A 72,089-nucleotide genomic window follows, 5' to 3' on the forward strand; every position below is an offset into this window, starting at 1 on the left:
AATATACAGACACAAGTAGAGAACCTCTGCTCTGTACCTGCCTAGGAACAGGGGATCAGTTTGGCTCCATTGGCAAATAAAGCCATTTGAACTTTCGAAAACAACTCACAAAATGAAACGCCTTCAAACTTCGCAGTTCTCTGAATCTTGCGGTGCTTTTAACCGGCAACACAGCAAGTTGTTCTTCTTTGCTAACCCATTGTCTGCATCTCCTAAGTAGGGGATAGGGGGTGGAAATTGATTCAGTTCACATTTAGAGTGGACCTACCTAATTCACACTGTCTGAAGAAGAAGAAGAAGAAGAGTAGAAGAAGAGTTTGGATTTGATATCCTGCCTTTCACTCCCTTTAAGGAGTCTCAAAGCGGCTAACATTCTCCTTTCCCTTCCTCCCCCACAACAAACACTCTGTGAGGTGAGTGGGGCTGAGAGACTTCAGAGAAGTGTGACTAGCCCAAGGTCACACAGCAGCTGCAGGTGGAGAAGCGGAGACGCGAACCCGGTTCACCAGATTACGAGTCTGCCGCTCTTAACCACTACACCACGCTGGCTCTCTCTGAAACAATATGTGAAGGAAAACACAACCCTCTTGCAAAACCTGCACTTCTCTGAAGTCTGCAATGTGGTTCTCCAGCCAAGTAATGTGTACGTCCTAGGGTCAAGTGTGCATAGAATTACATATTTTGGTGAAAGCAGCACTGGAAAAAAAAGGCATTATATAAAGGAAATCTGCTTTGTAAAAATGTTTATATTGCACAAAACAGCATTTTAAAATGTGAATATCAGTATAAACTTGCACTAAACGGCACGCACACACACACACACACACACACACAAAACAGGCAAATTGACATGGAAATGTGTGGAACTGAATTTAAGACTCGGGGGGAAATGAGAAAGTGAGAGAAGCTGAAATTGACAGAATCCCTGTCTCTGCTTCCAGAGTGCTGGAGTTCCTCCTCTGCTTTCTTCGCCTACCTCCAGCACTTCAGTAATGTATTATCAGTGTTATTTATGTCATTTATGATTTGCTTGCTATCCAGCATCTTGAAGCAATTTCACAATACAATAAAAACCATATACAGATTGATTCCATATGTGTGTTTGTGTGCCTATACATACACACAGCCTTTAACAAAGAACAGCCTTTACCAAAGGTGTCATGGGCTTTGAATAAAAAAGTTCCTTCCAGTAGCACCTTAAAGACCAACTAAGTTAGTTCTTGGTATGAGCTTTCGTGTGCATGCACACTTCTTCAGATACCTGAAGTGTGTATCTGAAGAAGTGTGTATCTGAAGAAGTGTGCATGCACACGAAAGCTCATACCAAGAACTAACTTAGTTGGTCTTTAAGGTGCTACTGGAAGGAACTTTTTTATTTTGACTATGGCAGACCAACACGGCTACCTATCTACTACTGGAACCATGGGCTTTGAAGACACTCGAACTCAGGACGCAAGGGATAACATGCTAAGAGGAAGGCACGATGGCAAAGCCACACTGTGATCAGCTCCTGCCTGGAAATCAATATCCCCACTGTGGAAGGACGTGTGGATCCAGAATTGGCCTCCACAGTCACTTACGGACTCATTGTTAAAACCGTGCTTATGGAAGACAATCTTACTCAGTTATGAGGGATCACCAAAGAAGACACACATACACACACTTGAATGTATAAGACAATGTCAAATACATTCAGATTCCAACTGGGATATAAAAGAGATGGCTTGTTGAAGGTGGAAAGTTTCAACAAGCAAAGTGACGCTTCGGCAATCATGAAAAGTCAGAGGCTGCAGATTATTTGGGTTAAGGATGTAGCAGGAAATACGAGTTGCATGCAAGCAGAGGAAACACACTGAAATTAACAGGCCTAAGTTAGCCACAGGCCTTTATTTCAATGAACCCACACTGAGTAAAAGTTAGTTGAATCAATCCTATGTCAAGAATCATATTAGGAAATGCATTCAATAAAAAGAAACTTCATTAGGAAGGGCTGGTGACTGCTTCACACTTACCTTCATGAAAGCTAGAAACTTGATTAATTGGTTTGCTTTCCAGGGGGAATCTGAGACTTAATTCATCCTTGGATGAAACATCCAAGAACTGGGGTGGTGGAGATAGAAGTTCCTGTTGGGGGATGCATACTACTGATCAAAAATTCTGCTGTGGTAATGTGGATGTTCTTGGCTTAATTCTCCTTCCATTTGCTCATGCTCATCTTAGCTGTATGGGTGGAACTGACAGCAATTAACAAACATGCACCAAGCCTTCAGCTGGTCTAAACTGATGTTCCTCCATTGACTTCACCGCAGCTACATTGATTTATGCCAGCTGAGGATCTGTCCCTATGGGTTTATTGAATGCAGAGTGTTGCTTTAATTACAGTACTTCCTATTAGAGGAAATTGCCTACCCAGCATCCTTAATGGGAAGTCGAATGCATCTATGTTTTTGGAAAGCAAAAGAGAAGGGAGACACAGAAAAGCTCCGTAAAGTCCCCATGATGTGCTGCCTTGAGATACACACACCTGGGGATTTAGGTTGAGTGCACATCTTCGTACTGTGTGGCTTGCCTCACTTGCCTGAGCCACTCAGTGCTGCCTATGCGGGGGTTCTCAAGCTTTCTACGCCCAGGGACCACTGGAGAAGGCTGAAAATTACTGAGATCCATCAGTCACAAAATAGTGACAGGGGCAGACAGTTGGGTACAATTATCTGTCAGTTACTGATATCACTCTCTACTGGCCCAGCTAATCCATCTGTGGGAATTGCTAAACTCTTTGCCAGAACTTTTGCTTTGTGGCAAGGAGTTCCACTGCTCATCTTTCCTCAAGCTTAACTATAGATGTTTGTTCTGGAGGTCTTATATGACTCAGCCTCCCTGTTTTAGGGACACGGGTGGCGCTGGTGGTCTAAACCACTGAGCCTTTTGGGCTTGCTGATCAGAAAGTTGGTGGCTTGAATCCCTGTGATGGGGTGAGCTCCCCTTGCTCTGTCCCAGCTCCTGCCAACCTAGCAATTCAAAAGCACACCAGTGCAAGTAGATAAATAGGTACCACTGTGACAGGAAGGTAAACAGCGTTTCTATGCCCTTTGGCACTCGTCACAATCCTCCGTGTGCCAGTCGTGGTCTAGTCATGTTGGCCACATGACCTGGAAAACTGTCTGTGGACAAACGCTGGCTCCCTCGGCCTGAAAGCGAGATGAGCGCTGCAACCCCATAGTCGCCTTTGACTGGACTTAACCATCCAGGGGTCCTTTACCTTTCACCTTTACCATTTAGGCAGAACTGTTGATCAAGAGGCTTTAAGTAAAAAAGGTTTTCCCATTTCTATTTTCCCATCTTACCTGCATCTCCACATGTCTCCCAAACTATCTTTTATCCACTTCCTATAATTTCTTCTCTCATTCTCCTTTCACACTCAAGCTACTTTATCTTTCCTCCCTGGACCTATTTACACCCACTTGTTCCTTCTGTAATAGTTTCGCTCCTTCACCCCCTTCCTTTATACACCCTGCTTGCATCCCAGGGAATTCGCTTTGGTGCTGCTAACAGAGTGGTTTGACTACACTCCCAGAGGTGCACTCCATTGTTTCTTGAGATGCGGATGCCAACAACTGAATGGACAAATGATGTGTAGGGTAGCTTTCTATATTGCTATGCAGGAAAACTGGGAAAAGTAATGCGACGAGTCTCACTTTCTCTTTCTAGGGTACTAGACAAGGTCTCTTCCCCTGTTTCCTTGCAGTCGCACAAACCTATTCCCTCAATTAATCCCCCGAACCTCATTTTCTACCATCTTAACTTCCGCACTCAGCACTTTCTATGCTTCATCAATAAATCTCTCCCACTCATTTATCTCTCGGCATAATCTCAGTTTCTGCTTCAAATACTCTCCCAGTCTCAACTTAACATTTCTTTCCAGTGCGACAGCCCCTGATACTCAACCAAAACCAGAAGGAAGTTTTGACGGGTAGGGAGGGGCGCTTGCATGATTTGCAGCAGAAGATACTGCACGAAGAAGGGAATCTCATATTACACCTGGGTCAAACTCTGGTATGAAACTTGAAGGTTGTAAAATACATGAGCAAATTCATCTCTCCAAAAGGCATAGGGTCAAGGGCTCAACTTGCGCCTGCATTCATCCCTGCTCGCTCTCTCTCTCTCTCTCTATATATATATATATAATACACCTTGATAGACCTGTTCTCCAAGGAGGGAAGCAGGCTATTTGAGCTAATGCTCATCATCACCACTTCTTCTGAAAATTGATTCCATAATGCAATTATCTGTTGCATAAGGAATTGCAATTGCTTTGACAGCTCTGGCCATTCCTGGACTGGAAAGAAGCCTGGCCACAGTAGTTCATGCACTGGTTACTTCAAGACCGTATTACTGCAATGTGCTCTGTATGGGGCTTCTCTTGCACTTGATCTTGAGGCTGCAGTTAGTACAGAATGCAGTTGGTACAGAGTGAGACCCTGTCAGCATATAACACATATGCTCAGAGATTTGCACAGGTTGTTGATTTGCTATGGGGTCAAGTTTAAGGTGTTACTATTAGTATACAAAGGTTAAAGTATACAAAGGTTAAAGTATACAAAGGTAAAGGACCCCTGAACGGTTACGTCCAGTCAAAGGTGACAATGGGGTTGCGGCGCCTGTCTCCACTTTCAGGACTAGGGAGCCACCGTTTGTCCACAGACGGCTTTCCGGGTCATGTGGCCAGCAGGACTAAACCACTTCTGGTGCAATGGAACACTGTGACGGAAACCAGAGCACATGGAAACACAGTTTACCTTCCTACTGCAATGGTACGTATTTACCTACTTGAACTGGCATGCTTTCAAACTGCTAGGTGGGCAGGAGCTGAGATGGAGCAATGGGAGCTCACCCCGTCATTGGGATTTGAACCGCCGACGTTACGATCAGCAAGCCAAGAGACTCAGTGGTTTAGACCACAGCGCCACCTGTGTTTCCTATTAGTATACAAAGCCAGTCTACAAAGCCCATATCAACTTGGGACCAGTTTAAGTACAAAATCACCTTGACATATATACACCCACTTGACCAATTTGATCAGTGGCACTGGCACCATTACAGGTGTCACATCCTACCTGTTCCATATTCACAACAACATCAATGCACCTACATTATTTTATTTAAGGCATTTCTAAGGCATTCACATTTCTAAGTGGTGTGAAGAAGCTAACTTGCCATTCTAGCAGCGCGGGGGACATCCCCTAGAGTCCCCAATGGGCCCCACTTTCCCCATGGCAAGATCATCTCTGTGAATTGAGAACTTTTCCATGCATGAATATTCAGTTCAGCTCCAGATATACCTGACTTAACTTTTCCTGGCAATCAAACACAGGCTGTGCAAACAGTTTGTTCTATTTGAAATTAAAGAGCTCAATTAAACCTGACATTTCTTAGAAGCTTGGCAGCAGCTTTCCTAAACGGGGGAAAAAATATAATGGGTACATCCTGTTATCTAGCTTCTTATCCTGTGCGGTCTTTGTCTTCCTGCACATGTTCTCTTCTTTTCCTCCTTCAAGTATTTAAAAGCCACGTTGGAAGGCAGGAATGATGCCCATCACCCTGCTTTGGTTCTAGGTGTACTTAGAAATGTAGGTGGAAATGCTTATTCAAATGCAGGTCCCAATGTCAGTAGAAAGTATTCAAACTCACAAGTGCTTGAATGAATACAGAACCACAACTTTGTTGTGCATACGTTTCCGAGCACAATTCAAAGTGTTGGTGCTGACCTTTAAAGCCCTAAACGGCCTTGGTCCAGTATATCTGAAGGAGCGTCTCCACCCCCATCGTTCTACCCGGACACTGAGGTCTAGCACCGAGGGTCTTCTGGCAGTTCCCTCACTGCGAGAAGCCAAGTTACAGGGAACCAGGCAGAGGGCCTTCTCAGTAGTGGCGCCTTCCCTGTGGAATACCCTCCCACCAGATGTCAAAGAGAACAACAACTACCAGGCTTTTAGAAGACATCTGAAAGCAGCCCTGTTTTGGGAAGCTTTTAATATTTGATGTATTATAGTATTTTAATATTCTTTTGGAAGCTGCCCAGAGTGGCTGGGGAAGCCCAGCCAGATGGGCGGGGTATAAATAATAAATTATTATTATTATTATTATTATTATTATTATTATTATTATTATTATTGATTCAACAGTGGGACATGCAATGGGGGAACTGGAACTATCTATCTAAAACCTACCTAGTACAGGTACTGGGGGGGGAAGCACACTCAACACTTAAACTGTAACCATCTATCCTCACAATGCAGTGAATGGGAGATGCGCTGATATTGCTCAGAGGAAGGTTTTCTATCAGAAGTCACCAGTCTTCTAACTTCCTCCATGCCTGTCTTGAACTACCTATATGCCTCTCCCCTTTGCTGTGTGAAAATTCACCAGTCCAATATGGAGGGTGGGGAACAGGAAAGGGATGTGGATCAGGTGCAAATCCAGTTTGCATTTGAGCTCCTAACCCAAATAGCGATATGAACACTGACGTCTGCTTATATTCACAGATGAGGAGCATGAAATTCCCAAGACTTTTAACACCTTGGAAAACCGACATTTGCAATACAGTTTCTGGAAAGTAAAAACGGAAGACCTGTTCCCTAGCAGTAAAAAGAAGAAGAAGAAAGAAACTCCTGCTCTCTGTTACACTGGTTTCTATTACTTTAAAAACTTTCCGGGCACTTTATCGCTAATAAAAAGAGACAATAAAAATAGTGGGCTGTTCTGGAAACAAAAAGGTCCCCAAGGGCTGTTCTGTTCTGTTCTCTCCCTTTAAAGTTGCTTGTTGTAACTGAACACACAATGGCTTTCTTTACTTACACTCAAAGTGGATTTAACAAACTCCCATATCCCACTATTTCAATCTTGCATGCCTATCACTTTGCCCAGCTGTTTGCCTCTCAGAGATGCTACCTACCCAAAACAACAGCCCCTGCCATGTTTATATTCCCCTTTTCTTCTCAGTGGAATATAGAAATGAGCCATTGAGTTGTCTAGCTCATCATGGAAACCCAGTGTGATGTCTTCCAGATGTTGGACTACAACTCTCATCAGTCCCAGGCAGCACAACCAACGAAAAAGGATATCCAAGACATCTGGTAGGCACCATGTTAGGAAAGACTGGTCTACTTAGACTGGCAGCAGTACCAACTGAGCTAAGGATCAATCACTGGTGACTTGATGGAGCTACCTGCTCCAGGATCTGGTGATAATTACTAGTTCTCATAGCTTTGAAATTCACTGAAGGCAAAAGGGCTTATCGATGATTGCGAGTTAGAATTGTGGAGTCTTCTTCTGAATGCCAGTTAATGGGACAGAGAGATCAACTAGGTCTGGGGTTTTTTTTAACTACCACTTTACCCCATTCCCTGGCATCTTTATACTATGAAGTTGAACGTTCTCCCACATGCTGACATGACTTTTAATATTCAAATCTTACCAAACTTATGGATTTGCACAAGGAATTTATACTGTATCTCATATAGTGATTCCGTTTGGTTGGGATTTGTAAAATGCTTAGATATGTTATTTTTGAAATGTGAAGCACTATATAAAATAAGTAAATAAATAACGCAGCAAACTGTAGACTGCCAAATTCATTTCTTTTGTCTCTTCCAACACCCCTTCTATAAACAAACAAACAAACAAACAAACAAACAAGACCCCAAATCCAACAGTCAAGACAGGACCATTACCAAATGTGTGTGTGTGTGTGTGTGTGTTCTTAAACTAGAGTAGAATGTGGTTTTCATTTCCAAATCCACTGCTGATAATTTCCACATAACTCCACTATAGCTCTCTTCTAAAACTTGTTATGTTTATTCCAGCTCCATCAGATTGATGTTGTATTTGATTGCATCATATGCAGTTTGAGTCTAGGACTTGTCGATCAGAAGGTCGGCGGTTTGAATCCCTGGGACAGGGTAAACTCCTGTTGCTCGGTCCCTGCTCCTGCCAACGTAGCAGTTCGAAAGCACGTCAAAGTGCAAGTAGATAAATAGATAGCGCTTCGGCGGTAAGGTAAACGGCGTTCCCGTGTGCGGCTCTGGTTCGCCAGAAGCGGCTTAGTCATGCTGGCCACATGACCCAGAAGCTGTATGCTGGCTCCCTCGGCCAATAAAGCGAGATGAGCGCCGCAACCCCAGAGTCCCTAATGGTCAGGGGTCCCTTTACCTTTACCTTTAAGGTTGTAGCTAAATTCCGGGATGGACAGCGCAGACTGGAATCCAACATAGTGCAAAGTCCCTCATTCCATCCATGTGAGGATTTTTGCATGCGCATGGAAACATTATCCCCTTTCATCCCACTGGGGGCCATCTTAATCTGTTATAGGGGTTCCCACAACCCTCTAAAGCAGATCTGAGGAGAGTGGGGGGCAGAAGCAAAAGGAGGAGAGGGGGAAAGGCCCATTGCACAAGTGGAAATCATCGCGCTGGTGCGATGGGGTGCTTGAATTACAGGGCATGGATTGTGCAGGATGCTAGGGCATGAATTGTGAAATATATAGGATGCTCATGGTGATGATATTCTTCTCCCCATCATATGAACCCAAAGCCATTGGAATGGGGTGAGTTTTATAACTGAACTCAATAAGCACGTAGAGTTTCCGGCTTTGAAAAAAGCTTAAAGAGCAATTCCGCAGAAGGACGGCTGCCTTTGCAATGATGGAAAGCTTGGTGCATTCTGCACATCCTCAACGTGGCAAATCCTACTTTAAGTTAGAGCAAACAAACCCATTACAAACACACTCCACTTCAAACTCCAGCAAGGCAGCAAGCAAACACACTCCTGGAAATAAAAATGAAATGGGGAAATGGGGAGAGAGAGAGTTGTCTTCCATTGTGGCGATTAGAATCCTGAATTTAATTTTAAGTATGGGCACAGTGGTTCACCCAAACAACCCACCTCCTTTGTGAGATATAGCATGGTGCCCACCCGCAAATATGCATGGGTTAAAAAGGGGTCTAGAAAAATTCGTGGAAGTGAAGATGGATATTTGTCATGGCAGCCAACTATCACCTCCAGCTTGTCATGTGTAGCAGGGTGACAAGCTGCCTGGGGACAGTCCTTTCCCCCACCGAGAAGACTATTTGCAGCTCTTGCTGGGGGGTGGCCAACATCCCCCACTGCAGAGAGTCCTGCAAGGACCAGGACCGTGGGCGGGCAGGCCGCTTTGGGCAACGCCTGCTGTCTCGGCTAGGTGTGCACCAGTGGCTGGGACAACTCAACAAGTGAGGTTTCAAAAAGTGAAAATCCAGACACAAACGCCGTTGAACTTTTTTTGGCAAAGTGGTTGAGCGGTGGGGGTTGTTGTTTTTTTGGAAAATCTCCCCCCAAAATGAAGTTTATACTTCTTTTTTAGGAAAATCACCAGCATAGCCACACTTCCTATATGGGCTGCCATACGCCCAGAGTTTTCCCAGCCTGAATTTTTGCCGCTTTCTGAATATTCTGCCCAGACGCAATTTTCGACGGACAATTCCTGGCTATGTCCAGGAAATTCTGGACTGATGGCAGCTCTACTATAAAGTCTGCTTGCCCTGGGGGCAGGGTCTCCCTGAAGGAGAGACACCAAAGGTTGTCCCTCAGGTAGCAGTCCTTCAGGAGCGGAGCAAGGGTGTGGGCCAGCCCCCTTGTGTTAAAATTTTTGTTTTAATGGGGATGGAGTTTTAACTTGGGTTGGTGCTGTTTTATTTGGAGGGTGGGGTTGTTTTTAGTTGTTGTTAAAAGCTATATGTTCATTTGAATTTTTTGTATTTGTGGGCTGGAGAATTGTTATGGGGCTTTTGTTGGAGAGTGCATGGTTTACTGGTGTATAAACAATAGTATTAATTGTTTTGATAATTTGTATTATGTATTTTGTGCTTTGATTATTTTTATTACGTATTTTGAGTTTTGATTATTTTTTATTATGCATTTTGTGCTTTGAATGCTGTAGCTGTCTGTTGTGAACTGCCCTGAGACCTATGGGCTTAGGGCAGAATACAGATTTAATAAATAAATAAATCACCACCATCACCATCAATTATTACCCATCCTTCACCTTAAAGTCTCAGGATGCTTCTCATATCCAAGGTGTTTGTAGCAACGATGAAGTACTCCTTCCCATCCTTTGCCCAGGTGCAAGGAGGAAGTTGATCTCTACCGCCTTAGGGAACTTCCCTGCTATGTCTATATTTTGGTTCAACTATTTATGTTTCTTCATTGCTTGAAGGTTATCCACGTCACTGTGTTTTGAATAGGCATAACATTTCCCACCAATCTGGTGTTCTGAATCTTCTTTGTGGGTGTGCTGGGTGTGGCATATTGAAGAATAGACCCCCCCAAAAGGGGGGGTAACCAGTCTGTAGCTAAGTCATAGTGCATGTATCACCACTCTATCCTGTCTTGGTCAGGCCCCACCTGGAGTCCTGTGTCTAGTTTGGGGCAGAACAGTTTAAGATAGATATTGACAAGTTTCCTGCTTGGCAGGGGGTTGGACTCGATGGCCCTTGTGGTCTCTTCCAACTCTATGATTCTATGATTCTAAGTTGGAACATGGGCAGAGGAGGGCGACAAATACGATCAAAGGTCTGGAAACCATGCCTTATGAGGAATGGCTGAAGGAGTTGTGTGGGTTTAGATTGGGGAAGGGAAGGCTGAGGTGTAATATGAGAGTCATCTTCAAATATCTCAAAGGCTGATGAAGCAGCCCTGGTTTCTGCTGCTCCAGAGGGTAGACCACAAACGAATGGATTCAAATTACAGTGGTACCTCGGGTTAAGAATTTAATTCATACTAGAGGTCTGTTCTTAACCTGAAACTGTTCTTAAACTGAGGTACCACTTTAGCTGCCGCCGTGCCACCGCCTTGTGATTTCTCTTCTGAGCCTGAAGCAATGTTCTTAACCCAAGGTACTATTTCTGGGTTAGTGGAGTCTGTAACCTGAAGTGTCTGTAACCTGAAGCGTCTGTAACCTGAGGTACCAGTGTACAAGAATGGAAATTCTGACTAAACATTAGGAAGAACTTTCTGACAGTAAAAGCTGTTTGACAGTTGAACAGATTACCTCAGAAGCCTCCCTTGGGAGGAGATGGGCTCCTCCTTCATTATAAAACCTCCTTCATTGGAGATTTTAAAGCAGAGGTTGGGTGGCCATCTGTCAGACATTATTTTGCAGTAATTCCTGCATTGCAGGGGGCTGGACTAGATGACCCTTGGACCCTTCCCAACTCTAAAGTTCCATGATTCTATGATTTACCCAGATTCTAGCTGCGCTTTCTTCTGCTGCTGATAGTTCTCCTTGTCATCGGAACAAGGAACTCAGCTGAACAGAAGACTGGCCATTTCTCCTTAAAGAGCAATATGACTTTTGTATTGCCCTAGGGTACAAGTGGATATATTTGCATTAACCTCCCTTTTTAGGTCCTATTCGTCTTCCAGATCCTGCTGGATTAATTAGCAGTGAAGGGGGAAGTCCTGAAGGCCTTTCCTTGGCCCTGTATTCTCCCATCAGCAACTTCAGGCATGAGAGAGAGAGAGAGAGAGAGAGAGAGAGAGAGAGAGAGAGAGAGAGAGAGAGAGAGAAGGAAGCCGGAATGTCATTCCAATGTGAATCCTGCAAGAGCGGTGCCCTTATATCCTTGGGGTGCAAAACTTGAAGATGAACAGTCAGGCAAGCTAGGAGCCCTCAATTCTTTCTGAGAAGATCTCTGGGGCTTTTGAAATCCCCACAGCTTCAGGATGCAGGAACAAAGCTGAGGCTGCAACTGAGTTCAGGGTCTGCTATCTTGAGATAACATTTTTATGTAAACAAGCGTAGACTATTGAGCCAAGGCTTGAAAGGATCCCGTTTCCTTGTGGTGCTGGAAAGGTTAATTCCTCCTTCCTCTTTTGCAGAAACATCCACCACCACTCCCAGCTCTCCCCCCTACCCACCCGCCTCCTCCTTTTACTTGAAGCGAGAGTTATGCTTATCCGGGATCTAACATGGGGAGGTTGGATTTCTTGAGACAGCCTAAGGCTTCCAACAACAGCCTTCACATTCAATCAGCGTCGAGAGGCAGGAGAAGAAATTCATTTCGTGAACAGTGAGAGGTCCTTCCCTGCCCATGTGTCTGCTGAGCACACACCATCGTGTGCATATGCCGGTGGCAGCTCAGCGGGGTTCTTGCCATTTTCCCAAACCGCTCGTTGCTCAAATGCTGATAATTAAACACCATTTTATTCTGTTCGCTTAATAAAAAACAATCTCTCCCCGCCCCCCGCCACACACAGACACCCAACCAAAACTGTAAGCTTGGAGAGATTGTCATTGACCTTGGCAGCTTCCGTTGACAAATCTCTCGGGTTCGTGCAGAGTGGATTTTCAGCAGGATTAGTCTCATGAAGGCAATCAACCCCCTACTCCTCTCTCGCCTTCCCAATTCCTTCACGCAAGCCGATCATTGTGGCATTCCTCATCCCGTTTCTCTCTAGGAAAGATCTGTGGGCTATTACAGTTCACGAACTTTGATATTCAGCGTGATCTTCTCCCTGCCTGCATCTCTTACAAAACTTGTGCATGTGTGTTTGTGTTTAACTTCTATCTCTTCTATCGCAACCTGGTGCAAGATTCAAGGTGTCCCTTTGCCTACGAATCAAGGCTGCATGACATTATACTGCTTCCTCCTCTGCTTCATGCTCCTTTGCCCTCACTGTCCTCAACCTCACTTGCCCAAGTTTCCATTTTATTCCATTGGCAGTAGTGTTGTTGTTGTTGTTTTATCTGCAGGCGTCCATAATACAATCAAGGCTTTTTTCTTTTCCCCATGATGACATCATTGATAAAAAGAATTGCACGGGGTCTCATGGCTAATTAAAGAAAGTGAAGGCAAGCATGATGGACAACGAAGGTGCGAGAAAATGAAGGTGAGAAGGCCAGCGTGGCAACAGAATTTTATCATGATGAAATCGGTGGCAAAATTTGCATGGGGTGTCGCATCCAATTAAAGGAAGTGAAGGCTAAATACAACTGAGGACAGTGACGGTGAAATAAAGTGAGGGTATTTGCAACAGTCTAAATAACATTGGTTACAATTATTTAAACACTCCTGGATATGCTTCCGACTAATAATCCTGTGCATTGCAGCCTAAAATTAGAAAAGAATGTTGCCTCATTGTTGATGTAAGAGAGGGCAGGAGATGAGGCAGAGGCAAAAAATCACATGACTGAGCAACTCACGCATATGGTGAAATTTACACAACATTCCTTACTTGGCTCAGTTTCAGAATGTGTTGCACTGTTATCCTTCCCCAAGCCCGGTTCCCCGATGCACTTGCTGTTACGAATGATATAGCCACATAGTTTGTGCTTTAATTAGTTTTCTAAACACATGACAAAGTAAACAGAATAAATCACAGTGACCTTTAAATTCCCAGAATTACAGCCGACTTAAATGACCATAATATGGTAATAATAACCAGCCCTAATAGCCAGGCTCCGTTCAGCACTGTACCCTGTGTGATATGCTGTGTTATTAATTTCAGTGTGATCACAAATTATTCCCATAGTTCAGGTTTAATACTTTATTGATGTTGTTATTAATATAGATTTGTCAGTAAAGATACAAAACTAAGCCACTCATACTTAATGTCAGTTGAGAAAGCCAACTGGGGAAAGGAAGGAGGAGGTTGGGAGAGGAGAGCTGGCTTTTTCTTACAGGGGGGTTGGGGAGCAGTTGAAAGAAGGGAAGGGAAGACTTAATGAGTCCATTTCATTAGGGGCATAGTTAATCTGAATTAAAGAAGATGAAGGAGGTGAAGACGCACACTGTAGAGAGCTGCTTTGGTTTCGCTCTGAAACCCCCCCCCCCCACCGTAAAACCTCAGACTCAGCCTATTTGTTCTTGCTGTGATTTCCTTTACTTTTCAAAGAAATGGTGAACTGCATGAGGCTATGAAGCACATGGTTTAGGCCCGTACCAGGGAAGGCATGCCAGGGAGAGAGCCAGTGTGGTGTAGTGGTTAAGAGCGGTAGACTCGTAATCTGGTGAACTGGGTTCGATTCCCCGCTCCTCCACATGCAGCTTCTGGGTGACCTTGGGCTAGTCACACTTCTCTGAAGTCTTTCAGACCCACTCACCTCACAGAGTGTTTGTTGTGGGGGAGGACGGGAAAGAAGATTGTTAGCCGCTTTGAAACTCCTTCGGGTAGTGATAAAGCGGGATATAAAATCCAAACTCTTCCTCTTCTTCTTCACGGCAGTTTTAAAACATAAGAAAGGCAGCAACTCACCTATGAGGAAAGGTTGCAATGTTTGGACCTTTCAGGGCTCATCCAGACTTCCTTTTGTGCAACATTTTGAGTGTCAAAGCGCTTGTGTTTTGTTTGTTTGTTTGTTTGTTTTGTCATTGTGCTATCCCCACAAACCCTCTCTTCACCACTGAAAACATTTCTGCAGAAAACCTGACGTGCAGTTTCTTCTGATTCAGCCTTAAAGAACAGGTTTATATGGGGAACAGGCTTGGACCCCTCTCCTGGGCCGGAAATAAAAGCCCTCTTGGCCACAGTGGTCACGTGGGATGCCAGCTTCCAGGGCTGTGTGGAGGGGTGGGTGAGAGGGAGTGAAATGGATGGGAGTACAAATACACTTTCAACAGCCTAATGGCATCTGCGTGACCCAGGAGACCACAGTCACGGAGATAAGAAAAGAAGAGTTGTTCAATTGTCTGGAAAGGTCACTTCCTGTTTACCCTGGAAAAGCCATTTTCAATGGAGCCCAGTGACGCAAGTGCACAGCAACACCGGGTGTTGAAATTTTGCGCTTGGTGCAACTGTCCCTGTGCCTCCCCACAAGCTACGCCACTGCTCTGCCATTCTTAACACCTGAGACGAGTTTGTAGGGGTGGAGGTGGCCATTCAGATATTTGAGGCCAAAGTTGTTTAGGGCTTTAAAACAGCAGTGTGAGGATCGTGAATTGAGCCTGGAAGCAATCCACAGAAACAACCTCCAAATTCTCTTAAAAATATTGCCTCAAATGTTTATCACTGGTCCAACACATCACATGATCCACTATGTACAAATATTCCCACTGAGAGATGCATCTCAGGTTTGTAGCTTATTTGCAAAGAGCCCTGCCCCATCCTTAGACAAGCAGCCTTTCCTGCATCCATCTTCCACCACCCCACAGCCATGTAAATTATTCCAAGGAAGTGCCATGGAAGACAGCCAAGGTCTAACAAGAAATGCCCTGTGGTCATGTTTATGACACGTGACTTAGAAATTCTGCTTCAGGCTTTTTTCTTTCTTTCCTTTCCTTTTTTTCTTTTTAGAAAGAGAGAAGGGGAATATTTATACATGAGGTCTGCCAATAGACCGTAGAAGCCTGACTATAAGATGTCTAGGGACACCATGCCAATTAGCTTTGAACGTAAGAGAAATTGCTGGCATTGGTGTTGGGCATGCAGTGGGTTGAAAAGAAATAATGAGAAATATTCAAAGGTACTTCTTTCCTTTTCCTTTCTCCTTCTCGGCTGCTTTCTGTCTCCACCACAGAAAAAGCTTCCTCAAACTTTTAATGTGGTCTTCATTCAAAGTCGCATCGTTTGACTTTGCCTTTCACCATTCACCAGAAGCATGTTAAGTCAAGAGTGGGCAACCCTTGAGAGGCGCATGGACCTTGGCTTAATTTCATTTGGGCCTTGGCCTAATTTCATGCAGGTGGAAAGGAGGCAGAAATGAATAGACAAGAAGGCGAGGAAGGCAGATAGAAGGTCAATCTAAGACCAATTATGACAGCATTGCAGGACTGACAATAGTAGATCTGCCTTTAAGTGAACTGAATCTGGAGTCAAACGTGTTTGGGGCCACCTCCTCATGTTTGACTCCGGATTCAGTTCACTTAAAGGCAGATCTACTATTGTCAGTCCTCCAATGCTGTCATAATTGGTCTTAGATTGACAGGCCCAAATGGCGAATGAAGAAGAATTAATGGGGTGGGAGAAGATGAACTGAGCAGAGAACCTTTCAGAAGGATGCCCCGGCAAGAAGACCTCTCCACTCACTTTTATGGTGTTGCTTGGAGGGAGCATAGACATTGGAGGAGACTCCATTAGGGCAAGTGAGGCAGTTCCCTACTGTCAGAAGCATGTAAGCAAGAACTTGCAAGGTGTCAGTGAAGTTAACTCTTTATTCAAAGGAACAAAACAGCTCAGGCCTAGTGAGCAGAGAAGAGAAGAGCAACTTCCCCCAACAGATCTTACCCCAATGAGGCAGGACTGAAGGTCTCCACCTTCCCACAGATAAGTCTCCTTTCCCCCAAGGTCCTTCCCAAGCAATCTGAATCTCTGACACCTTGTCTGCCTCTGCTCCACCTTCTTCATACCTCTTTGGTTCTGGGAAACCAGGATGAAGGGGAGTTGGACACAGCAGGAGAGGGACACCCCATGGCTTCTTCAGCTGCCTGCCTCACCTCTGCCTCTTGCCCCACTCCCCTCTGCTCCAGCCTCTGCTTCTGCCTCAAGTTCTGGACTGCTCTCTGCCACAGACTCTTCCTGCTCACTAAACCCTGTTAGCTCTTCAGCTTCCAACACCTCCTTCCCCCGGTCTGTTCCATCTTCTCCCTATGGTTCTCATCATTGTCCCTGGGCTCTGAGCTTTCTTCACTTGGGGGTCCACCTGAGGGTTCCCCAGCTGGTGCCTCCCACTATTACTCTGCTTCCAGCCTGTCCATGACATTTACTGCTCCAACCCAGCCCTCACCTGCCTACGTATCTTCTTACTTACATCCTGTTCAAGGTGTAGCATTGTCAGCATCCTGCCCTTGTAGAACTTGTCTGGGTGGAGGATGGGGATGAGTACAACATGGCCTGTCACTGGCTCTGGCGCCACCTACTGTTGGTCTTCTCTGCATTCTGCCCCACCAGACGCGAGTGACACCTGCCACCAAAGGGGGTAGGCCGGAAAGCTTAGCCTCAGTCCCATCATGGGACTCCTTCCCTGAATAAATTGCAGGCTTTGCCTTATTAGTTTTAATTGGTTCCCACACTGAAAGCTTTCTCTCTGAAGATATCTTGTTAATTAAATAAAGTGGCCCATAGTTTAACCCAGATATCTGTGTCCAACTCTCTATTTCAACCTTCGGTGGCAAGCAGTGTTTCCTCCTCAAACCCGCAAACAGTTCTTCTTACTCCCCACTCCAAATTTTGCCATCCTCTCTCCTTCCCTCCCCCACCCCAAATCAGAACGAAGCAGTGCTTTGAATTCTTATTGATATATATATATATGCAAGCAAGCAAACCAAACAAAGAAACATGATTCGACAAAGCAATGATCAACATGCAATAAGACAGGGCTTTATTTTTAAAGAAAGAGAGGAAAGAGAGCATGAGATGAGAGTCAGGAAATGGTCGTGCAAGTCATTATGCAGAATAAGGAGGTATGTCAAGAGGCTGGGATTCTGGAGTGCAACACTTCAGATGGTTCACCATGAGAAACATGCACGCACACCAGAAACCTTAAACACTCTTTGCAAAATGTATAGTAGTTCATCAGGCGGAGGGGAATATCAAAGCTCTACATGGGGCTGCCTTTGAAAAGTGTTCAGAAGCTTCATCGGGTCCAGGAGGCTGCAGGCAGACTGCTGACTGGGGCTGGTAACAGGGAACATGTTACTTCCTTGTTAAAATAACTTCTGTTTCGGGGTACAATTCAAAGTGCTGGTTATGACCTATAAAGCCCTATATGGCTTGAACCAAGGCTATACCTAAAGCCTATACCAATGGTTCTCAAAGGGTGTGGCTTGCCACACTGGTGTGGCAGGAGAGGATGGCAAGGGTGGCAGGGAGATTCAAGGACAATCAATAATAATAATAATAATAATAATAAATTTATTATTTACACACCGCCCATCTGGCTGGGCTTCCCCAGCCACTCTGGGCGACTTCCAACAAAATATTAAAATACAGTAAACCATCAAACATTAAAAGCTTCCCTAAACAGGACTGCCTTCAGATGTCTTCTGAAAGTCTGGGAGTTGTTGTTCTCTTTGACATCTGGTGGAAGGGCGTTCCACAGGGTGGGTGCCACTACCGAGAAGGCCCTCTGCCTGGTTCCCTGTAACTTGGCTTCTCGCAGTGAGGGAACCGCCAAAAGGACCTCAGCGCTGGACCTCAGTGTCTAGGTAGAACGATGCAGGTGGAGACGCTCCTTCAGGTATACCGGACTGAGGCTATTTAGGGCTTTAAAGGTCAGCACCAACACTTTGAATTTTGCTCGGAAACGTACTGGGAGCCAATGTAGGTCTTTCAAGACTGGTGTTATGTGTCTCGATGGCTGCTCCCAGTCACCAGTCTAGGTGCTGCATTCTGGATTAGTTGTAGTTTCCGGGTCACCTTCAAAGGTAGCCCCACGTAGAGCACATTGGAGTAGTCCAAGCGAGAGAGAACCAGAGCATGCCCCACTTTGGTGAGACAGTCTGTGGGAAGATAGGGTTTCAGCCTGCATACCAAATGGAGCTGGTAGACAGCTGCCCTGGACACAGAATTGACCTGCGCCTCCATGAACAGCTGAGAGTCCAAAATGACTCCCAGGCTGTGCACCTGGTCCTTCAGAAACATTTGAGCATTTCAGTGCAGTATAATATAGTATAATATCTATATTATTATTATTATTATTTGCAAAATAGGGATAGATAGCTTTTCAGAATGAGAGCAAGGGCATCAAATGATACTGGGATAATCCTAGTTATGATCCAGAATCACCGTTCTAACCCAGTGCTGGAGAAGACCTGTCTATAATTATAATTATATTTTGGGAATATTCTTGTTCTTATGTAGTGGCATCGTTTTGTACTTTCTGGGTGTCCCATGATCAAATGATAAAGTAGCTGTGTTCTATGTTATAAATCAAGCACTGCTATTGTTAGAGGTATCGGTTGGTTGCTCGAGAGCAATCAGGCAATATGCCTCAATAGTCTGTTCTAAAGCTTTCTTATTGCTGGTAAAAACCTTTAGAATGCAGAGCACCTCTATTCCGTGTCTTGCTCACTCACTGGCAGAATCTGAGAGTGGGTGGTCCACCGCCTCGCCTCCTCCGAGCCCAGCATCTCCTCCCCACTAGAGGTGTGGCTTCCTTCCTCCGCTGAGGAAGTGCTGCTTCCCACGATCTTTGGGGGCTCTCTGTAATCCATCCAGCTTTCCCCCTCTTGCCCCTGCGCCGATGGCAGTTCCCTGACAGCTAGGCATTGTTTCATTTTGTTTTCCAATTCATTTCTTATCAGTTAAACAAAATGGAGTGGTGCGAGCAAATTTGTATACCAAAGTGTGGCCTAGAGAAACAAGTTTGAGAACCACTGCCCTATAGAAACCTGCTTGGGGAAAAGATCCTCAGGTGAGCACCTTATTTGGTCCCATCAGCATCAGACGCACAGTTGGTGGTGATAGAAGAGAAAGAGGCTTTTCTCCATCATTGTGAGAGTCCCTCCCCAAAGCGATTGGACTGGCTCCCTCCTTGTTATCTTTCCACCAGCGGTCTAAGACTTTCCTGCTCAGACAGGCATTTTTAAAGTAAAGATTCATCCAGACTTCCTTTTGTGCCACATTTCTATTCTTTCCCCCCGCAAAAAAATATTCATTTTATAACACTAATAAACGACACAAAAAACCCCCAATACATTCTTGTCTTATCCTTATTTTTTCTAAACATTGTTAGGTGAGCTTCCCCAAGTCCCCCCATCTGATTTTCATTTTACCTCATCTTTAGCAGTTTACATATATCATAATTTTAAACCATTTTTTTATCACACTTACTTTTACCAATAAAATCTTCACATATTATCCCTTACAAATAATACTTTTTAAAAATACTTCTACTTCTAACCCTACAGCCTTCTATCCACTTCCAAAGCTATTCTAAGATTTAAATGTTAACATATTTTTTCAAATATTCTTTAAATATCCAAATATTCTTTTAACTTCTTCCAATCTTCTTCCACTGTCTCTTCTCTCTGGTCCCGGAGTCTCCCAGTCAGTTTTGCAAGTTACATATAGTCCATCATCTTCATCTGCCTTTCTTTGACAGTTGGCACATCTTGTTTCTTCCAATTCTTCGCTAGTAATATTCTCGCAGCTGTTGTGGCATACAGAAAAAAAGTAACACCCTTTTGGGGGATTTCACCCCCACTATACCAAGTAAAAAGGCTTCTGGTTTCTTAATGAATGTGTTTTTCAACACTTTTTTCAGTTCATTATAAATCCTTTCCGAGAACCATTTTTCCACATTTCTAGGCACAGGTCCGCATCTTAAACTTTTTCTTTTAACCTTGGTGCTTTCCTTGCGAGAACCCACTCTTTACCACAGAATTGCAGCAAAAGGCAATCTGCAGAAAACTGGAATTGCTGTTTCTTGTGATTCAGCGGTAAATAGTAGGTTTCCACAGGGAAAGCGCCAGCGCAAAAAAGAAAAAGAAAACAAAGCGTTCAGACACGCAGCAATTTAAAGTGCAGTCCTTTGCCTAGAAAGCAAGGAGGGAAAGGTAAGGGCCTTATTGGTAGTGGCACCCACTCTGTGGAATGCCCTCCCATCAGATGTCAAGGAGATGAGTAACTATGCAACCTTTAGAAGACACCTAAAGGCAGCCCTGTATAGGGTAGCTTTAAATTTTTTGATGTTTTATTTTGTTTCTGTATATGCTGGAAGCCGCCCAGAATGGCTGGGGCAACTCCAGTCAGATGGACGGGGTTCAAATAAAAAATATATATTCTTATTAAGTGTGGGTGAGCCATATGCTAATGGCTAGGTTGCTGTGAGCAAAAACTGTATTTAAATTGCTGGTTCTAAATGTGTTATGATGCATTTTAGCTACTTTGTATCTTACAATGTTGTAAGCAAACTTGAATCCCAACTTGGGAGAAAGACATGGTATAAATGCACGAAATAAATAAGTATAACTTTCTACACAGTGTCCCTACGACCAAGAGTTGTTGTTGTTGTTTAATATGGAGGGATAAACACTTATGGCAGTGTCTCCCCATTTGAAGTCTGAAGTGGTCCAGTCTGGAACAACTTCACCCACCCATATTTATTTCAAGTACTCGACTATCGCTGGAAAATGAAATGAAAATATTTGCAAGAAAGGTCAACTCAACATTTATCTTCCAGTTCAAGGGAATGAGCACAGATGATTCCCCCCCCCCCCGTCTAGATGCTCAGCTTGATTTGCTCTGTGTGCAAATACACACACACACACACACACACACACACACACCCTGCATGTAAAACCACAGAATACTTTCCTCCATTATTCCCCAGAATTTATCATATCAATAAACACGCACATACAATGCCCAAATAGATAACAAACTGAAATGACTTATTTATAATCAGGAATGCTCGGGTACCAGATGGCATTCAGTACATCTTCATATAATGGGTTCTCTAGTACAGTTCCAACTCCACAGGAACAAACAGTGGAATATTATTAAAATGTCAATTAGTTTAATTTCTGCTCAAATCTATAATAGGAGGGGGTGGGGAGCGCTGGCACATGCTTGATTTTAATTTGGTTATAGGGTTCTGAATGCTAATAAACACACAAAACTTTGAAACGCGTCAAGATGAACAGATGCAAAAGAGGGGAGGAATGAAAAGAATGTGCAGAGGGGAGAGAAATAATATTTTTAAATGAAACTGACAGAGTCTTGTGTATTTCAAACCACAAAGACACTTTGTTGCACCTGGTTTAATTAGACATGTTGCCAATTCTGCGGCAAGTTCAAGCTCAATTATCTTAAGGATAGCCCTCCTACTGGGCAAGGATGACAGCAGAGGAAGGATGCCACAAATATCCATATTTCCCGTTCCTGCAGTGAAAATTGCACATTTGTTATTGTTATGGAAAAGCCACAAATTACAAGTACCAGAGACGTATCTATTAGTTTAAACCCAGGTCTCTTTTGATAGGGCTGTGCACCTGATTTGGCCAAGTCTCGAGAAAAATTGGGCATTTTTGGAGGGACTTGGGTGTTGGAAAAGTCTGGTGCCACAGTTGGATGTGAGTCGTGTTGTATGGCCTATGGGACATCAGGCAGGAAGAAGAGGCAGGGTGAGAAAACTGCTCAAAAAGGCAGAGACCTACCTGAACCATGGCTGCATCTTCTCAGGAGAAGGTAGGCACCACCCCACAGTTCTCCTTCCTGTCCCACAAGACCCATGTCTCTGATCAAGAGCTGTTGAGTAGAGCCATTAGTACTGTAAGGTGCTGCTTCATAGAATCATCTAGTCCAACTCCCTGCAATGCAGGAATCTCAACTCAGGCATCCATGACACTTGACGCTGCTTCACACAAGCTGCAAGGAAGCTGCTTGGGTGAAGCAGCACCACACAGAATTGAATCTTCCTGTTTTCACCAGTTTGTTCTAGGAGGATCCAATCCTGCAGGGTGGTGGTCCTTTATGAGTGGCTCGTCTCCCTTGCATGAAGGGAAACTGCTTGTGAAGGAGCAGCACCATGCAGGATCAGACCCTCCAGCTAAACAGCTGGTAAACACTCTCACCCTGTTTGGTACACTCCCAACTGTATATTTAAACCCCTTTTTAAATAGGGTGCAGAAAAACCTCTTAGCCCTGCTCCTTCAAAATTTTGGGGAACAAATTTAGAGTGGGGTGGGTGTTCCCTAGGGCAGGTAGTAAAAAAACGTAATAAAGGACATCTGAATGGTAAAGTCCAGTCAAATTTGACTATTGGGTGCACCACCCATCTCAGCTTTCAGGCCGAAGGAGCCAACATTTGTCTGTAGACAGCTTTCCAGATCATGACTAAACCATTTCTGCTGGACAGGACACCATGACAATTGCCAGAGTGCACGGAAATGCCGTTTATCCTCCCACCACAGTGGTACCTTTTTATCTACTTACACTGGTGTGCTTTCAAACTGCTAGGTTGGCAGGAGCTGGGACAGAGCAATGGGAGCTCACCCAGTCATACGGACTTGAACTGCCAATCTTAGGATTGGCAAGCTGAAGAGACCCGGTGGTTTAGACCACAGTGCCACCCGCATCTCTTCTAGGTCCCTAGGACATCACAGGGTGGATCAACCTGATCCAGGGGTCACAAATCAGATCCCTGGGATGGAATGAGGGGCTGTGCACATCCCAAAGCATATAGTTGGAAGTAATGGCCAACTTCAACAGCAAAACTGATACGTGAGTAGGGATGGGAGAGCTGGATTGACCTGGTTTGTGCAGCTGCCATGTACAGAGGGAGCAATTCCTCCACATGGGTTCTCATGCATCTTCCTCCTCTTACAGGGCCCAGTGGGACCTCAGGAGAAGACAGACACTACCTGAAGGAGCATCTCCACCCTCATCGTTCAGCCCGGACTCCGGGGATCTTTTGGTGGTTCCTTCACTATGAGAAGTGAGGTTACAGGGAAACAGGCAGAGGGCTGTCTCAGTAGTGGCTCCTGCCTTGTGGAATGCCCTCTCATCAGATGTCAAGGAAATAAACAACTACCTGACGTTTAGAAGACATCTGAAGGCATCCCTGTTTAGGGAAGTTTTTAATGTTTGATCTTTTATTGTGCTTTTAATATCCTGTTGGAAGCCGCCCAGAGTGGATGGGGAGGCCCAGCTAGATGAGTGGGGTATAAGTATTAAATTATGGTGGTGGTGGTGGTGGTGAAAAGGCTGGCTAGCTCCACCAGCCCACACACCCTTGAAACTGACGGATTCATCCATCCCTAGATGTGACAAAGTTGACCTTTATCCTCCTGCATCTTTTGTAAACTCACTGCAACTAGAGGAGTCCAGCTGGGGTGCAATTTTGTGCATTTGACTGAGGGGGAGTAGCTTCCAGAAGGAGGTATTTTTCCTTTCTCTCCCCTACGCTCATTCTGCTCAACAATCCCACTGCCATTGCCCACTTTACATGAGATTTGAAGCCAGATATGAATGGATCAGACAATTTCTGGTCTACGTCCATTGCGTAAGTATTCAGTCATAAGTCCTCTGTGTCCCACTTCTGCATTAATCTGTGATGACTATATATGCATCAGAAAGTACACATTTCTGAATGCACTTTATCCTAAAATATTCATGTTTAGATGCATTCTGGCACATCATTTTGAGTTTCAATACAAGATTTGGAGAAGTGCAGCATCTGAAGGCTATCTCTACCCTGATCCCTGCATTGATTCAGAGGTTTTGGAGCAGGCCAGCTCCTATCAGAATATGCCAATAGCAAATTCCTCAAGCATATACATTTTAAACAGGCCTGGATAAAAACAAACTGGTCTGTTGCTGCTGTCACAAGTCGTTTCAGCCTAAGTGTCCTAAACAAGGTCTAGAACTTTCAGTTCCAGAAAACTGTGCAAGGGCAACAATAATGTCAGCTAGATACACCTGTGTTTTGCACAAGACAAAGGGGGGGGGGGAGAGATTCAGATCAGCAGTTGATCTGTCTTTTTGAATAGACAGTGATGCTTGGCAAAACCAGGTCTGCGAAGACTTTTGAATTGGGAATTATGCTCAATTAAACCTATTGCACATGCGGGGAACAACTGCGGCACACATTAATGATTTGGGAATGTTATGCATTAATGTGATAACCGCATAACCTGCCTTAGCTCTTTGCATATCCACTTTCACAGATCAGTGTGCCAATGTTTGGGAAAGCAGACGTATCTGAAGAAATAAATGGAAAGGTCTTGCGTGTCCCTGCAGTGATGACTGATGAGTTCATTACTAAGGGTATTCTTTCTACCTCCTGATGAGTAATGGCTTGAATTCCCAAGCTAGGAATTCACAGGTGCAAATCAGCAGATTTGCATATATTGAACTGGTCTTCTGAATAGCTCTGCCCATCTCTAAGCACAATCTAACGTATCATTCCCAGAAAACAAGTGAGTCTCGTTGAAATACTGAATTTGCGTCAATAATAAATGCAAACTTGATGTTGTTATTAACACTGTTGTAATAGATAAATAAAGTTTGCATTTGCCTCTGAGGGTTTTGTGAGGAACACTGTTTAGCTCACTATAAGCTAAAAGATCTGGAATATAGAAGCTAAGGGGAGTATCTAAAGTGTATTTGTAAATTGTATCTATGTGAGCAACAGATAATTAAATATATGAATTAGGCTCTATGGGGCAAAGGTCACCAATGTGTTGCCTGCAGGCAATAGAGCGTCCAAAATTAACTCCCATGGTGCTTATGAAATATCTCAGTAAATATCGCCTCAAGAATCCCTAATACATGAAAGACTGTGACTTTTTGCTCCACTTGATGAGTCAGCTTTCTCTGGCTTGACCACTCCTACCTTAAAAGTGTCCCCTTAAATATGTGGACATTTCATTGGATGCAAGGACAGGACACTCATCTCCCTTTCCTTCTAAGCACAGGAGAGTGCAAAGAGCTAGAAGAAGAAGAAGAAGAAGAAGAAGAAGAAGAAGAAGAAGAAGAAGAAGAAGAAGAAGAGGAGGAGGAGGAGTTTGAGGAGGAGTTTGTATTTGATATCCCGCTTTATCACTACCCAAAGGAGTCTCAAAGCGGCTAACATTCTCCTTTCCCTTCCTCCCCCACAACAAACACTCTGTGAGGTGAGTGAGGCTGAGAGACTTCAGGGAAGTGTGACTGGCCCAAGGTCACCCAGCAGCTGCATGTGGAGGAGCGGAGACACAGACCCGGTTCACCAGATTACAAGTCTTAACCACTACACCACACTAGCTCTCCAAGAGACCCTCCAAGTGCCATTATTTTGCAGGGGAATTCCTGGATTTACAGAAACCATCCCAGTTTCTGATTTGATCCCAGAATGTCCCACTTTTCTTTTGGACGTCCCTATTTTCATTGGTGAAATGTTGGAGGGTATGGAGTTCTCCAATCCCCAAGCCATCTGAAGGCAGCCCTGTATGGGGAAGTTTTTTTATCTTTAATGTTTTATTATGTTTTTTATAGTACCTTGGTTTTCGAACAGCTTAGTTCATGAACAACTTGGAACTTGGACACCGCAAACCTGGAATTAGGTGTTCCGGTTTGTGAACTTTGCCTCAGAAGCTGAACATCTGGTGCCAATCCTGCAGCCAATCGGAAGCTGTCCAGACTTCCAGAATGCATTATGTTCGAAAATCAAGGTACAATTGTATATTGGAAGCTGCCCAGAGTGGCTGGGGTAACCCAGTCAGATGGGCTATTATTATTATTGAATAGGATGCCCCTACTTTCATTGGAGAAATGTTGGATGCTATGTTCTCACTGTGTGTGAGAGCACAGTGGTAGCTGATTTAAGATGCCTTTTTCCCATGGACATGGGCATCCTTGCATTATTTTGGAATCCTGTCTCCTTTTCTGCTCTTTTAGCTGTGGCAGCCATTTTGTGTTCTGCCACAACCCACACCAGCCATTTTGCAATTGGTGCCCACGGCACTTTCTCAAAATCCAAACTGTGTCCACTGGCCTGAGAAATCTGGTGACCCCTGCAATAGCATTAGGGTGTGTAGTCAAGCAAGCTCAGGGAATGTCCAGTTTCATGTTCTCAAACTGCTGGAGTTGCCAGCAGTTCACTGGAGCCTTAAAAATCACAGTTTTGAAGTATACCTCTGCCTGAAGTGTCAGCCGTGTTCATAACTTAAATCCAAAATTAGAAAGGCTATACAGAGATGAAATGTTGAGGAGCAGTTGAAAATTATAAGGCGTAACCAACATAAGGAGTCAATTTAGAAGTCTTGGGGGGAATATAACGTTGATGATATATTCTCTAATGCTTATAATTGTATCCCAAATTTTCAGCTGTATAAAATCTGGAATAAATGCAATAAAATACTAAGAGAGAGACAGAGACAGAGAGAGAATAAATTTATTCACTGGTTGTTTTTTCTTCTCATTCTCAAAAATCAGAGACCTAAAATTCCAGACCCCTACATCATTCAAAGTCTAGTGGAAAATATAAGATTTTGGCAGGTATCAAAAACCAACCAGAGTAGTGTGTGTGTGTGTGTGTGTGTGTGTGTGTGTGTGTGTGTGTGTGTAATGGCATTTATATCCCACCTTTTTCTCCAAGGGGCTCAAGTTAACATATATGGTTCTCCTCCTTATTTAATCCTCACAACAACCCTGTGAAGTAGGTTAAGTTGAGAGGCAGTGATTGGCCCAAGATAATCCATTGAGCTTCTTGGCTGATTGCAGATTCAAAAATTGGTCTCCCAGTTCCTGGTCAGACACTCTAACCATTACACCGCCCTGGCTGAGTTGCTAGTAGAACACATTCTGCAGCTTCCTTTATGTGTTAGGATGTCAGATTCCAGACTGCCCCTGTATTCCTGAAAGATGTCTAAAAAGCAGTAGTTTATGAATGGAAAGAGAGGGCAGCTAAGCTAGAACTGAGCTGGAACGACACTACTTTTAACAAACATGTATGTCACTGCATAATGGTTCTTTTGGGGAGAGTTTTTCAGTTCCTCTTCCAAAGTGTTGACCTAGCCATCTGCATTGCCATTATCTGCATTTGCCTTCAGTGATGTCACCACAGAGTCAGATCTGCTGGCTATGAGGACCATGCTGTGTTGAACTGCGGCACCATCTTGTCCACTGTGTGATTCCTAATTGGCTGGGCTCACACTCGTGATTGATCCAGGATGAAGGAAGGAACAGTAGTCAGAGGGGGCAGTCCTCTACATCAGATCAAACCTAGAAGATATTTGGTACACCTCTAAGTTGGGGATAGCACAGGTAGGAACGCACGGAATTTGCTAGTATGAATTCTTCCAATGAGTACCAGTTTGGACTAGTTAAGTCGGTGGGGGTTGATCAACATTCCCCTCATGCATTAACACTTTCTGAATCTTAATTTGCAATGTAGAATTATGGATAATGAAATTACACTTGCAGGTTTTAATATATTTCGTTTTTGATTGCAAAAGATGTGTTGGATTACTAACTCAGTCCAGGCGTCTACGTTGCAATGCCTTCTCAGCTGCTTAAGGGGGGAAGCAGGGGGTGGCGAGGAGAGATGGAATTTGGTAGAACCCAAGAGTCATTTATTTTCCGTTACACCGGATTTTTCAGAACAGCAATTTTGTATTTATTTATAATGTTTATCAGCACTCTAATGGCATTTTTTAAGAGATTAAATTAGCATCAGGCTTGTAATGAATGATACATTGGGAAACAGGGAATTGATAATGTTTAGCCATTTGAATATGGGCAGAATTTCTTGTTTAGATGTACACTTAGGAATTATTTATATCCTCTTATGTCATATCAATTTAAATAATAATCCACGCATTGAGGCAGAAAGAATAATGTTAATGCTAAAGGTTCTATTTAAAATTTGCTAATTGCACAAGAAGGAACTCCATCTCCTTTAGTCAAAAGGAGATTTTTTTTCCATTTCATTTTTAATTTAATTTAACTGTATTAAAAAGAATCCATGAGGTTAAGTCTGCAGAAATTATTGCTTTTAAATGTTTTCTAATAAGGACTGTGAACACCGAAAGGTATTCTGCCATCCTTGAGCAGGTTTTCCTTAAAGGGGTTGGAGAAACTTTTATGGCAACAGGATCTGATTTCTAATAACTATACTGGTAGAGTTCAGCCTAATATAAATAAGGAAAAGAAGTCATGCTAGCCTGTAAAAGGAGGGATCCATATTTGGGCAATACTTTCATAAGACTGATCAAAATGTCACAAAATAATGTGCAAGGTTTTGAGTTATCCCTAACTCTTCTTTGAGATACCTAGTAAGTAAAGGGGAAGAGGTGAAGAAAACTTTGCTTATTGGGCTTTTTATCTGGTCAGAAGCAACAAAGAGCCATTCAGACAAATTTCTGATAGGTGCGCCCAGAGCCTGTAAAGAAGAAGAAGAAGAAGAAGAAGAAGAAGAAGATGAAGAAGAAGAAGAAGAAGAAGAAGAAGAAGAAGAAGAAGAAGAAGAAGAAGAGGAGGAGGAGGAGGAGGAGGAGTTTGGATTTGATATCCCGCCTTTCACTCCCTTTAAGGAGTCTCAAAGCGGCTAACATTCTCCTTTCCCTTCCTCCCCCACAACAAACACTCTGTGAGGTGAGTGAGGCTGAGAGACTTCAAAGAAGTGTGACTGGCCCAAGGTCACCCAGCAGCTGCATGTGGAGGAGCGGAGACGCAAACCCGGTTCCCCAGATTACGAGACTACCGCTCTTAACCACTACACCACAGAGAAACATTCAATGAATGAAAACAGATTTTCTGGGGAAATAAAATCCAGGTGTTACCCAAGTCTTCCTCCATCCTTAGGCAATTCACAAAGGGTTGCTTAGAAGGCGGAAAACAGGGATGATAAGAATCAAAGCAATTTTTTTTTCTTTAACAAAACTGGAAATTAATTTTAGGTGGTGTGCTAGGTTGAAAGAAAAACCAGCAGAAGCCAAGTTGGGTTGCTTGAACTAGCAGCTAGAGGGAGTGTTCCCTCAGAATATAAAATATCATCTTCAAGTGGTGTAACATCCTCTTCCTCCATAGGAATCTATGTAGGTAGGGTAAATTAGATGAGCCATTGGGTACTCCAAACTCTACATTTCTTTGATTGGTATGGTCTACATTGAATAGTAGCAGCTCTCTGGGATTTCAGACTGAGGACGTTCCCAGCTCTTCTTGTATTTTTTTTATAATAATATTTATTAAAGCTTCATAAACAATCAAAACCTTCAAAATTTAAACATAAAATACAAAAACCAAAAAAAGCTACAAAAATGGAAAAATACAAAACACATAGAAGTACACAATAAAAAACAGTTAACAGAATAGAAAAAAAAGAAAAGAAGAAAAAACACCTGTCAGGGGTTCAGGGACAGAGGCACAGGTGAGGGGGGAGACGGAGAGCGATGGGGAAGAATCCCAGGACAGTGAGGAAGAGGATGACAATGACCTGAGGTCTTCCATGAGTCTCTCAAGTGAAAAGGAGGATTCCCAGAAGGGGGCGCCCCTGGTCAGGCCAAGGGGGGTCACAGGGGGGACTTGCCAGGAGCAGGGAAGCAGCAGGGAAACCCCGAGTGGGAGTGGGAGATCGGGGCCGGCTTCCCAGCAGGAACGGAGTGAAGAGAGTGGAGTTCCCAGTGTGACACACGGAGCAGAGCAGGAAGGAGACAGGGGAAGGAGATCGGGGCAGGACGTCCTGCCGGAAGGGGTGGAGAGTAGTACAGGGAGTAGTGTAAGTGTCAAGAGGAAGGTCAGGGGTAGCGAACGCGCGCCAAGTTCAAATGTGGAGGCGCGCGCAAATGCAGAGAGCCCGGAGGAGGAGCCTGGCCCCAAAGCACGAAGGAGGGGGGAGCAGGCATCTGAGGAATCCGCTTCAGGGGAAAGCAGGAGGGAAGGAACCCAGGGGGGCAGAAAGACCCTGCGGAAAAGGAAAGACAGGAAGAGGTGGACTAGCACAAGCCTCTTAAGCTGGTGTAGGGGCGGGACCGATTCAGAGGGGACTTCAAACGTCTAAGGCTAAGAGACGCGGGGCTGCACGCCTCGGTTGTGGAACCAATAACGAACTGCAATAAACATCCGTGTATATAAGAAGAGCTTGGCGTTGGTCTTTTGTGAGCTGAGACCTGAGGCAGCCCCTGACAACACCAAAAAACAAAACAGAAAAAAATTTAGGGCAGAAGGGCAGAAGATTAACATGTTATCTTCGGGTATAAGGCTGAGACTTGACATCTGGCATTAATGGCCAGAGTGGGTTAATGATCAATGCCATCTAGGGGGTTATTTGGGGGGTAAAGGTAAAGGTACCCCTGACCATTAGGTCCAGTCGCAGACGACTCTGGGGTTGCGGCGCTCATTTCGCTTTACTGGCTGAGGAAGCTGGCGTGCAGCTTCTGGGTCATGTGGCCAGCATGACTAAGCTGCTTCTGGCGAACCAGAGCAGCGCACGGAAACGCCGTTTACCTTCCCGCCGAAGCAGTACCTATTTATCTACTTGCACTTGACATGCTTTTGAACTGCTAGGCTGGCAGGAGCAGGGACTTTGCAATGGGAGCTCACCCTGTTGCGGGGATTTGAACCACCAGCCTTCTGATTGGCAAGCCCTAGGTTCTGTGGTTTAACAGTGCCACCCATGTCCCTCTATTTGTGGGGTAGTGGGTAGCTAACTGCCAAAAGCATTTTGTTATAATTTGTGATGGATAAAGTAGCATTTGTGGCCTTCAGAAAGTCTTCCAGCAGCAAATGAAATTCTTTCCCTCTCCCTCTCTTGCTCTATCCCAACATGGCTCCAAAGATAAAAAGCTTTCTAGTTCATCATTAAGTAAGGTGTGCAGTGCTAGAATTCATTATATCCCCTTTTTTCCCAGGCTAGTGATAACAGTTCTGTTATACAAACCGAGGGATTTGTAAGGGGAGGATGCAGTCAATACAATCGATATCAGTAAGTAAAATTTACTTTAGCAGTATATTTTATTTGGAATGCATATGGAATAATCTATTTATTTGCACGCAAACACAAGCAAACATCATAAATTGGGGGGCCGACTGCCACCTAATTTCTGCTTGCAAAGCCCAAGTCTAAAAATTAAAATTGACCCATTGCAAATGCCCAGAAAGATCACATCAGCCATTCCACATTTTCCCCTTCTTCCTGAGTTAAGACACCACCACTACTCACAAATAGCCAAAATAAATCTCAAAAGTTTCCCCATAAACCGGTCTCCGCTTCTACTACCTGCTTGCATTCATTGATTAAGCTGTTTTATAAGATAATAAAAAAAACCACAAGTAGAAAACATTATTTGCCCTAAGGCAGTGCAATGCTCCACTCTTCAAAAGAACTTCATAAGTCATAACTGGAGCTCTGCAAAGTTGCCTGGCTAAGACCTCATAGTAGTTCTGGAACTGTACTACAAAGGCATCAGATGCACACGATGGATCAGAGTCAACTGAAAGAGCCAAAAAATATGAGTCTGCATCAGATTCCGATGAACCCCAAGAAACCAGGTGTAAAATGGGATATTTGGGAGGTGATTTGGGGTGTCAGAGGTGAAGTGAAATCTAAGAGTTGTTGCAAATTGAAGTAGAGACACTTGAAGCACTTTGGAGCACCTTGGTGATCCTTACATCAAAATTATGCTGCAGACAAGCATCTGCTTAAAGCAAAAGTAATTTTTCTATGCTTGCCATAACCTCATAATGTCAGAGAGGGATGGCAGAGGAAGGGAGAGATAAGGTACAAGGAGGACACTGCAAGTATAGTGTAGTAGTAGTAGTAGTAATAATAATAATAATAATAATAATAATAATAATAATAATAATAACAACAGATTGAATACCATAATTGTTTCCAAGGACTGTGGGGGTGATGGGGTGGCAGAATGTGCTTGGAGAAAAGGTGAACAGCTAAGACTATATATTTATATATCTATATCTACCATATTTTTTGCTTTATAGGACTCACTTTTTCCGTCCTAATAAGTAAGGGGAAATGTGTGTGTGTCTTATGGGGTGAATGCAAGCTGCGCAGCTATCCCAGAAGCCAGAACAGCAAGAGGGATTGCTGCTTTCACTCCTCCAAAAACAAGGTGTGTCTTGTGGTCTGGTGCGTCTTATAGAGCGAAAAATACGGTATATATATATATATTGCCTATATGCTGTGTGTTACAACTGGAAACTATTGTATACTCTGCCATGTAATGCATCGCTGAACGAAGTCTGACCAATTAGGAATTTGATGTGAGCCTCCATGCTGAACCCTCAAGGGAAATTTCACCCACATAGGTGTTTCTTTAAAAGTGAATTAAGTCAAAGTTCTCCTCCATCCCTCTTTGGGATGCCTTTGCTTGCATTTCATCAGAACTTTAACAGGGAGAAATGTAAAGTATTGCACTTGGGCAAAAAAAATGAGAGGCACAAATACAAGATGGGTGACACCTGGCTTGAGAGCAGTACATGTGAAAAGGATCTAGGAGTCTTGGTTGACCACAAACTTGACATGAGCCAACAGTGTGACGCGGCAGCTAAAAAAGCCAATGCAATTCTGGGCCTCATCAATAGGAGTATAGCATCTAGATCAAGGGAAGTAATAGTGCCACTGTATTCTGCTCTGGTCAGACCTCACCTGGAGTACTGTGTCCAGTTCTGGGCACCACAGTTCAAGAAGGACACTGACAAACTGGAACGTGTCCAGAGGAGGGCAACCAAAATGGTCAAAGGCCTGGAAACGAAGCCTTATGAGGAACGGCTAAGGGAGCTGGGCATGTTTAGCCTGGAGAAGAGGAGGTTAAGGGGTGATATGATAGCCATGTTCAAATATATAAAAGGATGTCACATAGAGGAGGGAGAAAGGTTGTTTTCTGCTGCTCCAGAGAAGCGGACACGGAGCAATGGATCCAAACTACAAGAAAGAAGATTCCACCTAAACATTAGGAAGAACTTCCTGACAGTAAGAGCTGTTCGACAGTGGAATTTGCTGCCCAGGAGTGTGGTGGAGTCTCCTCCTTTGGAGGTCTTTAAGCAGAGGCTTGACAACCATATGTCAGGAGTGCTCTGATGGTGTTTCCTGCTTGGCAGGGGGTTGGACTCGATGGCCCTTGTGGTCTCTTCCAACTCTATGATTCTATGATTCTAACTTTTCAGTCCCCTGATTCTAATCAAATAAGTGAAGAAATGCATTCTGACACCCCACCCCGCCGCCGCCTCTCTTGATGGAATTCTTTCTTTCTCCCTTTATTTTGTTTTTGTTTTAGCTACCTCCATCTTTCCCACAAATCAGCGTCTTGGATTTTAATCTTTCTCTCAGAGACTACATCCCAGAATGAATGCCCAAAGGAACAGTAGCAGCTGTGACTTTTATCTTGGGGAAGTGCAATCCATCTGCTTGCTGGGGGGGGGGGAGTGTTGCAAATTAGCCAAAGGTGTTTAGATTTTTAGATCTGGGATAATAATAATAATAATAATAATAATAATAATAATAATAATAATAGTTTAGTATGCCACTTTGAGTTTTCAAGATCCCATTCTAAATATCAAAGCTAAATATGGGTACTGGGTAAAAGGAGGTTATCTATGAGCTTGAGAAATCATGGCATTTTGCCGTGTTGTATTCTCTTAGACAACTCTCCTATGAGTTTTTCTCCACCTGGCATCATGGAATAGGTTTCATCTGGAACATCTGACTTTGGTTTGGAATGCAATGGGCATATTATTATTACCCAGTGCTAGGCCAGATTTAAGATTTAGAATCCTGTCTTGCAAAGCCCTAAGTCACTTGGGACTCTGTTATTCAAGGGACTGCCTCCCCCCTTGTGGAACAGTCTGATCAGTAAAGGCTGGCTTGTCTACACTTAGCTTTGCTCCGTATTTCTAGGCACAGGTCTGGGTTTTCCAGTTTTCCAGGTCTGTGTCTGAGTGCTTCCCCAGCCCCCCGCTTTCCCCACAAAGCCACACTCTTTACTGTGGGGAGGCAGAATTGCTGTTTGTTCAGATTCACAGACCCTCCAAGTGTCCCTATTTTCCAGGGACAGTCTAGCATTCGCAGAAGCCATCCCAGTTTCTGATTTGATCCTGTAATGTCCCAATTTGCCTTAGGATGTCCCTATTATCATCAGAGAAACGTTGGAGAGTATGGAGTTAAGTGACCCCGATCCAATGAGATAAGGAAGGATACAGCTTTTAGGAGACATCTGAAGGCAGCCCTGTATAGTGAAGCTACTTAATGTTTTATTATGTTTTTATATATGTTGGAAGCCACCACCACCACTGCATATATATATCTCTCTGTGTGTGTGTGTGTGTGTGTATGCTTTGGGGTACTATCATTTTGGCTGCTCCCTCTTGCACCCTTCCTTCCCCCCAACCCCTCCCAACCCCCAGATGAGGGACTCAAGGTGGCAGCTGAGAGGATGGGAAAGTCCCCAGCAATGGCAACACTGGGGTCGGCTTGAGTGAAGAGGGGCCAGCAACCGCCGGCTGGTTCTAGCCCGGCAAGAGGAGGAGGAGGAGGAGGGGGAGGGGTGCCATCGCCTCCACCACGGCTGCCCCAGATTCCCCTCCCTGGGCACCGGCGAGGAGAATGACAGAACTCCATTCTGTGCTGCTACTGTGGAGACAGCTGGCATGTTGGTGCATTGGTCAGTCGGGGGAACACGAAATGTTTAGGGGTATGCGTACCCCTGCATCCCCCCAGAAAAAAAGCACTGATTATCATTATGGAATAGGACATCCCTATTTTCATTGGAAGAAGAAGAAGGAGGAGGAGGAGGAGGAGGAGGAGGGGGAGGAGGAGGGGGAGGAGAAGAAGAAGTGGAGTTTGGATTTGATATCCCGCTTTATCACTACCTGAAGGAGTCTCAAAGCGGCTAACATTCTCCTTTCCCTTCCTCCCCCACAACAAACATTCTGTGAGGTGAGCGGGGCTGAGAGACTTCAGAGAAGTGTGACTGGCCCAAGGTCACCCAGCAGCTGCATGTGGAGGAGCAGGGAAGTGAACCTGGTTCACCAGATTACGAATCTACCACTCTTAACCACTACACCACACTGGCTCTCGGAGAAATGGTGCAGTTATAGTAAAGGTAAAGGTAAAGGTAAAGGTAAAGGTAAAGGTAAAGGTAAAGGTAAAGGTAAAGGTAAAGGTAAAGGACCCGTGGATGGTTATGTCCAGTTAAACTTGACAGTGGAGTGTGATGCTCATCTCACTTCAGGCTGAGGGGGCTGGCATTTGTCTGCAGGCAGTTTTCAGGGTCAAGTGGGTTATGGATTCAGCATTAAAGTGGGGGGGGGAGGGGAGGAAGCACTCCAACATAGATGGGGAAATCCATACCTGTGTCTAGAAAGTGTGGGGCTAAAAGTAATTGTGGATGAGCCTTAAGATACGTCTCTCTTGGTAGTTTTACAGCCTGCAGGCGTCCTTCAGGAGGACAGCCTTTTTCTATTGGAAAACAGAGGTCTCCACTATTACGAGTCAGACCATTGGTCAATTTCATTGTCTACACTGACTGGCAGCTGTTCTCCAGAGTTTCAGATAGGAGACATTCCCCGCCCTACTGAAGATACCAGGGATTGAACTGGAGAAGTGTGAATGTTCTGCTAATGAGCTACAATCCTTCTCCAGCCTATGAAGGCTGGTCCATTTAGCAGCTTCCCTTCTGAGATAAGGTAGGTTCCTACTGTTATAGGTTTCTAGCACTTGCTGAAATCTTACTTCATACTCCATTGCTGACTATTCATTCCAGCATCTTGAGCTTCTCCTAACATTGTTGCTGCTCTATTTATTGTTTGCATGGTTTTATTGTTTATCTTGTTTTATGTCCTCAAGATGTTTGTTTTTGAAAGGTGGTATAAAAAGGTACATGGAAACCACGAATCTGATAAAATACTGCTGAAATATGCATTCAGATATTTACATCTTCCCTTCCTTTAGGACATTTGAAGTGGCAAGCACCACCGTAATAAATCACAGTCAATTAGAACAATAAATGGCACAACAAAACCAATAATAAACAACAGCAATAATGGCTAACCTTGCCAAACGTTTCATCAAATAAGTGCATTAAAAATATATAAAATAATCCCATCTAAAAGAAATGAACAGGACAGGGCACCAAATAAGCATAACTCATCTTTACCCCATTTTTTTCCCCCCACAAGGATGAAGTATGCAACTTTAACCAATCTGGTTATCTACTACTGTATATGTTTTGGAAAGTTGTCTGTTTGTCTGTTTGCAATGCATCTAAAGTTATCTTAAACAGATTTTTGCATGATGGTTCCTGAGATCAAGGACCAGGTTTGGGTTCTGTTTTTTGGTCACTGTTTCCATACAATTGCATGCCATTTTGAATGACGATGGAGGCTTGAACCATTCAAAACTGCACTGACAGTAACCACTTATTTCGCAACAACACCGATTTCTTTTGGTTTCTTATATTTCCCTAGTAACAGTTAGTATTATATAAAGTAGCTATTGCCTCCTCAGTGGTAGTGCTGTGGACTACCCTTTTGCAACAACATTCCCCCTCCCATTTTTTATTTTTGCAAATATTCCTATTTGCATCACACAGATGAACTCAAGGGATGGGGATTTACCAGTTTTGCTCTCACTGTGGCCTTGGGAGGTGGGTTGGACAGCATGATCATAGCTTTCTCAAGATCACAGAATGAGCTTCGTGGCCAGAATCCAAGGCTACCCATTCTACCTTAGGGCAGAGTGACTAGTTCCCCCACAATGGGCATCGCCGGGGGGGGCAGCACAGGGCCTCACAACTATGACATTGTGCACATGCAGAATGGAAGGCGAGAGGTGGGAGGGTGCCAAATTTTGGCCACACACAGGATGCCACTGAAATTTGAAAGACCAAAGTTCGCACCTGGTATCTATCACAGTCCCGTCTTCTCTCTGTTGTTTTTGATTCATAATTCACTGGAGCGAACTTTGCCGCCATGAATTCAGAGCCTGCGTCATCCCATCACACTCAGAAACTAAAGCGGCTATCCTGTGATACGCTTTACCCAACAACAACCCACTGGCTCTCTGGGAAAGGATCCAGACATTGTGGTGGGGATTCTCTCCATATGTTGGTGAGTCACAATGACCATCATCCCTGTTCGTTGACCGTGCATTCTTGGGTTGATGAGAGCTGGATTTCAGTGACATCTGAAGGGACATTGGTTTTCCATCTCTGGAATACGGTATGCCTGCAGAGCAAATCCATAGGAACATAGGTAAAGGTAAAGGGACGTAAAGGGACGTGCTTTCGAATTGCTAGGTTGGCAGGAGTAGGGACCGAGCAATGGGAGCTCACGCCGTCGCAGGGATTCGAACTGCCGACCTTCTGATTGGCAAGTCCTAGGCTCTGTTGTTTAACCCACAGCGCCACCATAGGAGACTGCTTTATATCAAGCCAGACCATGGGTCCATCTTGCATGGTATTGTCTATATTGAGAGGGGGTGACCATCCAGAATTCTAGACAGGAGTCCTTCTCAGCCCTCCCTGGAGATGCCAGAGGTTGAAACTGGGACCTTCTGCATTCAAGACTGATGCTCTACCACTGCATTATAATCCCTGCCAAGATGTTAAATTGTTTTTATATGCAACAACAGCAACAAGAGTATTGTTAGCCCAGAAATGGAAGCAAGAAGAAATTACAACGAAAGAAGAATGGCAGACAAAATTAATGGACTACGCAGAATTAGATAAAATGACAGGAAGGATTTGAAACCTGCGGGACCAGAGATTCACAGAAGATTGGAAGAAATATACGAACTATTTGAAGAGCTACTGTAATCAACAAATTACACTAGTAGGACTACAAGAAGTTTTGTAAGGAGAAATATAGGAAACATTGCAAAAATAGAGAAAGATTAGATATAAAGTTTATGAGATTTAAATGTAATAGTGCAAGTAAGAAATGTATAGTAAGTGATTAGATTGGGAAATTTTCAGATGTGATTGATGGAAGTAAAAAAAAAATTATAAGATGTAAAAGTATGTTTAATTATTCTTGAAAATGAAATGTTAAAACACACACACAAACAAACATATATATAATTCCTGCCAATATGACCCCTTGCCAAAGCAGATCCAACTCTTCGTCCTCTTCTTCTTCCTCCTCCTCCTTCCTCCAATTGTGTGTTCATTTCTGGCTTCTTAAATATTTTCTCTATTATCTCAGCCATTTACTCAACTCCATCTTTCTTTCTTTCTTTCTTTCTCTTTTTGCAGTGATGTCTCCGTTTCACTCTAATTTGATGCCATTCATTTTCTTTTTCTTTTTTTCTGGGGTGGGCGCTAGGGATATTAACTATTGTGGCTAATTATACAGCGAATTCAAATATGAATGATTCCCCCCCCCCTTGATCTTCTCAGGCTGCGACTTGCCTCTTCTTTAATTTTCTGTTATCAGGCAAATTACTGTGCTGCTGATTGCTGGTCTTTCCCTGCAAACAGCCCCACCCTCATTTTCTTTTCATTCCTTGGCCTCTTATGAAGGTTTGAATCTGACAAGGTCATTCAGAAAACCTTTTAAAAAGAGAACGTGGGGAGGGTACCCAACATTTTGATAATATTTCCTCATTTAACTCTTAGTCTGCCCAATAGCATAGCTAACAGCCATAGCATCAATGAGAAGTCTGCACTGAGTAGGGGAGTTAAATCTTTGTGGATTGTGGTACAAACTGACCAAGAAACTGACCTGATATACTCTGCGCTTGCTCAGAGTATGCATTTAAACTGCAATGACACACTGTGGAATTTTGCATGGGGTTAGCCCCATTTCAAATTCACTGGTACCTCGGTTTTTCGAATGTCTCCGTTGACGAGCATTTCGGTTTTCGAACACTGTAAACCCGGAAGTAAATGCTACGGTCTTTGAACACGCCTTGGAAGTCAAACACACCCCATGGCTTTAGTATTGAGTTTTCCATATTGAGTTTTCTGTATCAAGGCTTCCCTATTGAATTTTCGGTTTTTGAAGGTTTCGGACCTCAAACGGTCTTCCAGAACGGATTATGTTCGAAAACAGAGGTACCACTGCGCTAGCATTGAATCTCAAACAGCCTGCTGCTGATAATAATAATAATAATAATAATAATAATAATAATAATAATAATAATAATACCCTGCCTTCCCTGACCAGAACTGGGCTGAAAAGTTGGGGGGCCACTTTCATACAAGTTGTTATAAGGAGAGGGGGGGGGGGGAGTCTCTCCTTATATGGTCCCCAACCAAAGGCCTGGCGGAACAGCTCCATCTTGCAGACCCCATTAAAAGCTATCAGATCCCGCAGTGCCCTGATCTCTTGTGGCAGAGCATGCCACCAGATCAGGGCCATGGCTGAAAAGGCCATGGATCTGGTCGAGGCCAGTCTAATCTCCTTGAGGCCGGGACCTCCAAGATATTATTATTTGCAGACTATAAGGTCCTCCGTGGGGCATACCAGGAGAGGTGGTCCCATAGGTACGAGGGTCCTAGGCTGTTTAGGGCTTTAAAGGTTAAAACTAGCACCTTAAACCTCATCCTGTACTCCACCGGGAGCCAGTGCAGCTGGTATAGTACTGGATGAATGTGATCCCACGGCGAGGACCCCATAAGGAGTCTCGCCGTGGCATTCTGCACCAGCTAGAGTTTCTGGGTCAATAACAACAAAAACTCTGTACAAATGCACATTGCAGCAAATTCTGCTTAACCTGGATTTTAAACCCAGGAGCTAATGCACAGGGGTGAAAGGGGGATGGGTGGGGAATTGCAAGATGAAATGCACATCAAAAGTTCATGTGCAGGCATCGAAAGAAAATATATGAATCAAAACAGAGGAATGGTAGATAAGTGATGGGTCAATGCAGCAACCACATTGTTAACTTAAGACTCCAAAATGTGGAGGAGAATTTAATAATAATAATAATAATAATAATAATAATAATAATAATAATATCTTTATTGTCATTGCCCCCTTCGGGGACAACGGAATTACTTGACTGCTCCATAAAAACACTAATTAAACAATACAGTATAATACAGCAAGGGAGATTAGATGACTTTCAAAGTCCGGGCTTCCCATTCAGGGCCGAGATCGCTCTGGGGAAGAAGCTGTTCTTAAGACGGCTCGTTCTTGTCTTCATCGTCCTGTATCTCCGTCCCGACGGCAGGAGCTCGAAGAGACAGTGACCAGGATGTGATGGATCTTTTACTATGTCCAGTGCCTTCCTGTGGCACCTTGTGGCATAATTCTGCTCTAAGGTGGAGAGTGGGCAGCCAACAATGCTCTCTGCTGCCTTAACAACCCTGCACAACCCCATCCTGTCCTGGGTAGTATAGCTTCCGTACCACACACATAAGCCATAAGTAAGCACGCTCTCAATGGCACAGTGATAGAAGGCAAGCAGCAGTTTCTGCGGAAGATGGTTTTTCCTTAGTATTCTCAAAAAGTACAGTCTTATTTAACACAAAAACAAAAGAAGACCCTGCTGGATCAGGCCAGTGGCCCATGTAGCTCAGTATCCTGTGCTTACCATGCCTAACCAGGTTCCTGTGTGAAGCCTGCAAGCAGGATCTGGGCACAACAGTGCCCTCCCCACATGTGACCCCCCCCCCCATACTGACTCTAACAGTGCAGGTAAAAAATAGCCACCATAGCTAGTAGCCATCAATATCCTTCTTCTCCATGAATTTATCTCATCCTCTTTTAAAGCCATCCAAGTTGGTGGTTGTCACTGCCTCTGGTGGGACTTTCTGGTTCAACTCTGTGCTGTGCAATGAAGCGCTGTCTGTCCTGAATCTTCCAAAACGCAGCTTCTCTCGGTGCCCCTGCATTCTAGACTTCTGAGAAATACACCCCATGAATGTGCATATGAAATTTGACCACTTTCTTGACCATCCATAAATGCCCTAACTTCAGCAGTTTTCATGTGATTAGCAAAGAGAAAAGATGGTCCTTGGGACTGCATCTGGCACTGGAGGAAATCCCTAGCCATCATGACTAGTAACTATAGTCAGAGTAAGGTGTTTTTTTGTTTTGTTTTTTTAAAGGTAAAGGACCCCTGTGTTGGGATACTGCCAGGGAGATAAAGTCCATCATGCCCCCAAGCCGTCTGCCGGACGATCCATCGATCTCCCGTAGGCACGCAGTATCAGCAATTAGCGACATGAGTTTCTAGAAAATATCTTGCCACATTCTAGAGCTCATGCACACTCTGTCAGCAGATAATGCACAGCGAAAGTTGCACGCAGGAGAGCATTATTTACAAGTTTTATTCAGCATTGATCAGAACAAAGAAAGACATGACTGCCTGTGTCAGTGTCTCCGACGCAGAGAGAACGAAAGCAAAGACACAACAGAAACATCCTGTGAAAACAGGAAATACGCAGGCTGTGACACAAACATCCTGCTCCCTTTTAAGGTGGAACGGAAATATCCTAACACCCTGGACAGTTAAGTCCAGTCAAAGGTGACTATGGGTTTGCAGCACTCATCTCGCTTTCAGGCTGAGGGAGCCGGTGTTTGTCCACAGGCAGCTTTCCAAGTCATGTGGCCAGCATAACTAAACCACTTCTGCCACACGGGACACCGTGACAATTGCCAGAGTGCATGGAAATGCCATTTATGTTCCTGCCGTAGTGGTACCTATTTATCTACTTGCACTGGCATGCTTTTGAACTGCTAGGTTGGCAGGAGCTGGGACAGAGCAACAGGAGCTCACTCCATTGCAGGGATTCAAACCACCAATGTTCTGATTGGCAAACCCAAAAGGCTCAGTGGTTTAGATCACAGCACCACCCACGTCCCATCCCTTATAGTCAGAGTACACAGCATTGGGCTGGGTGGTCCAATTGGGTGAAATAGTTTAAGTCAGTTTCATATGCAGAAGCCACCTATTTCTTGTCCCCGATATGTGACACTCCAATGAATTCTGTTCTTGAACATGGGTGATCTATTTATCAGCCATCGCTAATAGTCACCCGAGAGCCCTGTGTTACCAGTGTATCATGCTGCGATTTGACCATGATTATGTAAAGTCTGTAAGTTGATTACACCGAGCAAGGAACTGTGTGATACATTTCTCTCCCTGACCCAAATATGCTGTAATGTGTGCATGTAATAGGAAGCCTTGCGGGCTGTGAAGGCATCACGGTGACAAAAAGATGTGAGCTATGATTTCCCCTGCCCCTGTAAAAAGTCCTCTGTGAAAGAAAATTGTCCAAAGTGCATATAATCGATGTGAATGCATAGTTTACATTGGCTATTAAACATGACAAGCTCTATTAAAACTGATGCTTCTTACCCCAAAGCTAATGGAAAAGAAGCAACTTGCAGGATCGTTCCTTAAATGGACTGGGGAGAGGGGGAGTTGGAGGAGGAGGAGGAAGCAGAGAGAAAGAGAGGGTGTGTGTGAGAGAGAGATCAGCTAGCAGGGGCCATGGATGGAGGAAGGAGAGCTGAAGACAAGATGTTTGCTGGGAATCAGGTTGAACTCTACCAACACTGATTCAGTGGTTCCACAGTGCAGTGGCATGCAGTCAGTGGACTAGGGGACCAAGCTAGTCTCTTAAATGTGCCCAGTAAATTAGTATATTAAAACATTAACGCCTGGTACCTCCTTTCGAAAGGGACGCGGGTGGCGCTGTGGGTTAAACCACAGAGCCTAGGACTTGCCGATCAGAAGGTCGGTGGTTCGAATCCCTGCAACGGGGTGAGCTCCCGTTGTTCGGTCCTTGCTCTTGCCAACCTAGCAGTTCGAAAGCATGTCAAAGTGCAAGTAGATAAATAGGTACCACTCCGGCGGGAAGGTAAACGGCGTTTCTGTGCGCTGCTCTGGTTGGCCAGAAGTGGCTTAGTCATGCTGGCCACATAACCCGGAAGCTGTATGCTGGCTCCCTAGGCTAATAAAGTGAGATGAGCACCGCAACCCCAGAGTCGGCCACGACTGGACTTAATGGTCAGGGGTCCCTTTACCTTTACCTTCTTCCCAAAGCCCAGGAAGCTTCTGCCTGCCTTCAGAAGGGAGGTGTGATACTCCGACATGGTCCAAGCCCTTCTTCGAGAGTCCACCTGGCTTTGGGAAGGAGGCAACAGGGTGACAGCATTTGTGGGAGGCCTGACACCTCCTTCTCAAACTCCGGGAAGCTTCTGCCCAACTTAGGGAGGGAGGCTTAATGCTCACAAGTGCAACGTCAGAGCGTCAAAATGTTGCTCTGCCCCAATTGCCCCCACAAGGTGGCACCTCTGGCCCTAACTGGCCCCCTACGGAAAAATTCACCATCCATGATGGCCACTGTGTCTAATGCATTTTCGCCCAGATATCTACAGATATATAATTCCTGAGGCATAGAGCAAGGGGATATCCACATCTTACACTGATACATCCCATTTCTATAGTGGAATTTTCCAGAACCTCCCCTAACAATTCTGGGAATTGTGGTTGCATGACAATTCTAACATACCAACATAGGAAGTGGCCTTATACGGAGACAGGACATTAACTCATCTGGCTTGGTATCATCTGCACTAAGTGGCAGCAGCTATCCAGGTTTTCAGAAATGGGGTCTCTTCAAGTCATGCCTGGAAATAGTAAGGATTGAACCAGTGACCTTCTGCATGTGAAACAGATGCTCTACCACTGAGTCCTTCACATCCACCCCCACCCCCAGAAACATTTTGAGCATTAAGAAATACAGTGGTACCTTGGGTCTCGACCGCAATCCATTCTGGAAGTCTGTTCGACTTCCAAAATGTTAGAAAACCAAGGCGTGGCTTCCAATTGGTGCAGGCACCCCAGAAACAATAGCCAACAACTACATTGGATGTTCAGCTTCTGAAAAAACGTTTGAAAACCGGAACACTTACTTCTGGGTTTTCGGCATTCGAGAGCCGAAATGTTTGAGTACCAAGGCATTCAAGAACCAAGGTGCATAGATATTCTTTCTAGTTATCAAGGTCCTCTAATAAAACATCTTAGACTGTAGGGAAGGTTCCATTGAATTCACTAGAACTTACTTCTGAGTAAATATTTGCAGAAGAAGACTATGGGATGTGCACCACAAGTTTCTGGAAGGTTTGGTGTTATGCATGTGAGGTGTACTATAAGAATTTACTTCTAGTGTGTCAAATAAATGCCCAAAATACCCATCAATTTAAAGGTGGGGGTCCCTTTTTCAGAAAGATTAATTTGATTAGTACAGTGGTGCCTCGCAAGACGAAAATAATCCGTTCTGCAAGTCTCTTCGTCTAGCGGTTTTTTCATCTTGCGAAGCAACCCTATTAGCGGCTTAGTGGATTAGCGCTATTAGCAGTTTAGCGGTTTAGTGGCTATTAAAGGCTTAGCGGATTAGCGGCTAAAAGGCTATTAGTGGCTTAGCGGCTTAGAAAAAGGGGGGGAAGCAAAAAAAAATTGCAAGACTCGCAAGACGTTTTCGTCTTGCGAAGCAAGCCCATAGGGAAATTCGTCTTGCGAAGCGCATCGAAAAACGGAAAACCCTTTCATCTAGCGGGTTTTTCGTCTTGCGAGGCACTTGTCTTGCGGGGCACCACTGTACATTTTTTTCTCTCTGACTGTCTTGCAGAGAGCCTTTTTGACATTCCTTAAGGAACCTGAGTTATGTTTATCCAATTTACTCCTTCCCAAACTCTCTCACTCTCTCTCACACACACTTTGTGTACTAGGAGAAAAGGCGAACCAATGTAAGGTGTAATGGAACTGCTAATGAGCTGATGCTATCTAGCAACCAATTTTGAATTCAGTCTTCTACTTCTGCATCTGTGGGGTTGTAATTTAAAATTACCAGTGAAGGTTTTTTGTGTTGTTGTTTTTTGCTGTTTCCCCTTTTTTCCACCTTGTTTCCACTGTTTGATCCCATTGTACAGAGTGCCTTTGCAAGTCATGTCCAGAGAGAGAGAGAGGGAGGGAGAGAGAGTCCACAAGCTTAACATGAATCAACTGTGTGATGCAGCAGCAGAAAAATAAAAATAAAAGCTCATGAAATTCTAGTCTGCATCAACAGAAGTATAGTGTCCAGGTCAAGGGAAGTAATAGTACCGCTTGATTCTGCCTTGGTCAGACCACATCTGGAATACTGTGTCCATTTCTAGTTTCCACAGTTTAAGAAGGATATTGACAAACTGGAAGATGTGTAGAGGAGGGCAACTGAAATGATCAAGGGTTTGGGAACCAAGCCTTAAGAGGGAGCTGTGTATGTTTAGTCTGAAAAAGAGGAGACTGAGACGAGATATGGTAGCCATCTTCAAATATCTCAAGGGTTGTCACATGGAAGATGGAGCAAGCTTACTTTATGATGCTTCAGAGGGTAGGACTTGAGCCAGTGAATTCAAATTACAAAGAAGGAGTTTCCAACTTAACAGTAGGAAGAACTTTCTGACAGTAAGAGCAGTTTGACAGTGGAACCGACTTCCTTTGAAAGTGGTGAAATCTCTTTCACTGGAGAGGTTTTTAAGCAGAGGTTGGATGCTCAACTGTAACTGTAGCTGTGATTCCTGCATTCCCGAGGATTGGACTACATGAGCCTCAGGATACCTTGCAAGTCTATAATTCTATGAGTCTAAGTTCTTGAGGCTCTTGAGTTTGGGAGGATGTGGAGTAGAATGCCTTGGAACCCTTCAAGATGTAACAGTTCAGTGAACCACCCCTCTCCAGCTGCATTCTCAAAGAATACCAACCCTCCACAAACATGCGTTGGCTTGGAAAAAAGCTAAAACACCATCCTCTCCAGCCTAATTGTGTGGGTGATTAAGCTAGAGAGAGAGAGACCAAATTATTCCTTCTCAGAAGAATCTCTTCCTTTGGTGCTGTGGAATTTTGCTTCCCTTTAATAGTTGCTGTGGTCTTTGGAAAACATTTGGTTGGGAGCAGAGGACTGGCAGGGGAAGAGACTTGCAGTGGTTGATATGAAGGAAGAGGAAAAAATAATATGAACAGAGGATGGAGCTGATGGTTGGAGGGGGGAGTGTTAAATAAGACAAATCATGCTCTCCCCTCCATCTTCCAATAGCACCTCAGGTACCTCTTGTGGTGAATTTAATTATCAGAGAGTGTGGGGGGAGCTGACATGAATGGGGCCAGCATTGATTCTGTACAAGGCGTTCTGAGCATCAAACCCCTTTTATTGCTTTAATAATTCTAAAGCAAGTGACCAGGAACAGCCATCTGGCTATAGGTTTATGATTATTATAGACTTGGTGTGCTCGTCTGCTCCCGTTTAATCTCCTTATGCCCTGTCAACCTCCAGAACGTTGCAAGCCTCTTCCAAATCATGCCACTCGGATGCTCTAGGCCTAGCTATTTTTTTGGGGGGGGTAGCTTAAGGGAAGAGTTAGTTCTGAGATTCTTTGTTGCGTACCGCACGTGTCAAAGCAAGAAAAGGGGGAGCAAGAAATGTCTGGGTGGAGGGATGGAGACTCCCACAGTTATTGTTGGAAGCTTGGAACATGGCTGAGTCCTGAGCCAGTCTTTGCTGGCATCCTGGAGAATCTGAGGATGAGTCAAGATTAAACTGCAGGGACTTAGAAGTCGCTGCATGGAAATTAATGAAGATGGTGGGAGAGGGGTGCATTGAATTTGGGAACATCGCTTTCAAAAATGTGCATATCAGGCAGAAGCTGCATACAAAATTTTGTAAATTATGAGAAATTCACGCAAAAACGCTGGTGAATTTTCGCAAGGAGCGTTTAAAAAAGAAATAAAGACAAAAAGGAAAAGTGATGTGTAAAACAGCTGGGTTATTCTGACTGGCCTTTCGATGTGTGTTCATGCTTTGGTCTGCTTGGCATTTAGTGTGGGCAGGTAAGGGAATTGAAGAAGTTAATGTACAGGCACCCCAAGGCATTATTAAGCTAAGGGTACTCTTGGGTCACCTTTCACAGCCTTTGGGGTATTTTTTTGGGGGGGTGTCCTTTATGTCTGGCATGTGCACCTTGATCAGCTCTGGACAACATGACGTGGGTATGCATACTGGGTTCACATAGTCCAGGGTATCTTAGCAAGAAGAGATAATTTACACCAAATCATTGGCTTAGGGGCAACAGAAAGCAGGTTCCATGTGAACCCTCAGAAAGACCCCTTCCTACAACCCCAGAGAGCTTCTGTCAATCAGTGTGGAAAATACTGAACTACATGGACCATTACGGTGATTCTTTAGCTGTGATTCCTGAATTTTAGCTGGTGTTCCAAAAGCATTTGAAGAGTTTGGATTTGATATCCTGCCTTTCACTCCCTTTAAGGAGTCTCAAAGCGGCTAACATTCTCCTTTCCCTTCCTCCCCCACAACAAACACTCCGTGAGGTGAGTGAGGCTGAGAGACTTCAGAGAAGTGTGACTGGCCCAAGGTCACCCAGCAGCTGCATGTGGAGCAGCGGGGACGCGAACCCGGTTCCCCAGATTACGAGACTACTGCTCTTAACCACTACACCACACTGGCTCTCACAAGTCTTGGACTTGTGTGGATTTTTAATTTACTTTATTAGATCTTACACTTAGCTGTATGTTTCCTATACTGCGCCTCACCTCGAGCAGTAGCGACTGGAGCCAAAAAAAGAGACCCAAACAATTAAATTCATGAATGAGCGCCATCATTTCTTCGCCTTCTTTTCAGGCACTGAAGCCGAGCTGAGCTCATAGATTTGCAGCAACGTTGCAATCTCTCCCCTGCCCCCGTGTCAATTTAATTTGAAGCAATTTGACAATCTTGATATGAACAGAGGATGGGACACTACAATAATGGGACAACATCCTTCTCTTGTTAAGACTTCGGCACCTGCTATTGCCTTTTACAGTAATTGCCCTAGATCAAGAGACCGATTGTAAATGTGTTAAGTTTTGCTGACAACACAAAGTAGGGGAGAAGTGAAAACCTAGGCTTAAGAGGCAAGGAAAATGCAACGAGATTTGCCAGCAGTTTTGGGTGGTTATGCAGCAAATGAAATTCAGTATTGACAAACACGCATTAATGCGATTGGCTGGGGAAAGGGAGGGAGCAGCCGCAATGAAATGCCACTCATATCTGGAGAAGTGAGAATCCGAGTCTGCGAAGCAGAGGCGATGACAATAGCCTTAATACAAAATAGATCCTCTCTGGATGGGATATATTCTATTAACACTCTTTTGCTTTGCTTTCCCTAAGTGATGAACAGCCAGAAAGAGCAATTATGGAGCCTGGGGGGCGGGGGAAAGAAACAGCCTGAGCATGATCTAGTCAAAGATAAGAACATTGAAATCCCATTGACTGTGCTGCAACATTTTAGCACATGCCACAAACTGACACTCAAATGAATAGGATTTGAAAGTGAATGCAAGAAGAGACCTGCTCATCTCATGGGTGGGGAACGTCAGACCTAGGAGCCAAGTGGAGACCTCTGAGCCTCTCTATGTGGCCCCCGGGACCTTCCTCAGGCCATACCCCTCTCCTGACCACAACCACCCACTTTTCATCATCCTGGCTTCACACCCCACTCAAGTTTCTTTTTCGCTTGTTTAATAAGTTTAAGAATGTGATGCTTCTGAATACCAGTTGTTTGAAAGTGCAGGAGGGGAGAGAGCACTGGGTTCAGGTCCTGCTTGCAGTCTTCCGACAAACAACTCATCAGCCACTATGAGAATAGGATGGTGAACTAAATGGACTTTAGACCAAAAAAAAATGTAGTATAAACACTGACAACTGGGAAACACTGGCCTGTGAGCACTCCAGTTGGAGAACAGCCTTTACCAAAGGTGTCATGGGTTTTGAAGACACTCAAACTCAGGACGCAAGGGAGAAACGTGCTAAGAGGAAGGCATGCTTGGGAAATCCACACCGTGATCAACTCCTGCCTGGGAACCAATGTCCCCACTGTGGAAGGATGTGTGGATCCAGAATTGGCCTCCACAGTCACTTATGGACTCACTGTTAAAACCGTGTTTATAAAAGACAATCTTACTCGGCTAATGGGATTACAAATGTGTGAATCATTTTTTAGGAAGTCCAATTTCCATCCTAAATAAAAAGGGCCAATTTTGGCTTTGTTGAAATTCCGTAAGTTTTTGCTTGCTGACTTATGCTTGGTGAACCTTGAACTGCAGCAAAGCACCAACAGAGATCTTTGTTTCTCTGTCTTGTACTTAACAGCTGATGAGTTTAAAAATGCAAAAAGAAAAAAGGGGGTGAATATGCCAAGGAGAATGTTAATTTCAAAATCTTCTCAAAAAGATGGAAATTCAAGAGTCTTTAGTGCAACTCTGAAGAATTAAGAGAAACCTGTGTTATTATTTCTAAAACAAGCAGTACCAAGCGCAATCCCTACAGTGTTTTCCTTGGTACCTCCCTGTTGCGAGAGATCTTTCCGATCTATTATAAGTTCTTTGTTATTGTCCATCCTATTTCCACCCATGCAGGGAGGGAAGAGGAGAGTGGAAAGTTGATTTCCTTCCAGTTGCTGGGAGAGTCTATACTGGTCCTTGGTTATTACTTGAGCTATTCGTTAATTTAAGCAGCAGGAAGGCGATTAACTGACCAGCGAGATTTCCTGCCCAGCATCTGCTAATCAATGAGCTGTGATTTGGGCAATAAAAATGAAATTGTGTCTGGACAATAAACTATATGTTGCCTTTTAGACCAATGATGGGAAAGAACCCATAGTCACGGAAAGAACAAGATAGTTGTGACTGAAGGTGGGGAGACCTATAGCATGGTCCAGCAATGCGCCAGAGAGTAAGCTGCGAATCTATCCAAGGGTAGACTGGGGAAGAGAGATTAGCGTGGGAACAAACAACCAGGGTTAGGTCTCTAACTAGAAAATGAGAACTGAAGGTCATATGATTCATAGAGTCATATGGTAGCTGCAGCCATTCTAGATAGGCTGAGAATGGCTCTGTAGAAGGTGCTCTATGTCCCTAAGTCTGAAAAGGGTCACATCGTTCTTCAAGAAGTTGCAGGATGCTGAAAATTTGGAGGTGGCAAGCCAAGATGGAGTTGACACCATTCCAATGGTTGAAAAGCACAATAGTATGCAAACTTCTATTTTATTTAAAGCATTTTCATCTTGCGCTTCAACTGGAAAAAGGACCCCAGAGCAGTTTACGGACATCAGAAATTACTTCAACCTAGCAATCTATCCCCCCCCCAAAGGAAAAAGCTTTGGGGGAAAGATGCTGAGATGCCAGTTCCTAGTTGCAGAGTTCTTCCAGGTGGCATGGTATATCTGTAAGCTGCCTTGAGTCCCATTCTTGGGAAATAGGCAATGTATACATAAATATATAGTAATATCAGTAATAACAGTAGGATATAAATAAATAAAAAGCAGAGACATCACCTTGCTGACAAAGGTCCGTATAGTTAAAGCTATGGTTTTCCCAGTAGTGATGTATGGAAGTGAGAGCTGGACCATAAAGAAGGCTGATTGCCGAAAAATTGATGCATTTGAATTCTGGTGATGGAGGAGACTCTTGAGAATCCCATGGACTGCAAGAAGATAAAACCTATCTATTTTGAAGGAAATCAGCCCTAAGTGCTCACGGGAAGGACTGCTCATGAAGCTGAGGCTCCAATACTTTGGCCACCTCATGAGAAGAGAAGGCTCCCTGGAAAAGACCCTGAAAGATGGAGGGCACAAGGAGAAGGGGACGACAGAGGACGAGATGGTTGGACAGTGTTCTCAAAGCTACCAGCATGAGTTTGACCAAATTGCGGGAGGCAGTGGAAGGCAGGAGTGCCTGGCGTGCTCTGATCCAGGGGGTCACGAAGAGTCGGACATTACTAAACAACTAAAAACAACATAAATAAGTAAATGGGATGAGGCAGCCCAGGGAAGCACCAAAGAGGCAAATAAAAAGGCTGCAGGTAGGACTTGCTAAGGAACATTAGGTGAGAATTCCAGTACAGCAAGCATGACTGTGCTGCCTAGGGATGATGGGAGTTGTAGTCCAAAATATTTGGAGAGCAGCAGGTTGGCCATGGCTATTCTATTATAATGAAACTGGGGCAGAGGAGGAAGAGTGATTCTCTCCATTCACTTCCCCCAACATGCATACCTCCATAAACCTGTATCATACCTCTGCTTCATCATCTTTTTCTTTTTCTCTACTCTAGCACTTTTTCACTCTAGTACCTTTAAAGCCCTAAACAGCCTCGGTCCAGTATACCTGAAGGAGCGTCTCCATCCCCATCATTCCGCCCGGACGCTGAAGTCCAGTGCTAAGGGCCTTCTGGCTGTTCCCTCCCTGCGAAAAGCCAAGTTATAGGGAACCAGGCAGAGGGCCTTCTTGGTAGCGGCGCCCGCCCTGTGGAATGCCCTCCCACCAGATGTCAAAGAGAAAAACGACTACCAGACTTTTAGAAGACAGCCCTGAAGGCAGCCCTGTTTAGGGAAGCTTTTAATGTTTAACAGACTATTGTATTTTAATATTCTGTTGGAAGCCACCTGGAGTGGCTGGGGAAACCCAGCCAGATGGGTGGGGTATAAATAATAAATAATAATAATAATAATAATAATAATAATAATAATAATAATAATCAGTCTGCAGATCTTTCCTCCATCCAGAAACCCTTGATTCACAGTTGTGCAGAGAAATGTGATTCTGCTTCTTCAAGTTAACATTTGTCCTTGCACGGATAGCAACGTTTCTGCTGGTGTACAATGATCTCCATACATGTGAAGCCTTGGCAAAAGCTTTATAAAAAAAGTTTCAAACCCAAAAGTTTCTGGATTTTTTTCTTTTTTTTTAAAGGTAGCTTGGGAGAAGAAATTAAAAACAAATTGAAATGGCATTAGTTGCTTTGATATCAGCATAGTTATGACGGCCCTTTACAATCTCTTTTCTTCTCTCTCTCCCCCCCTTTTCCTTTTATTTAAAAGACTCTGTTGGGGGGAGCAATTTTGTAGCTCATTACTAGACCCTTTGGGCTAGCCTAGCTTCCCCAGAGTTAGCTGATTTACTTCATCAGTGCTAAGCATGATTATTTATTTATCTGCATGCTGCAGTTACATAATTTCCTGGTTATTTTTGTAGTGATAATCAGAATGCAAGGAAAGGCTGTGACACATTATACTTTCTCTCTCACACTCCTTGTCCACCCCCCAGCCCCCCCGCCTGGCCGCCATTCTTACTCTCTTGTTTTCTTACCCCTCTGGAAATCAGCTTGCATTCTGACGGCTGCTTAACAGGATTTGATTAAAAAGAACAACAAGCAGTAAACTAATTACAACGGAAATACAGCTCGGCAAAACTTTTAGGGGGTGGCGGCAACCCCCACCATGTATTATATTGTTTTAAGGTTCAGTTAATATACCTTCATTTATCATCTTTATAGGAGATATGCAGGGTGATGATGAATAATCCCTGGCTTCCAATCAGGAAATGTAAATTATCCTGTCTTAAAAAAATGAATAATGAATGCTAGCAGATTTGAAACTAAAAAAATATAAGCCCCATAGTAAGCAATGTTGCAGTTCCAAATCAGCTGGTTAGTTGATAAAAGTGGGAATGGAATAGAGTGACTATGCTCCACGGATGGAATTTCACCAGCTTCGACCCATGAGATGTGGAAGGTGATCTGGAGAGAGTTAGCCAATCTAGAGTGGATTCTTCCATGTTTTGCTACTGTCTTCCTGCAACTTTTGCCTTCTTCTTTGACGCTTGATGAGCCTTCAACTATACTTTCCCTGGAGTATAAAGTCTTCTTTCATGTCTTTATGTGAAGTTTTCATAATGGCCAGATTCCTATCAAAAAATGTCTTCTTGTCATCAGCTCAGAGGAAACATACTATGTGGTGTAGAAATCATCCCCAAAGAGAAATTCATAGTGAATTGTAGTCGTCGTCCCCTGCCCCGGCAAAACTTCTGAAGAAGAATATCAAGAGATGTAAAAAAGAGATTTGAATGGCAACTTTTCCCCTGCAGAGTTCTCCATACCTCTAGATATCAGCCCTTCGGATATTACTGAGCCATGGTTCCCATAAATCCCAGACAGCATGGACCACAACCAGGGTTGATGGGATTTGTAGTTCTTCAACATCTGGAAGGTCACAGCTTAGCCATTCCTGCTCTACAGCCTTCTTGACACAAGTGGGAGACAAGCCAGAGCCACAATTCTTTACCTTACCTTCTTCCAGTCATTTGGCGTGGCTATGCTTGTGCTCAGTTGCCCCTTATGAAACACTCCCATACTTACTTGAAGATGCCAAGGGTTGAATCTAGCACCTTCTACATGCAAAAGAGATGCTCCATCACTAAGCTATTATCCTTCCCCAAACATGAGGGTGATGGCGTCACAAACCACGACAGATATTTTGTTTTGCAAATACTGCAAAGTATCTTTGCCACAATGGATAAGGGACTTTTCATCCCAGGATGATCTAGAGTTCATGTATGTTGCTATTATATTTAAATCTTACCTTTCTTTTTCCAAGAGCAAAAAAAGTCAGTTAACAAAAGAAATATACGATATAAAAAAGGGAGAGAAACGGGTCAAAAGCAGGGGGAGCTCATGCGAAGGGCCTGATTGCTCTTCAAGTGAAAGAGAGAAATGGCTGGGAGGCACTTCAGCTAGGCTCATGAAAAGGTTCCCATGGAGCGGGTGGCTCTGTGGTCTAAACCACTCAGCCTCTTGGGCTTGCCGATTGGAAGGTCAGCAGTTCGGGTCCATGCAACGGAGTGAACTCCCGTTGCTCTGTCTCAGCTCCTGCCAACCTAGCAGTTCAAAAGCATGCCAGTACAAGTAGATAAATATGTACTGCTGTGGCAAGAAGGTAAATGGTGTTTCTGTGCTCCATACGCCACAAGCAGTTTAGTCATGCTGGTCACATGACCTGGAAAACTGTCTGTGAGCAAATGCCGGCTCCCTTGGCCTGAAGCGAGATGAGCATCGCTCTCCATGGTCAAGTTTCAATTGGCTTAACCACCCAGGGGTCCTTTACACCTCTCTCTCTCTCTCTCTCTCTCTCTCTCTCTCTCTTTCTCTCTCTCCTAAACTTCAGGGTTGTTGACTCTTGATAGAGCCCAGAAATGGAATGGCCAGATGCCAGTTGGATTGGCCAAGTGGTAGTAATGATTAAAGATGTAACAAGGCAGTGGTTTACATCCTATCCTATGTTTGTCGCAATCAGCACTGTCTCCACTCTGCTGCAGTTCAGCATTTTCTATTGAAACCTATTTAATATGTCTCACCAACGTAATTATTATGTCCTTAGTTACATAAGAAAATTCAGTTCATTCCAATGGATGGGAAATGTCAAATACATTGCAGAAAACAACACAATTATTTACCTAACATTTGTAGACTAAAAATAATATTGATAGCAAATACACTTTGTATTCTCTCTCATGATTTCCATTCCTGACCTCATAGGAATAAGCAAATTGTGGTGATTTATGCTCCTGTTTCAATTTCTGACAGAATTCTCAGGAGATGTGCTGTCTTCCAGTTACAAAGATTCACAGTGTGACAGATGTTGCCAAGTCTTATAAAGCCCACTGACCACAACCCCTTCCTTCTGATTCATATGGATATAACTGATGTTGCCAAAGACAGTCTTTGATGCATAGCAAGGAACCAAGAGACTCTTGGCAGGAAGTTGAAGGACCTTGGGGCACACATGGTTTTTTCATCACTCCTTCCTGCCGAAGGTTGTGGCCCAAGAGAGAGGAAAATATTGGAAGTAAACCACTGGTGATAAGGGCTCAGAAAACCAAAACTTATGAGGAACAGTTGAGAGAGTTGTGTAAATTTAGCCTGGATTAAAGAAGACTGAGAAAACATGTGATAACCATCTTCAATCTTCAAAGAGGTGGTGTGGTCTAGTGGCTAGAGTGTTGTACTGGGACCTGGGAAATCAGGGTTCAAATCTCCACTTGGCCATGAAGCATACTAGGTGACCTTGGGACAGCAACTAGTAGGGTTGTCACAGGGTTGTCACAGGGATTAAAGGAGAAAGGAAAAACATATCTACCTCCTTGAACTCCTTGGAGAGAAAAAGGTGGGATATAAATGCAATCAATCAATCAATCAATCAATCAATCAATCAATCAATCAATGGCCGTCACATGGAAGATGGAGCAAGCTTGTTTTCTCCTGCTCTAGGAGGTAGGACTCACACCAATGGATTCAAGTTATAAGAGAGGATTTAAACATCAGGGATAACATTTTGAAAGTCAGAGCTGTTCAATAGTGGAACAAACTCCCTCAGAAAGTGGACTCTCCTTCCTTGGAGGTTTTTAATCAGAGTTTGGCTGTACGTCAGTTCTGGATGCTTAGTTGAGATTTCTGCATTGCAGGGGGTTGGACTAGATGACCCTCAGGACCCTTCCAGCTCTACAACTCTATGATTCAATGATCGCTAGTTATGCCTACTGTGTTCATTGCTCTTTTAAAATCAAACAAGCAGTGCCTAAAGAAAATGCTGTAACCTGAAACAAATTCCTAGGTCCATTATCCTTCACTTGTCACATGTCATAGCCACACAAGTACTACTATGGGTGGTTTCCAACTAAATCGCATCAACTGCAGACCCACTTAAATCAACAGATTTGAGTTAGTCATGAATAATGAGCCTAGGGTGAGCCTAGGGCTTGCCAATCAGAAGATTGGCAGTTCGAATCCCCGCAACAGGGTGAGCTCCCATTGCTGGGTCCGTGCTCCTGCCAACCTAGCAGTTTGAAATCATGTCAGAATGCAAGTAGATAAATACGTACCGTTCCGGCAGGAAGGTAAACAGCGTTTTCGTGTGCTGCTCTGGTTTTACCAGACTTAGTCATGCTGGCCACATGACCCGGAAAAACTGTCTGCGGACAAACGTCGGCTCTCTTGGCCAGTAAAGCGAGATGAGCGCCGCAACCCCAGAGTCGTTTGCGACTAGACTTAACTGTCAGGGGTCTTTTACCTTTACCTTTTTTAATGAGCCTACTCCAAATATATTTTAGGCCTAGAGTAAGTAAAATTCACTTAATCCACTAAATTCAGTAGGACTTATTTATGGCTATGAATGGCGAGGCATGTGCTGTCAGCCACCTTACAACCTTCTGCCTTTTATAATGCCATTCTGTGTCACCAGGCAACATTACAACAAGATAGTTTCACTGTGATTGGGAGACATATAAGCATCTCAAATAGGTAGAAAAGAGCACCTGCCCCTGCGTTGAAATTCAAAGGTAATTTTAGGGTCATCTCATGAGTAAGGGGGATGAACATATTTATGAAAATGCAGGGAAACAATTTACCTAGCAATGAATGGAGGTTGCAGAGCTTGGTGGATTACGCTCCAGGCAGCCAACCAGCCTCAGTTGACTTTAAATGCTGTTTAGCACCACAATGCTCTGGAGCTCCCGCCAAGCAGAATACTTGCTGATTATGACTTCCATTACGCACTGAAGTAACTGCCTGTAAACTTGTTCGGTTATTTTCCTCTTTTTACTGGCCTGTAAAAGCATAAAATATAAATACATAAATAAATATTTATAATGCATGGATAGGAGTGCTAAATGTGTGCTTAAAGCTACTGCGAGGGGAGAAGAAATGGAAATCAATCATATATAGGCTCATCACCTTGCTGGACTTGTTATTAACCATTAGGATACGATCGCTACTGGGCGGAAAGAGCAGTGTGGAGACAACAGGGGATGCCCATGTTGGAGGGGATGCCAATAGGCAGCCATTGGGCAGGGGCCAGGAAAAAGAAAGATCAAAGCAGGTCTGAGAAATTCAAGTCAGGGTTCACAGCCAGGAAGTGAGACCCAGAGAATGAGCTAGCACCAGTTAGGAAAACTGTTGACAAGGTAAGGTCCACCTCTTAGCAGGAAACCAGCCCGTTCTGTTTAGAAGAACCATAAGAACTTGACTGTTGGATCAGGCCAATGGCCCATCCAGATGATTGTGGGGAACCAACAAGCACTATTTGAGCACAAGAGCAGTCTCCCCTCCAATGGTTTCCAGCAACTTGTCTTCAGGAGCTTTGGTGCCTTCCACTGTGAAGGCAGAGCAAAGCCATTGTGGCTAGTAGACACTGATAGCGCTCTCCATGAATCTATTGAGTCCTCTTTAGAAGCCATCTAGTTTGGTGGCAATGACTGCCTCTTGTGGGAGTGAAGTCCCATCTGGTGGTCAACTAGATATTCATTGGAAACCCAGAAGCACAAGAGCACTCTTCCTTCCTGTGGTTTCCAGCAATGGATATTACTGCTTTTGGGGGCAGAGTATAGCCTCCATCATGGTTAGTCCAGCATCCTGTTCTCACAGTGGCTGACCAGATGCCTGTAGGAAACCCACAAGAAGGATTTGGGCATAACAGCACTCTCCCTTCCTGTGGGATATAGCAACTGATTGAAGTGCAGAGTGTTTGAGGACCGGGACATTCACAGGGAAACAATAATAATAATAATAATAATAATAAATTTTATTTATATCCCGCCCTCCCCAGCTAAGCCGGGCTCAGGGCGGCTACCAACAATCAAATAAACAATCAAATAATAACACATTCTAAAAATATTTCATTATAAAAATTAGTTAAAATCAGATTGATGGCAACCGATTAAACAAAATTCTGTGCAGGTTGCCAGAGGAGGGAGTCAGGCTGCGCCCTGACCAAAGGCCTGGCGGAACAACTCTGTCTTGCAGGCCCTGCGGAAAGATGTCAGGTCCCGCAGGGCCCTAGTCTCTTGTGACAGAGCGTTCCACCAGGTTGGAGCCGCAGCCGAGAAGGCCCTGGCTCTAGTTGAGGCCAGCCTAACCTCTCTGAGGCCTGGGACCTTGAGGGTGTTATTATTTGCAGACCGTAGGTTTCTCTGTGGGGCATACCAGGAGAGGCGGTCCCGTAGGTACGAGGGTCCTGGCCGTATAGGGCTTTAAAGGTTAAAACCAGCACCTTAAACCTGATCCTGTACTTCACCGGGAGCCAGTGCAGCTGGTATAGTACCGGATGAATGTGATCTTGCAGCGAAGACCCCATAAGGAGTCTCGCCGCGGCATTCTGCACCCGCTGGAGTTTCTGGGTCAGTCTCAAGGGCAGCCCCACGTAGAGCGAGTTACAATAATCCAGTCTGGAGGTGACCGTCGCATGGATCACAGTGGCTAGGTCAGGGCGAGAGAGATAAGGGGCCAACTGCTTAGCTTGGCGGAGATGGAAAAATGCCGCCTTTGTTATAGCTGTAATCTGCGCCTCCATAGAGAGGGAGGTATCGAAGATTACACCCAAACTCTTAACGGACGGTGCTGGCACTAATTGCACCCTCGCAAGAGATGGGAGTTGCCCCCTCGATCCCATATCGTCCCGCCCCAGCCAGAGGACCTCTGTCTTCGAAGGATTTAACTTCAACCGGCTCCCACGTAACCATCCAGCCACAGCTTCCAGACATTTGGTCAGTGTGTCTGGGGCCGAGTTAGGATGGCCATCCATCAACAGATAGAGTTGGGTGTCATCAGCATACTGATGGCAACCCAGCCCAAAACTCCGGACAAGCTGGGCGAGGGGGCGCATAAAGATGTTAAAAAGCATAGGGGAGAGAATCGCACCCTGAGGCACTCCACACACCAAGGAGTGACGCGATGACAATTCCCCCCCAAGCGCCACCCTCTGTCCCCGATCAGAGAGAAACGAGCGCAGCCATTGAAGGACTGTGCCCTGGATCCCCACGTCGGCAAGGCGGTGGTCCAGGAGTTCGTGATCGACCATGTCAAAGGCTGCTGACAGATCTAGAAGAATCAGCAGCCCCGACCCGCCTCGATCCAGCTGTCTGCGGAGATCATCTGTTAGGGCGACCAGAGCCGTCTCGGTCCCATGGCCAGCACGGAAGCCGGACTGGAATGGATCCAAAGCAGATGTTTCATCCAGGAACCTACCAAGCTGTTCAGCAACCGCTCTCTCAATCACCTTACCCAGGAATGGAAGATTCGAGACCGGGCGGTAATTGGATAGATCTAAGGGATCTAATGATGTTTTCTTTAAGAGCGGACGCTCTTTGTTTACAAAGCTATTGTACTACCAACCTTAATGTACGCTTGTGAAACATGGACCACTTATAAACACCAGCTCCAGCTCCTTGAAGAATTACATCAACAGTGTCTCCAACATTTTTTACACATCACTTGGGAAGACAGGTAATGCCAGTGTATTGGAAGAAGCAAAGATCACCAGTGTCAAAGCAATGATTCTTCAACATCAACTTTGTTGAACTGATCATGGTGTTCAGATGCCTGCTTATTGTCTTTCAGAGCAACTACTCTATTCGAAACCTAAAAATGGAAAGTGTAATACTGGAAAAGTGGTCAACAAAAGAGGTTTAAAGACTGCCACAAGGCAAACCTAAAAAAAATGTAGCATAAACACCGACAACTGGGAAACACTGCCCTGCGAGTGCTCCAATTGGAGAACAGCCTTTGCCAAAGCTGTCATGGACTTTGAAGACGCTTGAACTCAGGACGCAAGGGAGAGGCACATTTGGCAAGCCCTCACCATGATCAACTCCCGCCCGGAAACCTATGTCCCCACTGTGGAAGGAAATGTAGATCCAGAACTGGCCTCCAGAGTCACTTATGGACTCACTGTTAAAACCATGTTCATGGAAGACAATCTTACTCAGCTACGAGGGATCATCAAAGAAGAAGCAACTGGCATTTGGAAGCATCACATTGTGGCATTCAGAAGTGCTCACCTACTCTAGTCCTTAGAAACACTGTCAATTCTCTATCTTCTATCATCTCTCTATCATCTATCTATTTACCTATCATCTCTCTATCTCTCTCTCTATCTCTCCATTTATCATCTATGTATCTATCATATCTATCATCTATCTATTTCTATTTCTCTATCTAACACCTCATATCTCAGCCCATGTGGATTAGGGGTGCCTGAGTGGATGGCTATTTCTAAGTGGTAAAGCATCTGTTTTGCTTGCAGAAGGTCCATGGTTCAATCTCCAGCATCTCCAGTTAGATCTGGGAGATAACATTTTCTGAAATCCAAGAGAGCCACTGCCAATCATCGTTGACAATACTGAGCTTGAGGGTAAAAATGGCCCACCTTGGTATAAGGTAGCTTCCTGCATTTGTATGATGAACCAGTGCCTACTCCAGCCTTCCTTGATCTGGTGCCATCCAGAAGTTTGGGTAATGACATCCATCATCCCTAGTCAGCATGACTACCTTTCAGGACTGATAGGAGTTGTAGTCCAAAACATTTGGAGGGCACAAGGATGGGGAAGGGTTATCTAGGCTGTATCACATCACCCCAGAGATAAGGCTCTCACATAAATGAAGAAACTTTCATAGCAAGCCAAGCCAAGCCAAGCCAAACCAAACCAAACCAAACCAAACCAAACCAAACCAAACCAAACCAATCTAAGCATATAGACAGTGTTATTTTTCTAGAAAAAGAGGTGCAGGAACTCAGCATGAACCCTTTTTCTCTTATAATGGCAGTGGTGCCAGCCTGAGAGGTTCTAGAACTGAGTTCTGGTGAGCTTCGGCTGGAAAATAGAAGGCCTGCATATAGAAAACTAGTGTTATATGGGGAGCAAAGGTAAAATCTTCATTGCTGATGTCTAGGGCTTTTTTGTGTGTGGTGGAATATTTTGTATAGAGGAGCACTCTATCACATGAACTCCCACAGCACCACTTGCAAATTTAAGGGATTGCATTAAGCACTAAGTTAAAGCCACTTAGCAGTACACTTGTTCCACTTGTGAAATATTTTCCACCAGTACAAATCTTGTTGCACAATGGAATGCACAAGCAGGATCCGGCAAAGTGTGCTGCACAACAGATTGCACATTCTGTTGGGCCATGAGTTTTTGCTCGTGAAACTGTTGTGCTGGATTCCTCTGTTTCATAATATGCTGTTTGAATTAGGAAATGCGGGCACAGCCCGAGGGACACAGCTTACATGCAACAGTATGAATGACAGGAAGCACTGAGAAAGCCTGTTTTAAGCCTTTGCAATATAACAGCATGATGCCCCCACAGATCACTTTGTGGGCCTAAATGTGAGTCTAAATATAAAGAAATGCTCAGTTATGTTTCTTTCACCTCTCCCTCTGCTGGCCACTTTTGAAATTGTTCTTTGTTCACAGAAGACTGGTTTCCCCCCCTTACAATCTGCTGTTTTGACCAAAAAAAGAAAGTTAATTGACTAGTATTACTGAGAATTAACTAATATACTTACATGTTCCTTTGGAAAACATTCTCCAGTATTGTTCCCATCAGCAGCTACAAATTCGCATCATGCACTGTTCTCTGTTAATCTCCTGACATTGCATTGTTGCTCTCAGGGAAAGCATGTTTTTAAACTCTCGTCGGAAGTCTCTTTTCTTTCACATTTGGGTTGAGTATTTCTTCTTGACACCTCCCACGCCCGCTCGCATGAAACAGATCTAGTTCCTGGAACTCGGGCAGTCTCCTCGACTTCTCTCCTTGCATTTCGTGAAGAGGTGCTTAGAGGATGACATCATCAACACATGCTGGAATCAAATATTCTGACATCATCTCACAATAGCAAGTCATGTCACTGAGGTCTTAAGATAACAGTTATTGTGCAGATGGACCAATTTAATAACACTTCCAAATCACTTTTTTATTTTCAAAGACAGGAGGAATATGAAGGAGGTCATGAAGAATGACAGAAATAGTTTTATTACATCATTTGCCCTTTGGCAACAAGAATGCTCACATATATGCATACATATATTATAAAAAAACACATGGAATGGATGGATCGGCCTAATTTCATCCAGATCCTTTTTACATACAGATGCATACACACAGACTCCCAGTCCATTTCCAGTTCTATGCAATATATATATATATGCACTCACATTTCCATTAAGTATCGTACCTTGCTGTGCCACAAAGCCGTCTAAGGCAACTGCATTTAAATTTCCCATTCTTGCTTATTTTCTTCTTAAAAGGAGAATAGCCACTCTGGGAATAAACACTGATTGTTAGCAGGCATGCTCCAAATAGGGAGCTTAAAAGCCCATGGGAGTGATGGGATGTGCTGGTATCCTGTCCCTCACAAGCATAGGTGCACAAACAGCATGCAGAATCTGGAGCAGGATTTCAATCACCAGCAATTTCTTCTGTTCTCCCCCATATCCCCATTAGCTTGTATGTACAGAGCACACATCAATTAAAAGACGTGGTTGGAGGATGGATGGTGACTAATGGATTGAATCCTGACAAGACAGAAGTACTGTTTTGGGGGGATAGGGGGCGGGCGGGTGTGAGAGACTCCCTGGTCCTGAATGGGGTAACTGTGCCCCTGAAGGACCAGGTGTGCAGTCTGGGAGCCATTTTGGACTCACAGCTGTCCATGGAGGCGCAGGTCAATTCTGTATCCAGGGCAGCTGTCTGCCAGCTCCATCAGGTCTCACCAGAGTGGTGCATACTCTGGTTATCTCCCGCTTGGACTACTGCAATGCACTCTATGTTGGGCTACCTTTGAAGGTGACCCAGAAATTACAACTAATCCAGAATGCGGCAGCTAGACTGGTGACTGTGGCCTCCAAGACCATATGACACCGGTCCTGAAAGTCCTACATAGGCTCCCACTTCGTTGCTGAGCACAATGAAACGTGTTGGTACTGACCTTTAAAGCCCTAAATAGCCTCAGCCCTGTATACCTAAAGGAGCGTATCCACCCCCATCATTCAGCCTGGTCAAGCGCCAAGGGCCTTCTGGCGGTTCCCTCCCTATCAGAAGTGTGATTTCAGGGAACCAGGCAGAGGGCCTTCTCGGTAGTGGTGCCTGCCCTGACGAATGCCCTCCCATCAGATGTCAAGGAAAATAAACAACTATCTGACTTTTAGAAGACAACTGAAGGCAACCCTGTATTGGGAAACTAATTCGTTGGCAGTCATTTAATTTTATCCTGATTCTAATTTTTAAGCTGTATTTTAATCAATTGTTTGATTGTGTTTTAATGTATCTAATATTTATGTATCTGATATTTATGTTAGCCGCCCTGAGCCCGGTCTTGGCCAGGGAGGATGGGGTATAAATAAAAAACTGTTTACTTACTTACTTCCCATGGATGCTTTAGGCTGCTCCACTTACCTCTCCCATCACTCTGCAGCATGGATGGGGACCTGTGGCCCTCCAGAGGTTGCTTGATCCCAATGCCCATCAGCCTCAGTCAGCATATCCAGTGGCCACAGATAATGGAAGTTGCAGCCCAACAACGTTTGGTGGGACACAGGTTCCCCTTCTCTGCTCCACAGCTTCCAACAAGTGAAAAAGATCTCCTCTACTCCTCTGTGACTGTTAGTCTACAGTGGGTTCCTAGAAATTAGTCCCCATTCCCAGCATCTACACCCTGTGGCTTCTGCACAACTGATGGGATTGCACCATGCATGACAGACAACCCTTTGTGCACCTCCCATTATTAGAAAATAGTTTATGTCATACTAGTACAAGTATGGGTTTTGTGCTTGTGTTATGTCATCACACACACACACACACACACACACAACCATCATGAAATCATGGTAGAGTATGAATGCAAAATATCAGGCCATCTTGTAATATATGCAAGATAATCTTCTTAAAATGAGTTTTCACTTCAAGGAACAGAAGGGCTTACAGATGAGCAGCATGCCTTCCCCACACCCCCACTCCAAATTCAGCATCTCATTATACTTCCAACCATTTTATTCCAGGCAACATCTCAGTATCATTAGTGGAGTTGCCTGGTGGGCCTGATCCAAGGAGTGGTCACTTTGCACTAATCAAACACTTAGGACAATTTTCGCCAACCTTGTCCGGCAGCTGTTTTGGACTACAGCTTGATGGCTATGCTAGCTGAGACTGATGGAAGTTGCGATCCAAAAACATCTGGAGTGCAGCAGGGTGTTGAGAGCTGCTTTAGGTTCAGAGTTACTGGCCTTGGCACTGGCATAATTGCATACCTAAAATCCATCCAGTTGGCCACTGTGAGAATAGGATGCTGGGCTGAATGGGCCACTAGCCCCTAATTGCAAACACTTGCCCCTCAATGCCCTGGTGGGCCTGCAACTAATCCTGACTCTCCAATGAATGCATCCTCATAACACACATTTGTCTCAATCAAAGAACATAATAGCTTGAGAATATCAGATGAATCTGCTGAATCAAGCGGGTAGTCCATATATTCTAGCATCCTGATCTCACAGTAGTTGACCAGATGCCTTTTAGCTGTTACTCCACCATGTTAATCCCAGTAGAGATGCTAGCCTTCAACATAACATAAACTCACTCTGTTCAGGATGCGGAGCCTGCTGTGGCACTCCATATGTTGGTGAACTCCAGTTCCCTTCAGTCACAGCCAGCATGGCTGATAGCCAAGGATGGTGGAAGCTGTATGGAGGACCGCCAGCTTCCCGCTCAAGCTTTTAGGATGTGAGAATATTTGTAAAGATGAATTAAACACAAAAACACCACCAATGTTCTTATTCAGTCTTCTCGCCTTGCATTGACCACAGTTCTGTTGGCCTGCTACATTTTGTCATCTTTGTCACCTGTCATCTTTGACCATGTTGGCTTGGGACTGATGGGAATTAGAATTTAAAAATGTCTGAAGAGCCACACCTTTGCTGTCCCTAGCTATCTCTATCACAACTCTATAATCTCTTAGTAGAGAACAAATCTGTGACCCGTCAGATGCTGTTGGACTATAGTTCCCATCACCCATGACCATTGATCAGGTTGGCTTGAGGCTGATGGGAATTGTAGTCCAACAACAGGTGAAGCCCTCCCTCTACTAAATCAAGTGTTTAAAATTACCAGAGGGCCATTGAGTCATGTAACTCCCATATTATTCTCTCTCTCTCTCTCTCTCTCTCTCTCTCTCTCTCTCTCTCTCTCTGCTTTACCTCCATGGCTACCAAGAAAGTCTGAAGGACTCAGAATCCACCAAGGCTCTCATCACTGGTAAGCAAAGGGGAGAGGTGGAAAGGAACATTGACAAGGCTGGCCCAGTCTGCCCCATTCTCCTTATTTGCTCACTTGTCTATCCTCTGAGCATCCATGTCTAACTCTCTCTTGTGTCTTAAGAGTGTTGCATGTGAACTTGACCTTAGATGCCCCGCTGAACATTTCTTTGCAACAGAATTATATAGGCCCATATTTTTCACATTCTTTTTCTTGAGGGGGGAGAGGGGACTTCACAAAAGTTTGAAATAATCCTTGAGTGGTTTTATATATAATTGTTTTCCCTGCACAGCATCAGAAGGAAATTACACTTAGAGAGGTTGACAGTTGGATTGCTGTTAATGACGGCCTGTCTACGAAGGCTTAAACCAGCCTTTGGGGTAATTGTATGCTCTGACCTTCCACAGGCCCATTATACCAAATAAGTAAATATCTAAAGAAATAAACCAAGCCTCACTCTTGACGGAAAGAACACAGTGGAAATTACCACCGTTTAAACTGAAAGCATTGCCCCACAAATCTCTAAAGACACTAGTAATTGGGGCCACATCCAATTTTTCGCAAGCAGAACTTGAAAGGAAGCTGAGAAAGGAAAACTAGGGAGGGGGAAGATCACAAAACAACACAAAAACCTTTCATTCCCTGTTGGGTCTTTAAAGTAAATGGGCTGGGGCGGTTGTGGTGGTGGATGCCATTTCTCAGCTTTGGCCCTGATCCAGAGAAGTACAACTCCAAGTTCTGTGCACCCAAGGGAGCTTAGGACATTTCCTCTTCTTAATTAGACCCCTTTCAAACCACATAATGACAAACAGCAAAGTGAGACACCAGACAATATTGTCTAGGTGAATCACAGACAAAAGGTCCAAAACCTTTTCATCTTGAGTGTGGGTTGGGTTCATCTTGAGTGTGTGCATAGGATTTTTCCTGATGAGCATCACATACAAACCACACAATAATTCTTACAATGTTACCAGGTAAGACAGAATCACCTTCACCCCCATCCTCACCCTTGGTCTTAACATCCATCTGCCTCTGGAGACAATGAAGGAGTATGCCTTTAGGGTTGAAATCAAATTTTGGAGAGTTACAACATTTCTTGTGGCTGTAGAGACCACAGATACACTATCTGGGTAACCTTGTGTGGCAGATTGGTGCTGTTATCCCCAGCAGATTTCAAATGTTATTATTTAAAAGCCTTTCTAAGCCACTTAATATTTTTTTTAAAAAATCTCTAAGCGAAATACAGACTTGCAACATAAAAAGCAGAGATACAACATAAAAACCAATGGTATTCTACAAACAGATAAAAGCAGGAATTCAGTAATAATGGGGTCCGATCTTATGGGCCAGAGAAAGCCAAAGCAAAAAGAGAGAGATGCATTGTCAGAAGCAATTGATGGATGATGCTTTGTGTACGGCGAAGGGAAGGGCATTGCAGAGTTCAGAGCCAATGGCAGGAAAGGCTTATTTTCAACTAACTGACCTGCGATATTCTGTATCCGAGAGCCACTGATACCTTTCATCCTTCCCCTCCTCACTTCCCTCTGGCAAAGTGCTGCTGCTTCTGTAGTTAATTAGCCAATGAGGTTTTAAATAAAGGGAGGGGTGTTTGGTGGGTATGTGGAAAGAGACTGGGTGGCTGGAAGGGGTTCTCGGGTCTACAGGCAGTCAATGCTTCTAAGATCAGATCAGCTTGGAAATAAGCCAAGCCATGGAATAACAGGTTTGGAATTGCCCAAGAAAGATGTTAAATTATTTTTGTATGCCACAACCGCAACAAGAATTTTGATAGCGAAGAATTGGAAAACACAAGAAGTACCAACAGTGGAAGATTGCCAGATGAAGACGATGGATTTTTCAGAGCTGGCCAACCTGACTGGAAGAGTCCGCGACCAGAAGGAGGAGGAGTAACAGGAAGAATGGAAGAAATTTAAAGACTATTTAGCTAAATATGTCAAGATAACCTAATTGGAAAAGCTTGCAAATACCAGATAGGCTTAGGATTTAAGTATGTCAGGATAGGATTTAAGATGTTTAAAGATAAATTAGAAAGAATGAAAGATGTTAAGTGATTAAGTTAATTTTTTGAGAAAATTGATCTTGGAAAACTGTTAAAATGATATATAATGAAATTCAACCAAGGGGAATTGAGGAAGTCACTTAATAATGTTACCAAGATTCAAACAGGATGTATGTATGTGTGTTTGTTTGTGTGTTTTAATTTTTTTGGGAAAATTAATAAATATATATATATTGGAAATAAGCCAAGCCGTTGACCAAATTCCTGAGTCAATCCAATGTGGGTTAGGACAAGTCACCAAATTCTAGTGACCCCACCATATACGTACCTCACCTTTTGCTCCGTCATTCAATCACATAGTGGCAGTAAGGGGTTGTAACTCAAGTGAGAACATTGAAATGATGCCAGGGCAATGAGATCGTCCTGAGGATTCTCACGTCAGGTCCCTGGAATCCCTATCTAGATGTTCACTTAGCTTGCATAGGAAATAAGGCAAGAGAGAAAGATGTAAGGAGCTCTATCAGCAAATCCATTAGAAAAATAAATATTGGGGTAGAGATCAGATAATGACTTCATGTACACTTGTTAACTTCTATCTGGCCTTTCTTAACCAGAAACTAGAGTGTTTCCTCCCTCCCTTCTTAGATGCAATCTTCTTTTTTAAAAGACATTTCTTGAAGTACAGCCACAGGGACTGCCATCCTATGCCCACTTAAGCTATTAAGACCCCATTTTAAAATCAGGCTCCTGGAGTTAAGTTATGGGTGATACATTTAAAAAATAATAATACAGAGATCAGCTGGAGTTGGTTAATGCACATTTTTATTTCAGTGGTGAAGTGGAGAATCTTCTGTGCATTTTGCATCACTGATGGATGGGTGGTTGGATCCCTCTCTTATGCACACTTTACTCCGGGATGTCCATTTCTGTGCAATTTTCGTGGCTGCAGAACTGCACTGCCACGTTTTGGAGAAGCGTGAATTCTGAAGGGTGGTTGCATTTCAGTTTGTTCATCATCATCATCATCAAACCTTTGTTGGCATCACTTACAAACATTCAGAATAAATATGCAATCTCGTTGCCATTTCAACAGTACAGTCATTTGCCAAAGGGAAGAAGAGGTGAGCAATCTATTTCACTTCTGTGGGACTCCAGCAAGGGCAGGGTCCTGTAGCGTACTTCGGTGGCAGAAAATCAAATAGAGGAACTTACCTACTGTCTTGGTGAGCTCCTGGTCTCTCCCTTGTAATAAGAAGCGTATAACCTCTGTCTCTGGTTTCCATGTTGGGATACATAGGTGGTCTAAGAATTGTTGACGGAGATCATCATATATTTTACAATTAAGGGCCATGTGAGCTAGAGTTTCCACCAGGTGGACATCACATGGGTAGATCCTATCTCCTTCTGCCATACCCGCAAACCTACCCCAAAGGAGGCTAGAAGGATTATGTTTCAGTTTGTGTATTGCTATGAAAAGTGAAAATTAGGTTGGCTGGCTTCTAAATGGTGAACAGAATAGAAGTTTGTCCTCCTGTGTGCACACAGAGCATTCCAAGTCCTTGTCCTCTGGTCTCCCCCCCCCCCCCCCAATATCTGAATTCTTTCCTCACAGAACAGCATCGGGGAGTTCACAGTGGTGCAAATTTCAAAGGATGCCTGTGTTTCCATTTGTTTATTAGACTGAGATGTACAAATTAAAATGCAAACTTGGGGTGCATTCAGACATAGGGAATATTGCATTAGTTTTCCTGATTATAATGCGTGTGGTTCTGTTCCATTTTCTAACATCCAGTTTTAACTAGCATTCTGCCTTAAATTTCACTCACACCAGTGGGCGTGATGTGCCACAGCAACAAATGTCACCAACCCCTTCCACACATGTGTGCTTCTGTTCACCTACAAGGCCCCCATTGAAAGAACCCTGTGCCACAAATTTTGTCACTTTGCTTTCGCAATTTTCCAGGTTCAGGCAGCTGCAAACAGATTTCTATTTCTGAAATCAATTAGCACAGAAATGAGTGCTAAACACAGGCTGCATTCCATCAGGTTTCCATACGTGGCTTTTACACTGTGCAAAAGCTCAAATACAAAGTGGAAATCAACAGCTAGGAAAACACAGGGAAATGGAGAAAGTATTGCCGTGTGAATGCAGATTGAGTCTAATGTCTCGCTCATCCCTGTGACTGAGTAAACGAGCATATTCTTGAAGATAAGAGCCTAGAGCTGGATGTGTGTGTGTGTGTGTGTGTGTCTTCCAGCAGTTATTTTCCTTGCAAGGACAGGGGTACTGCAGTAGCATCCCTGCTCCCGTCTTTGAAATGTTGGTGGGCATGTGTGGGAGCCCTGGAGACCAAACGTTTCGAGAGAATATGACCTATATAAAATTCCCTTGGAGGCTTGCATACTGTAAAGGAAGGATGTATATGTCTGTCCGTCTGTCTCTTTCTCCTTCCCTCCCTCCCTCTTGTTCTCTCTCTCTAGAGAGAGAGAGAGAGAGACTTAGTACGTGAGTAAAAAGAGATATGAGCAACTTTTAAAACGTTATTGGAGAGACACCACTTTCACATTAAATACTAAAATATTAAAATTGATTGAGGTTGTGAAATAAGTGAATTACTTAGTCACCCATGCATTAAAATTAATTTTTCATCTCCTTATGTGAGTGGCTCCCCTATTGGCATTTGCAGGGCCTTTTAAATATTTTATATGCTTCAATGGGGAAGAAAGCTGCACTTTGACATCCCGGCATTCCCAAGGATGTTTAACTTTATTATTGTTATGTTTTCCTCTCTCTCTCTTTCTCTCTCTCTCTCTCTCCTCTTTCCCCATTGTTGGAGGTGGGGGATGATGAGCACAGCAAAATGGCATTTGGCCTAGGGGAACAGATGGTGGCAGCGGTGTGGGCTTGGACCAGTTTGTACGTGGCATTCGTAGGAACAGAGCAGTTGGTGAGATCAGGTCTGAAGCAGGGTAGTTTCTGGAAATGAAAAGTCCAAAAGCTAGTTAGCTAGTCAGAAAGCAAAGAGGCAGGGGGAATAGTGCCATCACTATCCTCTCGGCTATTCAGGGTTACTGGGTTAATCAGCCTGGGTGATAATCTTCCCCAAATCCCTACACTGGGCATCACTCAGCACAAATGTTGAGTCCTTACCTACAATATGCTATTTATGGTCCTTCTCCATCTTACCTCCCTGCTTTGTCCCCATGATTCTAATGTCTCTAGGTATGTTGTGAAAAGCCCTGAGACATACAGATGAAGGGTGTTATGTTGTCGTTGTTGTTGTTTAGTCGTTTAGTCGTGTCTGACTCTTTGTGACCCCATGGACCAGAGCACGCCAGGCACTCCTGTCTTCCACTGCCTCCCGCAGTTTGGTCAAACTCATGCTGGTAGCTTCAAGAACACTGTCCCACCATCTCGTCCTCTGTCGTCCCCTCCTCCTTGTGCCCTCCATCTTTCCCAACATCAGGGTCTTTTCCAGGGAGTCTTCTCTTCTCATGAGGTGGCCAAAGTCTTGGAGCCTCAGCTTCAGGATCTGTCCTTCCAGTGAGCACTCAGGGCTGATTTCCTTCAGAATGGAGAAGTTTGATCTTCTTGCAGTCCATGGGACTCTCAAGAGTCTCCTCCAACACCATAAGTCAAAAGCATCAATTCTTCGGCGATCAGCCTTCTTGATGGTCCAGCTCTCACTTCCATACATCACTACTGGGAAAACCATAGTCCAGCTTTCACTTCCAGAGTACGTCAGGCACTCCAGCTTTCACTTTCACTTCCGTACAGGGTGTTATACAAATTTAATAAAGTGTGTTCTTCATGGAGAGCACGTGTTGTGGTGGGGTCTAACAGGACACCCCCTCTTGGTTACTGGGCGGGACCATTTGGATGGTCATGACTGTGATTGGGTCAATATGAGTTGCTGGGGATTACCATTTAGTGGGTTGGCCCAAAGGTTATATATTCTTGGCACGCAGCTTTTTTCAGTCTCTTTTGCTGCACGCAACGGATCACCCGCCCTCCCTCCCTAATTTAGGGCTGTTGCGTTTGACCTTGCTATGCCTGTCATGGGATCGTCTGCTTTTGGGACAGGGGCCTGGTAGGAATTTTGTCCATCTGGCTGATTGGCTGGTGCCATTTGGTTTTTGCCTACTGCATAGCAAATCGTCACAACTTGTAAGGTTGCGATTAGGCATTGGTTAATTGTTGGTTGGTGGAGGGGATGTGGTTGGCAGTGCCTGCCCCTCCAATGCTGCTGCTGCAAGGGAATTCTGTTAAAGGAATCCAGGGGCTCACCATGCGTTCGTCCGAAACCCTGGTCTGGGGCTTGGGCCACGCAAGAGCCCCTGGGAGCATGCGGGGAGAGGTGAGGGTCTGGGGTTCAGCTCCATTTTCTCCCTAATATTGTTTTCCCTTACTGTACTGGCTTTTGTTGGAATCCGGAAGTCAGTTCTGTCCCTGGACGGGGACAGAGAGTCGGAACCAGTGCCTAAGCAACCACTCACATTTATGTATTTTAATAAAGTTGTGGCCAAAATTATGTCAAAAACCTTAAACAAAAATTCTGTGTGAATTGTGATTTATTTAGGGGGTGGCCTGGGGACCTCGACACACAAACAGCAATAACAAATAGTTCCAGCTCATGCATTTGTACAGGAAGGGCAAACTAAATAGGTACGCATTAAGATGCAAAGTGAAGAAATCTCTCCACCATGTTGGCGAAAGAGGCTTTGGGCAGCAAATGGGAAAACAGCTTACCTCAAACCTCAAAGAC

This window comes from Podarcis liolepis (assembly GCF_965112155.1).
Source record: "Podarcis liolepis genome assembly, chromosome: 11".
Taxonomy (NCBI): domain Eukaryota; kingdom Metazoa; phylum Chordata; class Lepidosauria; order Squamata; family Lacertidae; genus Podarcis; species Podarcis liolepis.